The sequence below is a fragment of the Salvia splendens genome, chromosome 13 (genome assembly GCF_004379255.2).
Source record: "Salvia splendens isolate huo1 chromosome 13, SspV2, whole genome shotgun sequence".
Classification (NCBI taxonomy): Eukaryota; Viridiplantae; Streptophyta; class Magnoliopsida; order Lamiales; family Lamiaceae; genus Salvia; species Salvia splendens.
This window is the reverse complement of record NC_056044.1, coordinates 33,231,208-33,303,296: the sequence shown is the minus strand read 5'-3', so window position 1 is coordinate 33,303,296 and position 72,089 is coordinate 33,231,208. Positions and strand designations below refer to the sequence as shown.

At 39.1% G+C, this 72,089-nt stretch overlaps 4 protein-coding genes across 13 annotated transcripts; 1 reads left to right on the top strand and 3 right to left on the bottom strand.

Moving 5' to 3' along the window:
- Positions 1-5,682: 5,682 nt before the first annotated feature.
- Positions 5,683-7,185, bottom strand: LOC121760925 (receptor-like protein 52). Its single transcript, XM_042156516.1, has one exon. The coding sequence runs from the start codon at positions 7,183-7,185 to the stop codon at positions 5,683-5,685; it is 1,503 nt and encodes a 500-aa protein (XP_042012450.1).
- Positions 7,186-11,846: 4,661 nt separating this feature from the next.
- Positions 11,847-15,901, bottom strand: LOC121761110 (receptor-like protein 36). Of its 4 annotated transcripts, none has more exons than XM_042156702.1 (6): positions 15,235-15,901; positions 14,983-15,054; positions 14,648-14,719; positions 14,395-14,538; positions 14,158-14,298; positions 11,847-13,249 (listed from the first exon to the last, which is right to left on the bottom strand). In XM_042156702.1, the coding sequence occupies exons 1-6, from the start codon at positions 15,863-15,865 to the stop codon at positions 12,030-12,032; spliced, it is 2,280 nt and encodes a 759-aa protein (XP_042012636.1). In that variant the 5' UTR covers positions 15,866-15,901; the 3' UTR covers positions 11,847-12,029. The 4 variants fall into 4 exon arrangements, with proteins under 4 accessions (XP_042012636.1, XP_042012637.1, XP_042012639.1 ...); XM_042156703.1 differs by having other exon boundaries at positions 14,206-14,298; XM_042156705.1 differs by having other exon boundaries at positions 15,352-15,901.
- A 26,593-nt stretch (positions 15,902-42,494) lies between these two features.
- Positions 42,495-45,630, bottom strand: LOC121761296 (receptor-like protein 43). Its single transcript, XM_042156949.1, has 5 exons — positions 45,591-45,630; positions 44,949-45,100; positions 44,741-44,884; positions 44,465-44,608; positions 42,495-43,953 (listed from the first exon to the last, which is right to left on the bottom strand). Exons 2-5 carry the CDS (start codon positions 45,064-45,066, stop codon positions 42,656-42,658), a joined length of 1,704 nt encoding a protein of 567 aa, XP_042012883.1. The 5' UTR covers positions 45,067-45,100; positions 45,591-45,630; the 3' UTR covers positions 42,495-42,655.
- Positions 45,631-55,588: 9,958 nt separating this feature from the next.
- LOC121761752 (receptor-like protein 52) lies at positions 55,589-59,883 on the top strand. Of its 7 annotated transcripts, none has more exons than XM_042157404.1 (5): positions 55,589-57,022; positions 57,211-57,339; positions 57,512-57,583; positions 57,736-57,807; positions 58,493-59,883. In XM_042157404.1, the coding sequence occupies exons 1-5, from the start codon at positions 55,618-55,620 to the stop codon at positions 59,752-59,754; spliced, it is 2,940 nt and encodes a 979-aa protein (XP_042013338.1). In that variant the 5' UTR covers positions 55,589-55,617; the 3' UTR covers positions 59,755-59,883. The 7 variants fall into 7 exon arrangements, with proteins under 7 accessions (XP_042013338.1, XP_042013340.1, XP_042013339.1 ...); XM_042157406.1 differs by having other exon boundaries at positions 55,590-56,953; XM_042157405.1 differs by having other exon boundaries at positions 55,590-57,022; positions 57,211-57,282.
- Positions 59,884-72,089: the final 12,206 nt, after the last annotated feature.

Here is a 72,089-nt window from a genome sequence, read left to right as displayed (position 1 = left end):
TTTAGGCACACTGCACACATACTAAGGCATTTGTGCGTAAATATGACACATATGTTATTACATAGAGTATGAGCATAGTTTTAAAAGAATTGTGATGGAAATAAATTCTCTATCAATTGAATGAGGTCAGGAATTTCAAGGCGAAAATTTGTGGAAAATGTTAGTGGAAAAAATTAAATAATCATCAATTATAGAGAAGTATGGACATGTTTTGACTGACTTAGAGGGCCCAATTAAGTCTTCGTAAAATATGTAGAAGACTTGGTCTTTTTTTTTTCATTTATGACAACAAACGGTCTTCTCCTTGCTTTTGCTCTTTTTGTTTGTTTTAAAAAATTCCACTAAAATTGTTGTATTCAATAAACACTATATCCATTTCATTTCTTCCTGATTTGTATATCTCTTCAATTTCGATTCAAATGTCTTGTATAGTCCTGTCAAAAATGGATAGCGGATACCGGACAATTCCTGACCCGGCCCAATACCCGCCAAATATTGGATACCCGCTATCCGCAAAAACCGGGGTCGGGACCGGGTACTTTTAATTGGGTATCAGGTATTCCTGATTCAAACTTCGAACTTATAGTAAGTATAGTATTTACTTTCAACTCGGATAAAGTAGTGTTTTTATTTTATAATGGGCTTATAATTGGGCCTCTAATATATTGAATTCGACTTTTGTTAAATGATGATATAATCTCTCCATTGCATCAGTTATAGCACATGACATGGGCCTGGCAATGGAGACCAATGGGCCAACGAGACAAGAGGATGAGAGGATCAAACCGCGCCCGCTAGCAAGAACAGAACACGTGAGATTTATTATTCAGATATTCTTATTTATAATTCTTATTATTATTTTTTACTAATTTATTATTATATAATCTACTAATAATTACTTAAGAAAATTAAGAATCATAATAGTTACTACAAAAATAATACTCCCTCAGTCAGCCATTAGGAGTTCCATTTCTTGGCGACACAGGCTTTAAGAAATGTTAAGAAAAGAGAGTGCAAAAAGGTTAGTAGAACATGAGTCTCATTTGTATTTATTAGTTTTAAATGAAATGTGAGTGGAATGACCAAGACTCCTATTCGGGGATGAACTAAAATGAAAAACGGGACTCCTATTCACGGACGGAGGGAGTAATAATTGTTTATTATTCATTTATTAATATTGTTTTATCAATTAATAATGATTATTATTACTAGTGATTAATTATTAGTGACTTTCTCAATTAAGAATTTATTAAAACATCTTAATTCAAAATACTATGGATAATTTTATTAAATATATTATTTTCATCTTTATTATTATTATTATTGTTAAATTTAAAAACAAACTTTAATTATTAGGTATATTAGTTAGTAGAATTTATCTAAAGTAAGTAATCATGCTTAACTTTTTTATCGATTTCTTAATTGAATTTAACTAAAGTAGGTGATCTTCCTAATTTTTCTTGATTACTCCACACAAGAGATAAGTAATCCCTCCAATGCTCATTAAATGTCACATATTTTTTTATTTGTACGGTCGGTAATAACTGTCTCATTTCACTTTTACTATTTTTAGTAAATATACCTCACATTCCACTAACACATTTCACTCCCAATTATTATTAAACTAGTATATAAAGGTGGGGTCTACCTCATTCCGTTAAGGGGTGAGTGACTCGATCTAATATTGTAGCACTTCCTCCGTCCCATTCAAGATGGTCACCTTTCCTTTTTTTTGTTTGTCCTAATCAAGATGACCACTTTCTAATTTTGGAAATAACCTCATCTCTCCTCATTATAATATTTAACTACATTTTTTCTCTCTACTTAATTCCATCTAACAACACTTCCTAAAATCCCGTGCCACTAAAAAATGTGGCCATCTTGAGTGGGACGGAGGGAGGAGAGACTTTATTTAGTCTTGATCTAACTATTAGAGTGGACCACAGTCAATAAGAAATCTCGGTCTTATCTTTCCTCATGAGTGGAAATCCGAAGTTCATGTGTGTGGCCCATTTCTAATAAACATGTCCAAACTTTAAGCAGTGGCGGCAGTACGCATAATATCATCCATCCCGATGTTGTGAAGAAATTTCAGTTACAGGTTACAACAATTAATCCTTTCTGTGTGCATGTGGCCAACCAATCCTTTCCGTGGGTATGTCGGCAAAAGTGTAACAACACCAACTTATCATTTCGATTGTCGTTGATTTATTTGTGTTCCACGTTGATGGTCCAGACGTGGTTTATGTTTGACGGCGCCGAAAAAGTAAAGATTTTTCCAGTGTTCTTTATGGTCTTTACCACATTAAGGTAGTGTTAACTACTTGGGGTTATATAGCTCACATGGATAAGAAGCATATGATAAAGGACATCATTACAAATTTCCTAGTACATAATTGCTATTAGGAGGTAGAGATTTAGTCATAATATGGTATGTGGATATTGTCTCACCGCAATGCAACCATATGTATATATGTATATTATAAATCACTTGGGATTTAAAATCTAACCAACTATTACAATTAAAATATTCAAAATTGAGTACCACAATCGTAGTCATGACTTGTGAGGGCATTCATTGCCGAAGAATTGGTGAAGTCTTCATGAATTATGACATGAGAAAGTGATGGTGCTATCCGCCGCTGTGCTCTTGCCATTGGCACAGCGCTGCTCGATACATTGACACTACTAGAAAAATTGCTTCTCACTACACTTTTTTTATCACACTTTATAAAAAGTGCCAGCATAGATGTACTATCTACACACTAGCTTTTCACTGCACTTTATAATATATTATTACTGCACTTCAACATAAAAAGTGCCATCATAGATGTACTATCTACACACTACCTCTTACTACAGGTACCCGGTGCTGCACTTTCATAAGTGCCATTATAGATGAAGTGTCAGCACAGTAATTTTCTAGTGGCAATTTTAAGTGTCATTACAAGCCAATTTTCTAGTAGTGTGAGCACGTCCGTGCCAGCGAGCAGCTGACATGGTTGCTCCTGATTGCCTTTGACAATTTCCTTTTTTTAAAAAAATTTGGATTTTAATTAAAATATATCCGTTTTCTCCCCACTTTTAATTTGTTTTTTCAATTTTTTTCCCCAAAATTCACATTTTCATCTACAAATACCCCCACTTTCACACAAAAAATTCCACACCACACTACACAATTCCCATCTAAATTCTCTCATTTTCTCTTATCAATTCTCAATCTTTCTTTCGCTCTTACAAAAAAATATCCGGCTCGGGCGATCACCCCTCCGACTCCCGCGGTTGGAACCCCTAATGGTTCGGCTCACAACCATTCCCCTAGTCCAGAAACGCAATTTTCGGCCCCTCCTCCTTCCCAAGGTTCTCAAGCTCCGGGTGGCTACCGACCTTACCCAGTGGACGACCAAGATGCCCCTGATGGGCAATACGGGTGGTCAACCGAACCCACTCCTACTCCTCCTCTTCCTACTCCTACTTATAATCCTCATAGTGTCTGCACCCTGTACACTCCGGTGGAGATGGATCAATTATTCAAATCCTATTTGAGTATCTCCGAAGATCCGGAGGTTGGCACGAACCAAAACGGAGATAGGTTTTGGTGGCGCGTCTCTCGCCGGTACAATGAAAACCGCCCGGATGGAACCATCGAGCGCAATGATAGTATGGTGCGCAATGCCATATACAGAGCCAACGAAGAGATCCAAAAGTTCCATGGGTATTACCTCTAGGAAGAGCAGTCGGCGGGGAGCGGCATGAGCGAGGTTGGCATCATCAGAGCCGCCTTGGAGACCTATCAATCCATAAATTACAAACCGTTCAAGTACCTCAGCGCTTGGCAGGAGGTGAGTGTGCATCCGAAGTATAGGGGAGACGTATCATCCTCCTCTAGCTCCTCCAACAAACGGTCGAGGCCGGCTCCGATGATGTGGCTAGCCAACTTGCCGGAGCTAACTTGGGTAGCCCCGACGCCGGCCCGAGAATTCTCAACGCTGGCCGCAAGGAAGGAAGAAGGCAACGGCCAATCGTCTTCGCGGCGCGACTCCATCCGACCCAGCTCCCTATGTGCTACCTCAACCCCCCACCAACTCGTTGTGGGGGATTTTAGCCTAACTCAATTTGGCCGATAGGTCAACTATGACCCCCGAGCAACTTCGATCGCATGTGCCAATGATACGGGGTCTCCAAAGAACATTGGGGGTAGAGTCGGATGAATAGTCTTCCACGAGGGTATTTTTAGCCTTTAATTATGTAATTTTTATGTTTTAAGAGTGTAATTATGTAATTTTAATTTTTATGATTTTAATTATGTAATTTTTAATTTTTAAATTTTAACTATGCAATTTTTGTTTTTTTTATAATTTGTAATATTATTTCGGGTAATTTTAATGCATTTGAATATTGTGGAAATGTTTTTATTTAAATTGAATAATAGAATGGTGGGACCTCTTGCGGAAGAACACATGTGGGTGTTGTGCTCTTGCCTAAGAGCAGAGAGTAAAAGTGGCTCCGGGCCTACATCCGTGCTCGTTGGCAAGAGCACGGATGTGGATGCTCTGACTATATATCTTTGATACCTATCATATCTTAAATGAAAACTTTGTAAGTCAAGTAGCCAATGGCAAATAACTGCATTAATTTATTGTGGAAAATGATACAAACTCTTAGAAATACTAGATTTTTCAGCAAGAGAGGTGGATCATCATCCATGGACATATCACAACTCAAGTCAAGTAACTATAAATTATTGGCCGGAGGTTTAATCATGAAAAAGTATAATTTCATATTAATGGAAGGAAGAATTGTGACTGAATAAATTGTCCATATTAGTGGTTAGTCAATGATATATATTGGGGAAAGTAAATGTTTGAAGGTAAAGTTTTCTTGATATTAAATTGCCAAGGCTTACAAATGGGGCACGGCATCAGTATATACAATTTGACTTATACAGGAGACACAATTTTTTTAAAATATAGAGAAAACTAGGACTTTTCTTATATTGAAAAATTATAAACGTAATTATCTAATGTTTCAGTAAGTTACTAATTTAGGTATGATTTGAAGATTTGCCCACTATTAATTAACACATGTGATGGAGCCCAATGAGCAAATGAGGATGGACATGTATGGGCTGATAATGGGCCGAGAAGATCAAACCAAGCCCACAAGCCGTGGACTAGACTAAGGAATAATGATAACTAAATTACTGAAATATTCAAAGATAATTGAATATTTGAATGCATATTTTACCAAACACTTGACACAACTAATCTAATTATTCGTAAAAGACAACAACATTATTCATATTTGATGCCCAATTCTATTTCTACCTATCACCAATTGGGACGGGCAATTTATTAGGGAAATCTATCTCATTAACCGATTCACTTCTTTCTTGCCCTAATCTTCTTTTCTCCCTCACTTTAACTCATGCTGATAATTCAAACCCCAATTCTCAAGTAGAAACCCCTAATCTTCTCTTGATCACTTCTCTCTTGAAAATTTTAGTTTCACGAAATTTATAAAAATCAAAGCTTAATTTGGTCGTTTTCTATATAATTTCAAGAGATTGAGGGTATATGCCCTCCAATGATAAGATAACAAACACACTGATAATGAACCTTACAAAACATTGGATAATCAAAGCAAACATATCCATACTATTACCAACACATTCTTGGATAACTAAGCTTCATCACCACTATTGTCTCTTCTAACCTGATTCCTCACAACTCCGTCTATCTCCTCTTTCCGGCTTTGGCAACACTCAAAGATCTTCTCGAAAACATCCTCAACTTTCTCGAAGTATTTATACCTGAAACTTGGACAAAGTAAAAGCACCCAAGAGAAACCTCCTAAGCCCACAACATATCCAGCAGCAGCAAACACATAATCCCACTCAATCTCCCTATCCGATTCCACTTCCACAAACTGCGGTGATGGATTCGTGCAGCTAATGTTCAGAGGGAGACCACACAATCCCGTGTTCCCTTCAAATGAATCAGCAGAAAATGTTTGCAACTGATTCCCAATCGGAATCTCTCCAACTAGCTTGTTGTGAGATACATTCATCACAACAAGGAATGTGAGCGACGCGATCTCCTTTGGTATCTCCCCCGTGAGCTGGTTCATCGAGAGGTCAAGCGATCCAAGCTGCCTCAACTTGCCAAATGACTTTGGGATTCGACCGGTGAGAGCGTTGTGAGATAAGTTGAGAAGATAGAGTGAGTTGAGCTTACCAATTTCCACGGGGATTTCGCCATGAAAATTATTGCAAGAGAAGTCAATAGAGATAAACTCTGGCCAAATCTTGACAAGCTCAAGCTCTATCCCTTTAATGGTTAATGTCACCTCGTCCCCGTAGTAGTATCCTATCGTAGCCATGACGCCTAAGTTGATACGCTCCAATTCTGCATCACGATCCAACACCATTCCTCTCCAGTATGTGAAGTTAAAAGGATTTATTTTGCCACTGAAATTATTGGAAGCGATGTCGATGATTTGAAGACTTGGCCAACTCTTTTGACATGTGATCTCTCCGTGGAATCTGTTCGAACGCAACACAAGCAACCGCAAGCTAGACGGGAGCATACATGGGAAATTACCAACTATGTGATTGTTTCTCACATTCATAACTTCTAAGGAAGTGCAATTCTCTAGAGAAAGTGGAACACCTCCTACCAAATTGTTGTGACTCACATCTAAAGTCTTTAGGCTGCAATTGGGAGAAATATTATCAGGGATCCAACCAGTCATGTTGTTTCTACCCAGATTAAGAACTTGAAGATTCTTCAAGTTTTCAAATAGACAAAGAGGTATACTTCCACTCAAGTTATTGTTTGAAAAGTCAAGAAATTCAAGACTTGTATTGTTGCAAATGAAGGGTGGAAGTGGTCCCCATAGACTGTTGTTTGCAATGGATAAGAACTTAATGTCGCGGGAGCGAAAAATGAATGGTGTAATCTCTCCACTTAAGTTGTTCGAATCGACCACTAAACTAAGCAGTCTTGATTGATTCACAATGGTGGATGGTATCGGACCTGCAAGTTTATTTTGAGATTGCCAAGCTTCAAATTCATCTAAACAATAGATGATCTTAAAATGTACTAGACCTAGGTAGCACTCTATAAAGTATAAAGGGTGAAACATGAAAATGGGCATGGATCCCTTGTTGTCCTTCCTCCACATCGGGTGTTGTGCTCTCACAGCATGAGAGCACAACACCCCTGCTGTGGAAGAAGCATAGTAGGGGATCCATGTTGAAAATACAAGTTGACCTTAAATTGTGTTGTACTAGAGATAGCATTGTATATAACATTAAGCATACAATATCAACTATGCACAACCCTATAATACAAATATATGAGATAAACGAGTGGGTTTCATTGTTTCCTTTTAACTTATTATAAAAAGTGGGTTTCATTGTTTTGAAGTTGAAGTTTGATTATTAAGAATATTTTCATTTCCAAAAGATTAAGAGGTAATTCCATCCATCATCAAGAATGTCATATAGTGGGCCATGTGTATGTGTGTGAGAGAGAGTATGATACCATTTAAATTGTTATTGTTGAGCCATAAGTAGCGAAGAAATGTCATGTTTCCAATCTCTTGTGGCAATGGCCCATTGAAATTGTTTACTTCCAATTGCAACTCTATCAAATTAACAAGGTGACCAATCTCTCTTGGAATGTGACCTGGACAACATGAATTTTGAACATCCAATTTGTTTAATACTACTACTATGCTATTCTTGTATATTGAGTTATTGCTAATATCTAAAGAAACAAGAAAAGAAAGATTTCCGATTCCTGGAGAAATGGTTCCTGCAAGACCCATGGATGATATATTCAACTGAGTCACCCTGTGATAGTGAGAATCACAAGTAACTCCCATCCAACTACAAATACTTCTCTCACTACTCCAATTTTTGGCTAATATATTATGGGGATCTAAAGAGATTCGAGATTTGAAGGCAGTAAGGGAAGAACGATCAGTGTTGATATCTGAGATGGCAGAGCTAGAATCAATCATCAGCCATTGAAGTAGAAAGAGTGATGTTATAAGGAGATAGAGATGGGAAGATCGATCCATTAGGCTTGATGATTTTAAAAGTAGTAACGTGTTATCTTTATATTATATATATATATATATATATATATACACCTCAAACGTGTAACGTGTGTGTGTTATCTTTTTTCTATTGAGGTAGCCTAGACTTAAGTAATTTCCCTCCATATTTTCTTCACTAGGCTGGGACTTAAGTATCTTAAATACGGTAGTGAGAAAAGCTTTAGATTTAAAATCGACAAAATATAAATTAGTTAAGATTTAAAATCTAATCATGTGACGAAATATTTGAAATTATACAAAACCAACAATGTGAAAGTAGAAACAATATTCAAAATTAGAGTACTACAATCATAGTCACGTGGATATTGTCATATTGCAAAAGAGATAAAGTCGTCTTCCCACTTATTAAGGCTAAATTAATTCTTACATTAAAATTAAAGCCAGTTTAGAGCTCTTAAAATCAAACACCAAAATTACATGATGTATTTGTAGGTATGGAATAATCGACAATGCTATAGATGCATTTGAATAACTTTGTATAGATAATGAACTTGATGCTTGGTTGTAATGTCATTGATTTTTTTCACTCAACGAAAGAATTAGAGTAAAACTTCGATTATGTGTTTAGCTTAGTTTTTCAAAATACGTTTATAAAATTTTTTAAAATATAACAAGTAAATTTTAATTTTCAAATAATTGTGTAAGTGACAAATACTATAATCATTTTATAAATAATTCCATTATATTATACTCCCTCCGTCCCGCACTACTCGCACCTTTCCTTTTGGGCACGGAGATTAAGGAATGAGTGATAGACAAAGTCAACAATTACGGCTGTAGGTATAAATTGTTACTAAAAATGGAAAGAGTGTAAATAACTTGGGACGTCCAGAAAGGAAATAAGTGCAAGTAGTGCGGGACGGAGGGAGTATTATTTTTAATATATTGATTTAAGAACTTATTGTCTAAATATTGCAGTAGCTAATTTATTAAAATTGCTACCTCATTTAAGTTTGTTTAACTGGCGGTCTTCGATATTTTGGGCTTACATTCGGGCCTCTAATATATTTATTTGATATTATAGGAATATTATAATTGTATATGCTATGGATGGGTCGACAATACGTAAGGTTTAAAACATTGGCCCAAGAAGATCGAACCGTGCTAGTTTGTCTCAACCAAGATGACACATTTTTATTTTTAGTAACTTTCTCCAATTGATGCACCCAACCATTTTTTTATCCAATTAAATATCTTATTCTCTTTCTCTCTATATTTAATACTTACACTCACATTTTCTCTTTCCAATTAAATATATTAAACAACTCCTAAAATCTCGTGCCGATTAAAAAATGTGTCATCTTAGCCGGGACTAGGGGAGTAATTCCTAAATGTGAGCAAGATTCTGTTGTGGGAAATATTCTAATTCCAAAATTTTAAACTCTGATGTTTGTTTCATATTTTCATATTTGTATATTTATATTTAAATGTCACACTTAGACATAGTTGAATTAATGAATTATCATAGTTATCACATCAAACTAATTATAAACATATTATCAACGTATAGCTGCGGTGGATTTTGACCTAAAATATGACATGTATGGAATCATAAATAAAACAAGAAAAGTAGTTATTACTTTTATTTTTATGGGTGAAATAATTATTACGGAAATTAATTTTCCATAGTGGTTAGTGATTACTCATTATGATGATAAAATTATCTACCAATATAATTGGCTTGAGGTCAATATTTTATTGGCTAAAAACTGCATTGATTTCTCTTGCACAAAGTATTATTTATAAAATATTTAATTAATCAACGAATCAAATGAAATTGATGATAAAATTTCGGTGAAATTGAATCGTTATGGCTTACAAAGTGTTCCTATATAGAGAAGTATGAAAATATTTGACTTAGTCATAGCCTCAATTATATCTTTTCGAAATATATTAAATTTGACTGAGCCTCATTATTTTATTTAAGCTTTTTTTATTTCATATGCTAGTTTGACTGAGTATACATCTTTGTTTTATAGTATGTGAATTTTTGTTATTGTACAACATAAGAGAAGATTTTCATTTCAGCAGCAAACCAGAAAACGTGAAACAATCAGGATTACAATCAAAATCAAAGGAGAATACTAAACATTGGATAACTAAAAAAAAGGCATTCATACTTTTTTATTTTCGTCTGCTAACAAGCTTGATCCTTACTGCTGTCTTCTAGCCTGATTCCTCACAACTCTTCTTCGTCTCTCTCTTTTCTTCCGGCGCTGCCAACACTCAAATATCTTCTCAAAAACATCATCAACGTTCTCGAAGTATTTATACCTGAAACTTGGGCAGAATAAAAGCAGCCATGAAAAGATTCCTAAGCTCAAAGCATAACCAGCAGCAGCAAACACATAACCCCACTCGATCTCCCTATCCGATAACACTTACACATGAGGTGGTGATGGTTTTCCATCACTCCCTTCCCATTTTCTCGTCAATGGTAATCCACACAATCCTACATTTCCCACATATGATTCCGTTACCAAATGTGGAAAGCTGAGTAGACTGTGGTATTTGTCCCTCAAGATTATTCATCGAAAGGTTTAGTTTCGAAAGAAATGTCAACCTCGCCAATCCACTTGGAATTTCTCCATCCAGTTTGTTTGAAGACAAGTCCAATGACTCGAGCGAACTCATACCTCCAAGAGATGACGGTACATGTCCACTGAGGGTATTGTGAGACAAATTTAAGCATGACTGACAAATGTTAAAATAAAGGGTTCCACTTCCAAAAAGAGACATACAATCATTTAGAAAATATTCATTATATTACTATTATGGAAACCATTTATTATACTACTATTATGGAAAATTATGCAGTCGTAAATATGAAAATTACTACTACTATACATTATATTGCATATTTGTATATGCAATAATATTTTAAAATATCTTATATGTACCGACAATAAAAAAAATATATGACTTGCATTGTTGAATATATTTTTTGCAGTTTAGATTGTTGAATATATATTTACAGTTTAGATTTATGAAAATACATATTGGCTAAGGTCCATACAAATATTTTAGTTGATTATTTCTCTTAAATGTTAGATTTTTTAGAATCCGTGCAAACCGTGTTCTGTATTTACCTTTGCTCGTTCCAAACTATAATTATGGCTCCTGGATTGCATGCTGTGAAGATTATGGCCCTTTAAAAGGAAGCCCAATCCACATTTGCAGCCCAGCCCATCCCAATATATACTCATTTGTTGATGGCCCAATATAGAGCCCTAGTCCACGTGTCATGCGGTGTGTGGTGTATGAGAGACGAGGCATTTTTACACTTGGTGACTCGGTTAAACCTCTCGTTATCGATTCACTCTCTCTCTATCTTTGAGCGACGGTTCCTTTTCTTCTTCTCCATCTCTCTGAAATTACGGTTTTCACCCTCGTCTTCTCCTCTCTGTGCATGAGCATAAGAGATCCTTCCCTTATCTCTTTTTCGAGTGATTATGATTCTTCGTGGAAGGAGGTTGCGGGAATCTCTGGTTTCTGGTCTTAGGGTTAGACTGATTGTTGGTTCTTACTGTGTGCGAGAAGGCTGTATGTAGGCGTGAGTGTGAATGTGGTGGTTTGGGGCACAGTTGTGGTGTTTTGTGAGAGGGCTGATCTCCTTACATATGTTAGATGTAGTCTTGTTCAACCCTAGCCTTCGGCTGGTCGATCTCTAACACATGCAAAGTGTTTAATCACACAATAGAAACAATATATATAATTTATGAACAAATTAGCCTAACTTAGAAATACAACATTGCATAACTCAAGATGCATTATTCGCAAAACATCATACACACAACATGCTAGTGTTACAAATGAAACTAAAGAAAAGCACAATGTTTGTCTTGAATCACCTTCTCCTTGTTTTTGCTTTAGCTCTATTTCTTCTCTTCATCTTACTATTATTATAACCGACGCCAAAAAAAGAATTTCACTAACCATTTTGGCTTTCCGCTTCTTATAATCATGTAACCAATTCCAATTCCAACTACAAATCCACATCCATACCCCATCACCACACTTCGCCAACCAAATCCATCTATAAATTCATATGCATCATCGTCTTCTTGAGGAAACAATGGTTTTTTGTTGCTCCCCCCACACGATTTTGTCAATGGAAATCCACACAATCCTACATTTCCCACGTATGATTCATTATCAAATGTGGAAAGTTGAGTAGACTGTGGTATTTGACCCTCAAGATTATTCATCGAAAGGTTTAACTTCGCAAGAAATGTCAACTTTGCCAATTCACGCGGAATTTCCCCATCCAGTTTGTTCGAAGACAAGTCCAACGACTCGAGCAAACTCAAACTTCCAAAAGATGGCAGTATATGTCCTCCTATGGTATTGTAAGACAAATTCAAGTATCTCAGAGAATAAAGATTCCCTAGAGAAGGTGGAATGCTCCCAGAGAATCTGTTGGTTGACAAGTCGATAGCTGTAAAGCTTGTGAGCAGTCGCTGCAATAACTGATCCAATCCTTTCAATGTGAGCGTCAAATCTATGAAGTCCAGAAAACCGTCTACCCCGTCATCGGTCTGGTTTTCCTTGGCATCTATCATACTTCGAAAGTTCTTGAAATACCTATCAGGTAGAAAGCCAATAAATTCATTATGTGATACATCCAAGACTTGCAACTTTGGAAACGGTTTCTCAGTGTATGACTTCGAAGCCACCAACATGGAGCCATTGAACTTATTTGACCTCAAGACGAGGACGCGAAGTTGAGGGAGTATTTCCATCCAAAAGGGAAATCCATCTCGTATTTCATTATCACCAATGTCGATGGCAAGCAGGTTTTGGCAATTGATTAGGGTTTGGGGAAATGTTCCTTCCAATTTGTTTCTATTCAAATTGATTGACTGAAGACTGCAATCCTTTGTAAATTTTGATGGGATGAGGCCACTAAGTTTATTTTCATTCAAATGGAAGATTAACAGAGATGTGCTCAAGTTTCCAAGACAATCTGGGAGTGCTCCTTCCAGTTTATTGTATGATAAAAGGAGGGTTTGGAGAGATCTCATGTAGCAAATGGATGGCGGAATCTCCCCACTTAAGTTGTTGGAAAAGAGTGCTAAGGTGACCAGCGTTGATTGACTCACAAAGGTAGATGGTAAAGGACCTGAGAGTTTAATTTTGAAAACACATAAACAATGAATGATCAAACGGTGTCATCAAATAATGTACTATAATTGTGCTCCCTCCATCCCAAAATAGTTGAAGCATTTTTTTTTACCACATGATTTCTGAAATTGATGTTTAAAGGTTAAAGTGAAGAGTAAAAAACAAGATCAAAGTAACATAGAATAAAGTTTTTGCGAAAAAACGAAACTACTTAACTACCTTTGGATAGCTCGAAAAGGAATACGACTCAGCTACTTATAGGTAGCAATCTATTGTATAGCTATTGGCATACAGTAATAGAAAATTCTACCTATGCATATAAATAAATACTCCCTCCGTCTCCTATTAAGTGTTCACTTTTGCCAATTCGGTCTGTCCCCCGTTAAAAGCCCACTTTCTTTTTTGACCATTAATAAGTTGGCCCCACATACCACTAATGCATTTTCCTCACATTTTATTATAAAATGAATATATAAAAGTGAGACTCATATTCCCTTACTTTTTCAATCAATTTTTCTTTACCTTTCTTAAAATTCGTGCTAAAAAAAAGTGGACACTTAGTGGGGAATGGAGGGAGTATGTAAATAGTAGCCATTTTTCCTTTAATAACCGTACAGGAAATTTTCGGCTAGTGTTATTTACTTTGTTACTTTAATTTACAATTTTTTTCTAAATCATACAAGTTGTAAATAACACAACTACACAAACAAATACTAATCCAGAATGGCTACTAATTTCACTTCATTTATTTAAATGCAGTATGGAAATGGCAGAATGATTATCTATGTAAAATGTATTGGCATGAAAGATGTCAAAATCATGAACATGAATTATGTAATAAACTTGATTCTTCACCCCCTTATGTTTAGACTTTAGACTATATTTCTATATAAAGGAAAATCATACCGGTTAAATTATTGAAATCAAGCCACAGATTTTGAATGGTTGTGTTACCAATTTCTCTAGGCAATGATCCAACAAGTTGGTTGGTTCCAATGTTTAATTCCAATAAATTGTTGAGAAGAAATATTTCTTTTGGAATATCACCTGTGAGATTAAAACAGAGAGAGAAAGAGGCAATTTCTTCAACTGAATCGTTAAGAGCTCCAAAATTTGATTTTGAGTAGAGAGATAGTATAATACCATTTAAATTATTTTTGAAAAGCCATAACTCTCGAAGGCCAGTGAGATTTCCAATTTCTCTCGGCAATGGTCCACTAATATTGTTGGTTGCGATGTTGAGTATCTCCAAATTATTAAGATGTCCAATTTCTTTTGGAATATTACCTGTGAAATGTCTTACAAAATTTGAACATGGTAACACATAGGAGTAATATCCAATGAGTTAATTAACTAACTTTGTATCCAATATGTATAAAGAAACATGAAATCGTACCACTTAAATTATTGATGTTCAGCTTTAGTTGGCGAAGGGATGTAATGTTTCCCATCTCTTTTGGGATATCACCTGTCCGAATTTGAAATTGTGACAATCCATTTGGAACAATGACATGCTGCTAATTAATTACTTAAAAATGAACACTAAAATAAAGATTGTGGTACATCTCCCATTGTATATCCAGAGGATTGGTTAGTAGAATGTGTGACCTACTTACCATTTATGGTAAAAGTGAAATGTGACTTCTTTATTGTGGGACGGACCGAAATAGCTAAATATGACTATTATTATAGGACGAAGGGAGTAATATTCTTGGAGATAAGCTAACGTACCAGTCAACTTATTTCCATCAAGGCTTAATAATTGAAGCATTGTCAAGTTTCCAATTTCTCTTGGAATATTACCTGGGAGTAATATACCAACAAATCAATATCAAACTACATATACATGAGTTTCTACATTCAATATTAATTCATTTCAAAGAACAAGTAATATGATCTTAAATTAAAAAAATATATGTAACCCAATTGTCAGACTAATTAATTTGCTATATATTTTGAAGACCAATATTAACCTGGACTTACCAGTCAACCTATTTGCACCAAGGTTCACTAATTGAAGCTTAGTCAAGTTCCCAATTTCTCTAGGCACAAATCCACTTAAACTGTTATTGTACAATGTAAGATACACAAGCTGCTTACACTGATTCACACTCGGTGGTATTTCCCCATACAACTTGTTGTAAGAAATACGAAGAAATACGAGTCTATCGAGATTGTGTTTGCACATATCAAGAGGCAAGCGACCAGACAAATTATTATAATTTAAATTTAAATGTTCTAAATATGACATGTTGAAAATAGAATGGGGAATAGGACCATGAAAAGAATTCTGGCTCAAATCTAAATAGACAAGAAGAGAAAGATTTCCGATTTCTGGTGGAATGGTTCCTACAAGACCCATGGATGATAGATTCAACTGAGTCACCCTTTGTTTATGAGAATCACAAGTAACTCCGATCCAACTACAGACATTGCTCTCACTGCTCCAATTTTTGGTCAAAATATTAGAGGGGTCTAAAGATACTCGAGATTTGAAAGCAATAAGCGAAGAGAGATCAGTGTTGATATCTAAGTTGGCTGAGCTATAATCAAACAACCATTGAAGTAGTAAGAGTGATGTAATAAGAAGGAAGAAGTGGGAAGATCTATCCATTTTGCTTGATTCTAAAAGTAGTAATGTGTATGGGTATACAAGATGTGAGCTCGTGAATGTTCGTTTTAAATTTTGCATGTATTTTATATTATCATAAACAAAATAGTGATGATTTTTCATTGGGAAACAAATAATCAGAAGTAAAAAAATTAGACTTCTACATTCTATGCTGAATAAATCAAGATAATGAATGTTGACAATTTAGACAATTGGTGTGATTGCAAATATTGACAATGTAGAAAATTACTTTAATTACAAATTGTCTAAAAATATTGACAATTTAAACAATTACTTTAATTACAAATATTGACAATTTAGACATTTATGAATGTTATAATTGACAGAATATTATAGTATAAAAAACTTGACTCTTACGTGCTGTGCCGCCTCTCTCGACTTCTAACATGACTAATTTGTGATGCAACTAATCTAATTTTTCATAAAAGACAGTAACATCTATACTAATCTAAAAGGCGATTTTTGAAGTTATTTTTAAGAAATATTATTAAAAAAAATCTTTTTAAAATAATTTTATAATTAGTTATAACGTTGTCACTTCAGGGATATCCGATAAAATTGGAACGATACCTGCGCAAGGATGACACGCAAGGATGATAAACGTACCTACATTATTCTCTTACTTACTTTAATTTCTTTCCACTTTAACTATTTATTGTCATTTTCCCTAAACAAGTGCCTGAAAACAGTCAATCACTTGAGATGGGAAGGATGTGCCTGAAAACAGTCATTTTCCCTAAACAAGTGCCCGAAAACAGTGCCTAAACAAATTGTCTAAAAATTGTCATTTTTAAGAAAGATGTGTTTAAGGTTCAAATCATATCACCAAAAGACCCTTAAAACAAGGCATGCCTTAATATACAGTCCAAATTTATATTGGAAATATATGAAATATATTGGAGAAGTATTTTAGTTTGGAGGAAATATTTGAGGGGACAATGGGTGGAATATTTGGGAGTGATTTAGGAGATGTTGGTGTGGGGTTAAACTAAGACACTCTTTATTTCTCAAATTCTCTCAACTTCTCAACTTCTCAACTCCTCTAAAATGTTACAACCCACTCCTTTTTACAGGAGTACTCTTCCTATTCTAGAATCTACCTAATAATTTTATATTCTAAATATCTAGATTTTTATCTATAAAAATCTAGATATTTCTTACATAATATCTAAAATCTAGATTATTCTCCTAAAATATCTAGATACTTCTACTAAAATATCTAGGTATTTTTTCAAGCTTATTTCTAGACAATTCTACAATATCTAGATATTTCCATTTCAATATCAAGTTTAATAATATTCCAACACTCCCCCTTAAACTTGATTTGTCATTCTGAGCAATGTCCTTATCTTGCTAAAGTCTTCATGCTTGAGCGGCTTTGTGAAGATATCAGCAACTTGATCTTGCGATTTCATATACTCGACTTGAATCCCTTGATTTGCAACACATTCTCTTATGTAGTGGTAGCGGGTGTCGATGTGTTTGCTTCGGTTGAGGAACACTGGATTTTTGGGTAGCGCAATCGCAGCCTTGTTGTCCACACAAATAGTTGTTGGCTCCTTTTGTGACCACCCGAGCTCCGCTAATAAACTTCAGCCAAACCGCATGACAAACACTGAAGGTGGCGGCCACATATTCGGCTTCGCATGTTGATAGTGTGACAATTGGCTGTTTCTTAGACATCCAAGTGAAGGCAGTGTCTCCCATGTAAAACACATATCCACTTGTACTCTTTCGGTCATCATTGTCTCCCGCCCAATCACTATCGCTATAGCCAACAAGCTTGTAATCATTAGTGTGTGAATAAAATAGGCCATAGTCGATCGTACCTCTGAGATATCGTAGTATCCTCTTTGCTGCCTTGAAGTGGGTAGTGGTTGGATTCTCCATGTAGCGACTTACGAGCCCTGTAGCGTACAATATATCTGGTCTTGTGCAAGTTAAGTACCGTAGGCTTCCAACCAAGCTCTTGTATAGTGTCGGATCCACCTTTTCTCCTTTGTCGTTCTTAGATAGCTTTACCCCGCACTCCACCGGCGTGTTGATTGGCTTGCAATCCTCCATTTTGAATTTCTTCAGAATCTCTTTTGCATAGTGTTCTTGTGTGATGAATACTCCATCTTCAAGTTGCTTCACTTCTACACCGAGGTAGTATGCCATCAGCCCAATATCCGTCATCTCGAATTCGTCAGTCATGACCTTCTTGAATTCCTCGAACATGCTTAGATTGTTTCCTGTGAAAATGAGATCATCCACATACAAGCACACTATTAAGACATCATTTCCTTTACTTTTCACATAGAGCGCATGTTCATGTGCGCATTTGGTGAAGCCGTTATCTTCAAGATACTTGTCGATCCTGCTATTCCATGCCCTTGGTGCTTGCTTTAGCTCGTAAAAGGATTTCTTCAACTTTAGAACTTTATCTTCTTGGCCATTCACCACGTAGCCATCAGGTTGCTTGATGTAGACTTCTTTATCAAGAAATCCATTCAAGAAAGCCGACTTTACATCCATTTGATAAATCTTCTATCTATTTTGGGCTGCAAGAGAGAGTATTAGTCTAATAGTTTCTAGGCGAGCGACAGGAGCAAATACCTCATCATAGTCGATTTCGGCTCTTTGACTATATCCTTTTGCGACGAGTCTTGCTTTATATCTTTCAACTTCACCATTGGAATCCTTCTTAATTTTATACACCCACTTAACTCCAATAGCCTTGTGTCCCTTTGGTAGTGTGACCAACTCCCACGTATCATTCTTCTCTACAGCCTTAATCTCTCCATCCATTGCGACTCGCCAATTTTCACTTTCTGCAGCTTATTCATTGTTGACTGGTTCACAATCAGCAAATAAACAGAATAAGGTAAGATCTTCTAACCTTTCAGTGTCATCATACACTTCAGCCAAATTTTGTGCGCGTTGTGTGGCTCTTTCGTTCAAGAAAGATGGCGACGAGCCTCGAACAGATGTAGCAGGAGATGCAGGTGGAGTTGTTTGTTCTTGTTGCTCATCTCTTTTTTGCTCGTCTATGAAGCGGTGTCATTGTCCGAGCCGAAATCCCATACTCCTTCTTCATCGAACTCCACGTCTCGGCTAATCATTGTTTTCTGTGAAGTTGGATCATATAGCTTATAGCCTTTAGTGTTAGAGTCGTACCCGATGAAGATGAATGGCTTGCTTCTGTCATCGAGTTTACTCCTCGTTTGATCCGGTACATGTGCATAGGCTTTGCTCCCGAACACTCTCAAGTGTGCGATCCTTGGTTTTCGTCCGCTCCAAGCTTCTTGCGGAGTCATTCCCCACACACTTCTGGTTGGAGACCGATTAGACAGGTATACAGCGCACGCCACTGCTTCTGCCCATAGCTCCTTGGGCAAATTCTTCATTTTTAGCATACTCCGAGTAATTCAACGATAGTCCTGTTCTTTCGTTCGGCCACTCCATTCTGCTGGGGATCTTGGAACCGTTAATTGCCGCTGAATTCCTTTTTCTTTGCAAAATTCTTGAAACTCCCCGGATGTGAATTCTCCACCTCGATCGGTCCTCAATGCTTTGATCTCTAGACCGCTTTACTTTTCTACAGCAGCCTTGAACCTCTCGAAAGCGTCAAATGCTTCTGATTTCTGCTTCAAGAAGTATACCCACGTATTTCTTGAAAAATATCAATGAAAAGTAGGAAATAATTATTTTTACCGAGGGAGCTTGGCTTGATTGGTCCACACACGTCTACATGGATTAACTCCAATGGTTTCTGAGCTCTCGAACTCGACTCCTTTGGGAATGGCTTTCGGAAGTGCTTCCCAAGTAAGCATCCTTCACAGAGTTGATCGGGATGCTTGATGGGCGATAATCCTCGTACCATTTCTTTATTCGATAGCAATTTTAAGCTACCAAAATTCAAGTGCCCAAATTGAAGATGCCATAACCAAGACTTATCTTTGTAGCATGCTTGAAGACAGTTCACCACATCATTTTGCACATTTAATAAAAACATTCTATTCTTGGACATTGGCACTTTGGCGATCAAATTATTTTTGCCATCTCTTATTGAAAGGCTATAATCTTTCATATGAATGTTATAACCTTTCTCTAAGAGTTGTCCAAGACTCAATATATACGTTAGAGATGAAATCATGAGCTCCATTCTTTAGAAGAATTAGAATCTTGCCTTTTCTTTTAACTGGAATTTTAGATTCATCACCAAAGGAGACGTTACCACTTACTGATTCATTAAGCTCCACGAACATGCTTCTGTTTCCACACATATGATTGCTCGCTCCTGTGTCGAGGTACCACGTATCATCTTTTCTCCCAGCTTCTCCTTTATAAGCTAGAAGGACACAACCATTTTCTTCATTCGTATTCTCCACGTAATTAGCCTTCTCTTCAACTTTTGATTTTGCATCTCTGCACTCAGAAGCATAGTGCTCATATCTATGACAACTGTAACACTTTATTGAAGATTTATCGTACCTCGACTGTGGGGAACTCCTTCCTCATCCCTTATTTGGGAACTCCTTTCTTTCTTCATTGTTCGGAAAATATCCTCGTCCACATCCACGAGCATATCCTCGGCCACGACCACGATCTTGTCTTTGTCCGCGACCTCTTCCTTGTCGACCACCACCATTGCCCGAACTTTCTTCTTTCTCCTTTGGGCTCACTTGCAACTTTAAAAGTTGCTCCACAACTTCCTGTTTCTTCTTTTGTTTCTCCTCATATGCTTGTAGCGATCCCAATAGGTGATCGATACTCATTTCCTCTAAATCTTTTGTTTCTTCAATTGTAACTACTATATGCTCAAAATTAGGAGTTAGAGAACGCAATATTTTTTCCATAATTCTAACATCCTCCAATTTTTCACCATTTCTTTTCATTTGATTTGACACCCAAGACTCTTGAAAAATAATCCGAAATTGACTCGGACTCTTTCATATGCAAAGATTCAAATTCTTCTCTTAAAGTTTGGAGACGTACCTTCTTTACTCTCTCTGCTCCAGTACATGAGATTTGGAGCTTTCCCCACGCTTCTTGCTTGCACATGAGATCTTCTCGAAATCGTCGTCCCCTAGAGCTTGGTAGATGAGATAGAGAGCTTTCTTGTCTCTCTTTCTCGCATCTCGCAATCTATCCCTTTGTTGTTGGGATAGATCGGTCTCGTCTTGCGGCTCCTCGTAGCCTTTCTCCACGATCTCCCAAACATCGTGGGCTCCCAAGAATGCTTTCATCTTGATACTCCAATTATCAAAACTGCTCTTATTGAGCATGTGGACTTGGAACGACGGCAAGTTAGCCATACTATAGGTATGAACTTATGGCTCTGGTACCACTTTGTTGGAAATATAGAAAATATATTGGAGGAGTATGGAGGAGCCACAAGATGAGACCGCTCTATCCCAACAACAAAGGGATAGATTGCGAGATGCGAGAAAGAGAGACAAGAAGGCTCTCTATCTCATCTATCAAGCTCTAGGGGATGACGATTTCGAGAAGATCTCAAGTGCAAGCACCGCCAAAGAAGCGTGAAAGAAGCTCCAAATCTCGTGTATTGGTGCGGAGCGAGTAAAGAAGGTACGTCTCCAAACTTTAAGAGGAGAATTTGAGTCTTTACATATGAAAGAGTCTAAATCTATTTCGGATTATTTTTCAAGAGTCTTGCCGGTGTCAAATCAAATGAAAAGAAATGGTGAAAAATTGGAGGATGTTAGAATTATGGAAAAAATATTGCGTTCTCTAACTCCTAATTTTGAGCATATAGTAGTTACAATTGAAGAAACAAAAGATTTAGAGGAAATGAGTATCGATCACTTATTGGGATCGCTACAAGCATATGAGGAGAAACAAAAGAAGAAACAGGAAATTGTGGAGCAACTTTTAAAGTTGCAAGTGAACCCAAAGGAGAAAGAAGAAAATTCGGGCAATGGTGGTGGTCGACAAGGAAGAGGTCGCAGACAAAGACAAGATCGTGGTCGTGGCCGAGTATATGCTCGTGGACGAGGATATTTTCCGAACAATGAAGAAAGAAAGGAGTTCCCAAATAAGGGACGAAAAAGGAGTTCCCCACAGTCAAGGTACGATAAATCTTCAATAAAGTGTTACAATTGTCATAGATATGGGCACTATGCTTCCGAGTGCAGAGACACAAAATCAAAAGTTGAAGAGAAGGCCAATTACGTGGAGAATACGAATGAAGAAAATGGATGTGTTCTTCTAGCTTATAAAGGAGAAGCTGAAAGAAAAGATGATATGTGGTACCTCGACACAGGAGCGAGCAACCATATGTGCGGGAACAGGAGCATGTTCGTGAAGCTTGATGAATCAGTAAGTGGCAATGTCTCCTTTGGTGATGAATCTAAAATTCCAGTTAAAGGAAAATGCAAGATTCTAATTCGTCTAAAGAATGGAGCTCATGATTTCATTTCTAACGTATATTACGCGCCCAATATGAAAAATAATATTCTGAGTCTTGGACAACTCTTAGAGAAAGGTTATAATATACATATGAAAGATTATAACCTTTCAATAAGAGATGGCAAAAATAATTTGATCGCCAAAGTGCCAATGTCCAAGAATAGAATGTTTTTATTAAATGTGCAAAATGATGTGGTGAAGTGTCTTCAAGCATGCTACAAAGATAAGTCTTGGTTGTGGCATCTTCGATTTGGGCACCTGAATTTTGGTAGCTTAAAATTGCTATCAAATAAAGAAATGGTACGAGGATTACCGCCCATCAAGCATCCCGATCAACTCTGTGAAGGATGCTTACTTGGGAAGCACTTCAGAAAGCCATTCCCAAAGGAGTTGAGTTCGAGAGCTCAGAAACCATTGGAGTTAATCCACGCAGACGTGTGTGGACCAATCAAGCCAAGCTCCCTCGGTAAAAATAATTATTTCCTACTATTTATCGATGATTTTTCAAGAAAGACGTGGGTATATTTCTTGAAGCAGAAATCAGAAGCATTTGATGCTTTCAAGAGGTTCAAGGCTGCCGTAGAAAAGGAAAGCGGTCTAGAGATCAAAGCATTGAGGACCGATCGAAGTGGATAATTCACATCCGGGGAGTTTCAAGAATTTTGCAAAAAAAGAGGAATTCACCGGCAATTAACGGTTCCAAGATCCTCCCAGCAGAATGGAGTGGTCGAACGAAAGAACAGGACTCTCGTTGAGATGACTCGGAGTATGCTAAAGACGAAGAATTTGCCCAAGGAGCTATGGGCAGAAGCAGTGGCGTGCGCTGTATATCTGTCTAACCGGTCTCCAACCAGAAGTGTGTGGGGAATGACTCCTCAAGAAGCTTGGAGCGGAAGGAAACCAGGGATCGCACACTTGAGAGTGTTCGGGAGCAAAGCCTATGCACATGTACCGGATCAAACGAAGTGTAAACTCGATGACAAAAGCAAGCCATTCATCTTCATCGGGTACGACTCTAACACTAAAGGTTATAAGCTATATGATCCAACTTCTCAGAAAACAATGATTAGCCGAGACGTGGAGTTCGATGAAGAAGGAGTATGGGATTTCGGCTCGGACAATGACACCACTTCCATACCTCCATTTGGAGATCCAAGAATAGACGAGCAAATAAGAGATGAGCAACAAGAACAAACAACTCCACCTGCATCTCCTGCTACATCTGTTGGAGGCTCGGCGCCATCTTTCTTGAACGAAAGAGCCACACAACGCGCACGAAATTTGGCTGAAGTGTATGACGACACTGAAAGGTTAGAAGATCTTACCTTATTCTGCTTATTTGCTGATTGTGAACCTGTGATAAGTCGTATTCTAAGCCTAGGTTACGGGTCAGTATGATGTGTATAATTGAATTATATCTGCAAAACAAGTTGCTTAAGCGTGCAGGGTGAATGTTCTAGCCAGTAGGGAAGTTTCGGAATGTTCAGGTGAAAAAGGGCGCCAGCATGATCTCATACTGATCAGTATTCGTGCTGAAACGGCTTGAGATGGAGAAGACGGATAGCTGGGACGGATTACCCACAATTAAGGGCAAAGAAGTCAACTTGCAATGAGGATTTACCCTAAAATCAAGGGTAAGCCTCCCTATAAAAGGAAGCCAAGAAGGAGAGAAATAGAGACACATTCACTCATTCATCATCCATCTCTAGGTAGAGAGTTCTCTCGGTAATACCAGTCATTCAGCCGTGTCCCGCTTCTTGTCTCGCCGCAGCCATGATCACCTGACGCCCAGATGTTCCCAGAGTTCCAGTCATCGTCCGTTCCAGCCAGCAAGACCGTAGCTTAGAGATTCCATTGCCCGGAGTGGCAAAATCACTTTTATTTGCCTTCGTAGTTTAATTTCCCTTGCTTTCCTTACATTGGATCTTTGTTGCTTTTGGATATTTTCTGCTTTTGAAGTACTTGTTGGAGATCCGAACGTGTTTATGCTATGAAGTTGATTTCCGTTTCGTTTATTGTGTTGTTTTCTTTTCCTTCTTTGCCTAGCTAGCTTAGATCTAAAGTTTCTTGGGGTTTTAAGTGCTGAATCTCTCATTTCTATTTTGCGTAGCAAGTTTCTCTAGGATAGTATAAGCTGTACTGTTTGATTGGGAAGTGGATCGTTGCATGCAAAGCTTAGTTTGAGTCCGTTTTGTTTTCCTGTTGACCAGTATGCGGAGTTACAGTTTCTGTGTTTTGATTTCAGATTTAGTGTTCTTATTTGTGGATCTGTGTTCTTGAATCGTAATTCTGAGTTTTATGTGCTGAATCTGGAGTTGTCGTTCGATTTGATTTTTGTGTGTTGAAGAAGATGATGTCCATGTCAAGAGTTGGGGACCACTTTTACTTTTAAATGCTTTTCTTGCTTTTTGTCCTTCACCTTTAGTTGTACCCTACAGATCTGTCAGCCTGGTAACCACAACCACCATTACCTTCTGATATTCTGTTTGGCCCAAAATAGAAACCCAGTACTTTTCGAATATTTTCTGTTACACCGCTTCCACCAACTTTCCACGTACACACCACATGTCGATCAACATTCACCCTTCCTAGTCTGTTGGACACCATTTCCAGTCTAGGTAGAAACTCAACCCAAGCGTGGTAGCTAACCAACCACACCCAGAATATCACCACAATTCCTAAAGCGCATTCATCTCTGTGGGATTCGACCCTTACCTTCACTATACTACCCAGTAGAAGAGGTTGAGGATTTATTGATACCAAGTTCAGGATTAGCCGAGATTTTCTTACTGATCAGTAGGACACTCCTGTGCTTGAACGACATCCTACACGAACCTGCTCTTTCAAATGGCGCCGTTGCCGGGGAATGGATTGCGTTTTTGAGTTGCTATTGTGTGTGATACTTTGGTGTATATATTGTGTATAATTTTTCTTATTTTTCTTTTCTTTTCAGTTTATGAGAAGCAGTTCGGCTCCTGACCAGTGGAGACCGAAGATACTCCAGCGAGGAACCATATTCGTGACTACTCGTTCTGGCCTATCAACAACTCTGTCTGACCTAGGCACGAGTAGCGACGAAGAGCAGTACACCATAGAAGGACCAATACCCGTGGAGTTACCACTGTTGGAGGGCAATCCGGAAATGGCTGCCAACCAGGGGGATGAAGACCCGGAGATCGGGACGCTGAACGCATATACTGAAGGAGAGCCCCCGCAAGCCATAGTCGTTACTCCAGGGCAAACCGCCTGCGATGTGAAACCTCATGTGATCGCGATCCTGCCTACATACTGTGGGAAGAGCTATGAAGGGCCGTATGAGTTTCTTCATGAGTTTTGTAAAATTTGTAGGGCGCAGAGGAGACCAGCAGGAGCGACTGAGGATGATTATAGGCTGAAGGGTTTGCCATTTGTGCTCAAGGGGGAAGCTAACACCTGGTTCATGCGCCTGCCCCCCAACTCTATTGAGACTTGGGCCGATTTCAAGTCAGCATTCCTGGGCGAGTTTTTTCCGTCATCCAAGACAAGTGCGCTGAAGAGGGAAATAACTAATGTGAAGCAAGGGTATGATGAACCCTTGAGCGATTATTGGGCAAGATACATGGGTCTTTTGGAATCATGTCCCAACCATCGCATGGCGGACATTGAAGTACATCATACTTTCTATGAAGGTATGAACGCGGTAACCAAGGACCTGGCAAATTCATCGTCAGGAGGAAGCTTCACGCAATTACGGGTCAGCGAAGCGAAGAGAGTCCTAAGGAAGCTACTGAATGCAAAGAAAGAGTATGACCATTCAAGGGAAGGATACAACCGAGAGCGGGCTGCTGTTGCCTCGTCTACTGATCAGGAAAATAAGCTGGAGCAGAAAATGGATTTGAAATTGGATGAGCTGAAGAAGTCACTTCTGAGTGGGATCGAGAAGAGCACTCCACCACCTCCCCCAGCTGGGAATTACAAGGGTGCAGAGCAGGGAAATCAAGGACCGAACTATGATCAGCCTAATGACTTCGGGAATATGGAGCAAGTTAATGCTGCGGGGTACTTCAAACCTTCCTCAAGATCAGTACACCCCTCCTGCCCAGTATGCACCATGGAGGGATCATCCAAACTTCCGATGGGGTGACGGAAGCCAAAATCAGAACCAAGGTCAGAACCAGTATAACCCCCATCCGAACCAAAACCCTAACCGTGGATCAGCAAACCCAGACTACCACCCTAACTGGTCAGGAAGAAACCAACAATCCCAAACCCAAAACCCACAAAACAAGAACCCGAACCCTGTCTATGTGCCACCCCACCAGAGAAACTTCCAAAATTTCCAAAATCACCCGAACCCAGGACCCCAACACCATCAGAACCAAAATCAATTCCAAGGCCAGCACCAGAATCAATATCCTCAAGATCAGTACACCCCTCCTGCCCAGTATAACCAATACCCGCCTAATCAAGGCCAGCAAAATTCCAAGAACTATCAACACCAAGGGCCGAGTCATTTCCAAAATTTGAACAGGCCAAGGAGATCCGTTGAGGGCATGATGGGTGAAATGCTAGCGTCACAACAGAGCATCAAAGGAGAATTGCAATCCCATAATGAGGTCGTGCAGGGGATGCAAAATGCCCAGAAGGAACATAAGGCGAACATGGCTATGATGAATAGGCAGTTAGCTCAACTGGCCAGTTCGGTGGGTGATTTGAAGGGAAATGCGGGGAAACTTCCATCTACAGTCCAAATGCCCGAAAAGGCAAATGTGAGTAAGGTTACGTTGAGGTCAGGAACTACTTATGATGCGCCTCAACCGAAGCGACCTAGTGGAGGATCCAATGGAACGAAGACAGGAGGCAATACCATTTCAGCGGAAGAATTAGGGAGACCTATGCCTCGGATGTCGGATCCATTCTTCTTGGATGATACACCAAGTGTAAGAGGTGAACCCGACACCCTACTAACCAGGAAGGAACCTCCTCAAGAGGAAGAGCCCAGAATGGAGGCCCAGACCCAGGAACTACCCAAGAAAGACTCCAAGAGGGTTGCTGAGGGACCAGTAGAGGAGAAAAAAGGGGAGAAACCATTCCCATTCCGATTTGTTACGAAAAGGAAGAAAGAGAACCCGGTTGACTACTTGTCGATTTTTGGGAAGTTGGATGTCACCATACCATTCCTCCAAGCCGTAAAGCTACCCCCTCTCGGGAAATTCATAAAGGACTTCATAGCCGGGAAGGCACAGGAAGAAGGGAAGATCATGGTCGAAGGGATAGCGTCAACAATAGTGCAAGAGAAATTACCACCCAAGAGAGCCGACCCAGGTATGTTCACCCTAACCATAACTGTAGGGGATGTAAAGGTCGAACATGCAATGTGTGACTTAGGAGCTTCAATAAATGTCATGCCCTTGTCAATCTATAACCGTTTGAAGGGAGTTGAATTGTCAAGTACTATGGTGTTGATTCAACTGGCTGATAGGTCGTGCATAAGCCCTGAGGGAGTTTTAGAAAATGTGTTGGTTAGGGTGCATGATTTTACCTATCCTGCTGATTTTTATGTGATCAAAATGAGTGAGCATAAAGCTAGGGAATCTAGTGGAGTATTGTTAGGAAGGCCATTTTTGAGAACGGCTAAGACAATAGTAGACATGGCCAAGGGGACAATTTGCAATGATTTCCATGGAGAGAAATTTACTTTTGATATCAATGAAGCCATGAAGAAACCTATTGATTCTGAAAATTTGTGTTATGTTGATGTGATTGACCCCCTTGTCCAAGATTTTCTTGAGACCGAACTATTGCAGGAGAAACTTCAAGCGTTAGATGTTTATGAGCAGGCTGACGTAGAAGCTGCTGCATGGTGTGATCTGATCAGTAGCCAAGGGTTGACTGATGAAGAAATAGAAGGAGCGATCAAGGAATTTTGCCAGAAATCAGAGTTCATTGGAGCCGCAGGGGCTCAGTTACTAGTTAGTATAGAGGAATCTCCAGATGGAGAATTAGAGAAAAGAGGAGAGGCTGAGAAAAAACCTCTACCCGAAGACACACTTCCATCCCAAGTTGAGCTAAAGAAGTTGCCACTGAATTTGAAGTATGCCTTCCTCGGAGAGGAGAACTCATATCCAGTGATCATCAGTAGCAGCCTTACGAAGGAACAAGAGGCTAGGCTACTGACCGTGTTGAGCAAGAACAAGAAGGCGATTGGATGGAGTCTTACATACCTAGTGGGAATAAGTCCCGATGTTTGCATGCACCACATTAGGTTGGAAGAGGGAGCGAAGGCACATCGAGATGCTCAAAGGAAGGTAAACCCTAACATGCGAGAAGAAATATTGAAGGAAATCTTGAAGTTATTGTCGCTCAGGATTATCTATTCAGTACCGGACAGTGAGTGGGTCAGCCCTATCCACATGGTTCCAAAGAAATCAGGGATCCAAGTCGTGAAGAATGAGCTGATACCAACGAGGCTAATCACGGGTTGGCGCATGTGCATAGATTACCATAAGTTGAACAACGCAACCAGGAAGGACCATTTCCCATTGCCTTTCATCGACCAAATGTTGGAGCGACTGGCGGGGAAGAAGTATTTTTGCTTCCTGGATGGGTACAGTGGTTATTTCCAGATTTACGTGGACCCTGAAGACCAGGACAAGACCACCTTCACTTGCCCGTTCGGAACCTATGCATACAGACGCATGCCTTTCGGCTTGTGCAACGCTCCAGGTACTTTTCAATGGTGCATGATGAGCATATTCTCCGATTTGATTGAGGATTGCATAGAGATATTTATGGATGACTTTACGGTGTATGGAGACTCGTTCGACTCTTGCCTTCATCATTTGGATATAGTTCTAGAGAGATGTCAAGCGAAGAGTTTGGTTTTGAATTTTGAGAAGTATCATTTCATGGTCACCGAGGGGATCGTTCTGGGACACGTAGTCTCAGAGAGAGGGATTCAAGTGGATCGGGCTAAAGTGGACGTCATATCCAAATTACCATTCCCTACTGATCAGAAGGGTATAAGGGGTTTTCTGGGGCACGCCGGGTTTTATAGAAGGTTTATCAAGGATTTCTCCAAGATCGCCCAACCCCTTACCCGACTTCTACAGAATGAGGTTGAGTTCGACTTTGATAAGCACTGCGAGGCCGCTTTTAACCTTCTCAAGGAGAAGCTCGTATCCGCACCTATCATACGGGCTCCGGACTGGGATTATCCTTTCGAAGTGATGTGTGATGCCAGTGACTATGCGGTAGGAGCCGTACTGGGCCAGAAGATCGATGGGAAACGGTACGTCATTTTTTATGCATCTAAGACTCTAAATCAAGCCCAGCGGAATTACGATACCACTGAGAAGGAGATGCTGGCAGTGGTGTATTCTTTCGAGAAGTTCCGGCCATATTTGCTGGGATCCAAAGTCATAGTGTATACTGACCATGCAGCGATTAAGTATCTGATTGCCAAGAAGGAATCCAAACCACGCTTGATCCGATGGGTACTCTTGTTACAAGAATTTGATTGTTACCAGGCGGAATTTGATTGTTACAAGAGAGGAGTCGAGAACAAGGTGGCAGACCATTTGAGCAGAATAATGCAAGATGGAAACGGTGATGAAGTGCATGATAAATTTCCAGAGGAACATTTGTGTGAGGTGATTTTTGCGCCCAGAAAAATTGATTGGGAAGAAGTGCTCAAACTTACTGGTCAGAATGATACATCAAAAGGGAAAGAGAAGATAGGGCAAGAACCGTGGTACGCAGACTTGGCCAACTACCTAGTGTCTGGAGAGCTTCCGGAAATGCCAAATATTACCAAAGCCCAGAAGATGAAGCTCAAGAGTGAAGCAAAATACTATTTTTGGGACGACCCATATCTGTGGAGAGTAGGGTCCGATCAAGTAATAAGGAGGTGCGTTCCTGACTGGGAGCAAAGAGACGTTTTGACACATTGCCATTCCTTGGCATGTGGAGGGCACTTCGGGTCCAAGAAGACGGCAAGGAAGATTCTGGATAGCGGCTTTTACTGGCCAACTCTCAACAAAGATGCGTACGAGTTCTGTAGGAGCTGTGAGCGTTGCCAACTGACCGGTGGAATATCTGCCCGGGATGAAATGCCGCAGGTACCCATAATAGCTTGCGAGCTATTCGACATATGGGGAATGGACTTCATGGGTCCGTTTCCTTCGTCCTATGGGAATCTGTATATCCTAGTTGCTGTAGACTACGTCAAATGGGTAGAAGCCAAGGCCACAAGCACTTGTGAAGCCAAGGAGGTGGCCAAGTTCTTAAAGAGTCATATCTTCAGCCGATTCGGTGTGCCCAGGGCGATCATATCCGATCAAGGTACGCACTTCTGTAACCGTACAATTGAATCCTTGATGAAAAAGTACGGTGTGCATCATAGACTTTCCAGCCCATACCACCCGCAAGCGAACGGTCAAGCTGAGATTTCCAACCGCGAGATAAAGAGTATCTTGGAGAAGACCGTTAACACCTCGAGAAAGGACTGGAGTGCAAGGCTTGAGGATGCTCTTTGGGCCTATCGGACGGCTTATAAAACCCCCATAGGCATGTCCCCTTACCGGATTGTTTTTGGAAAGATGTGCCACTTACCGGTTGGGATCGAGCATCGAGCATACTGGGCAGTACAGAAAGTAAATATGGATTCTACATCCTGCGAAGAAGAAAGGAAGCTGCAACTGCAAGAGCTTGAGGAACTTAGGTTGGAAGCATTCGACTCGGCCATGTGGTACAAGGAGCGAACAAAATTATGGCACGATCGGAATCTGAGGACCAAAGAACTCTGTGTGGGGCAGAAAGTACTCCTGTTCCAGTCAAAATTGAGACTGATGCCTGGGAAACTCAAGTCAAGATGGACTGGGCCTTACACCATCACTGCACTCCGCTCCAATGGAGCGGTAGAAATTTCAGGGAGTTCTCCTGACTCTGAGCCCTTTCTAGTAAATGGACATAGGCTGAAGATTTTTAGGGAAAGCAGTGAAGTGGGCGTATGGATGAGATCCTACTACGTCCCCACACTCTGGTTTCTTAATGATCAGTAGGATAGGGATTTGGAATTCCAATGGGCCAATTCTTTTGAAAGTCTTCTTATAATGGTCGAGTAGAGTTCCAAATTACCTAAGAAGTGTAAATATTGTAATTACGTAATAGTTAAATATTTTACACCTTCAATGTTTTTAGAAAAAAAAACCAAAAATATTTTCGGGCCTAAATTTAATTGGGAGTACGCATTGACTCACCAACTAACTATTTAGTGAAACTCCTTTTTAATTATAAGCCCGCTTTTCTTTTTCTTTTCTAGTTTGGGAAAATTTAGGGAGAATTCATTAAGTGGGAAATTTGAATTAAGGCCTGTGCAGCTTTTGCAGGGTGGCAGCAGAAAAGACGCGCGGACCAATCAGAGGCCAGAAACCTCAACCGCCCCCCCCATCTGAAACGTCGCGACCGGCTACCCCTAATAACCGGTTACAACCACCTGCAACTACATTCTCTCTCCCACATAACCATATCGACTCACTTTTTTTCCCTCACAAACCTCATTTTGCAATTACTCTCTCTCGAAAAAAAATTCTCTTTCATCTCCGCCGCCTCCAAACACTAATTTCTACCACCACATCGCAAATTTCCGACCATGGGCAAGAAAGCATACGCCAAAAAAATCAAACCCCGCTGCCAAGAAACCCCAGAGGCACAACAACCACAGCCAAACCCACCAGCGCCCGTCGCTCAGCCATCACCCATGGTTTCCTTGGATGCCATGATGGCATTTCTTCGCCAACAGGACCCAACAAGGGATTGGACGACGGCTCTGACCAGTTTCGGCCAAACGGGGGGCGTCGGAACCACATCCAGTGAAGCTCCGCCTGCACCGGTCAGTCATGCAGCAGTAAATTTAGAGGGAGGATCTCTCTAGGCGACCGCACAGTCGGAAACTTCAGTACCAAATTCGGCAGATCTCGTCGCTATTGCCGCCCATTACGACTCCGATTCTGAGGAGCGTAAGAAAAAGACAAGCCAAGAAAATACAACCCATGAAGAGAGTGGCGAAACGGAGGAAACGCCCGAGGTGGAGCCGAAATCTCGTGAAGTGGCAAGGGAGGACATAGATCTAAACGAGTCAGCCCAGAAGCGGTCGTTTATGACGGATGAGGAGTTCGATTCCATCTTGAGCCAAGTATGCCAAGCAGTGGAAGCTACTGCCCCGGAGGCTGAGGGTCTAGACCTCGCTTCGAAGGCAGTAGGCGTCAGTACACAAACAATGGGAGTAAGTGAACCAGAAAGCCCGGTATACCAACAGAAAAAAGAGGAGGGTAATACGTTTACGGAAGCCAAGGACACAGAAACAGAGACAGCAAGACCAGAGGTAGAAGCAGCCACCCCAGTGGCACCTCAGGTAGTAAAACCGACTCCCACCAGGCGAAAACTGGTAGTGAAGGCGGACTCCAAGGCAGACCCGCCCAAGCCGCAGAGGGTATCGCAACGTTGTTTGGGTAAGTAGGCCTCCAGCAGGGCAAAACCGAACACGGCGGAGGACCCCCTAGAGATCGTGAGCGAAGACGAGCAGATAACTCCCACAAAACCTTGGGAGGAGTCCTCACCTTTTACCGATCCAATGGATGCCGAAGTGGTAGTCGAGGAAGCCTTTACGGTGCAAGAGGATCAGGGTGTGGGAACTGAACGGGTGGCTGAGGGTCCGGACCTCGCAACCGGATTAGTAAGGCCAAACGAGTCTGATGATGTTGATGCTAAAGCCCCAGGGGTAACCACCTTTACTGACCAAGAAGAGGAAGCCCAATATCAGCAAGATAGGAAGAGGAAAGGGAAGACTCCTATCCGAAAGCAGTCAGTCGCAAAAAAGTCCAGGGTAGCAAACAAGGGAATCGTCATTACCGAACCACCTCAGCAAACTCCACCGAGCCAGCGGGAATTGAGTGACACCGAATATACAGCCAGCTCTGAACCATTGTCCGAAAGCAATATCTCTCTGGACGATGAGGAGTACACGGAACAGCAACTCGTGGATGATCATAGGGAGCTCGTTCATCCGCCGGTAGAGAGATTAAGATACCGGCGGTGGACGGTTGACCTCAATGACGATGTGGTCGAGGAGATGAAGATGTTCGACTCCGAGAAACTCCAGAACGCCTACCGTAAAAAGGACGACAAGAGCAAACAAATCAAGAGTGGAAAGGTACTTCATCTCCTCACTTTAGATGAATTGGAGGTTCGCGACTCTTTTCTCGCTCTTTTACACGCGTTAGGTTTCGAGTGGCTATTGGAGAATGAGGTTATGAATATCCCGGTCAGGCTGGCCAAAGAATTTTTCTCATCTTTTAGATTTAAAATTACCACTGATTTGGATGAAGAATGCATCAGTTTTAGGGTATTTGGGAGTGAAGTTAAGATGAGTATAATCGAGTGGATGGTGAGGATGGGTATGTGTACTTTGGAGGAAGTGTTGAGTTCGGAGTGGCAGCATAGAGAGAGGGGAATCCCACGAAGGCACGTGGAGTTTGAACCACAAGAAGCTTGGGTGGAGTTGACTCACCCAGCTTCAGGAGAGTTCCAGTCCACCCTATCGCGGTCCATCCATTTCAACGACCCTGTTTTACGTATGGTTCAGCTCTTTCTAGACTTCAACCTTTTGGGGCAGTCCAATTCGGCAGTGAGAACATCAATGACAGAGTTGTACATCTTATGGTGTGCCAAGAAGGGCAGAAAGTTGCACTTGGGATTCTGGACAGCATACCAGTGCCACCAAATAGCTACCCATCCCGCACGGAATCTTTCCCTCTGCCACATCCTGGGAAAATTCGTGAGGAATAACATCATCGTCAGAGAGGCTGAAGATCTCTCCCCGTTAAGCATGGTGGACGCCCCAGGAATGTTTGACACACCGTTGTTCGTCCGTACGAACACGGTCTATCTGAGGCAAGGTGTGCCACGCTTTTATGCAATGGGGGAGGAAGCTTTGCCTACCGGAAGGATAGCAGCAGCCGAGGAAATTTCAGCACAAGAGCAGCGTCAGGAAAGGTTGGAGAAAGCCATGGAGGAAGTAAGAGAAGAGAATCAGCAGTTGAAAGCGGAGGTGGTCAGGCTAGCGGGAGTAGTGGAACGAATGTTGGAAGGGGCTGCAGAGCAGAAGTTGATGGCTCAGAGGCAGGCCTCGAGGTGATAGTGACAGATTTGGGGAAAGAGAACTACAAGATGCAGCAAGCAATGACTAGGATGTTATCCAATATCGATGACATCCTAGAAGAGATGACCCGCCAGGGGAAGGAACAAGCTGCAGGAGTAAGGGGCAGTGTAGCCCAAGATACTGGACCAAGCGGCCATGGAGGCCAAGATAATGAAACACACCCACCTGAGACAGAGGAAGAGGACGCCGAGGTACCGGCAGCAGCCGAGGAGCTGGCGAAGGAGGATGAGGACCAAGCTGGAACAGAAGAGGAACGACTGAAGGAACAATCTGCACCACTTGCCCCACGGAGGAGCAGGAGACTTTGCTAGACCTCCTCCCGTACTGACAAGTTAGTGTTTTTTTTTTTTAGCTTTCTGTTTTTTTTAGGTTTTTCATAATTGTTTGTGTTAGTATGTGTTGTGGTAGGTAAATTCTGTGTTTGTTCGCAAACCCCCATTCATAACACTTAGCCTATTTAATAATCTAAGTGTGAGAAGTAAGGGGGTTTGTTTCTTTGGAGCATGATTTCTGTGTTCTCTTGTTTTTGTTTTTCGTACGCATGTTGACTCACACTTAGTCCATTGTATGGCCTAAGTGTGAGGAGTTTTTATTTGTGTTTGTGTTTATGTTTGTTGGTTTTTGTTTAGGTGTTTTGTTTGTTGTTTCTAGTTGCTATTTTGCTGTCTGTGTGCCCGCCTTACTGGCCATTACCTTTTCCACTTCACAGCCTTATCTGAGGGCAGACACTTGTGAAGTAGGAGGGGGGATGCAATGGCCAGTAGGATGTATGTATATATGTGTAGTCTTTGTGTTTGTGTTTTTGTTTTGTTAGGTCTGTTTTTTTTTATGTTGTGTGTTGATTGGGCTTAAAACTCAACTGTCTTGAGCTGACGGTGAGGGGAATTGAGGGAGATAAGACATGCTAGAAAACTGAAACCACCATCCCTAGTACCTCTTAGTCAGGATAGATGATGTGAGTATGAGAGAAAAGCCATACTCAGAGCCAAACACGGAAGCCCTCTTAAAATATGAGCTATAGCTTTAAGTGGGACCACTTCCCACACATATTGAAAAGAAAAGAGTGGCTGCCACAAATTGCCAAAGGTGAAGTGACCACGGGTAGCAAATACTGAAGGCAGTAGGAACCCCCCCCCCCGTTTAAAAAATAAATAAATAAATAAAAACACCTTTAGAACCCTTTTCTTAACCTTTTATATCCAGATAAATACCCCCAGCCACTGGGACTGTGTGTGCGAGGCATAAGGCAAGAAGGCAACTGGCCAGGAGGACATACAAGAAAAAAACCAACTGGAGAAGGAAATCGAAAGGGATAGAGAAAATCGACCAGGAGATCATTCCAGGTCCAAAAAAAAGAGGGAATAAGGGTGGCGAAGCCACAGAAAAAGAAGAAGAAGAAGGAAAAAAATTGGAGAACATGGTCGAAAACACTTGACCACAAAAGAAAGAATAAGGGTGGCAAAGCCACAAGATGATACTGACCAGTTGGAGAACCAAGTTAGAAGCGCCAGCTGAGAAAAGCAACTGATCAAGAGCCTAATGCACACAGTTCCCCCCACATCAATGCAGAAGAGGTTTTGAAAACTTAGAGCCTTAGGAACATCTACCCCAAAACACTACAAGCCAACAGCCCCATTACAAACCTTTAAGTCCTTCGGTAGCTGCACGTGAGATCTAAGTCCGAAGCAATTGTGGTTGAGCATATTAAGAGAATGCGGTCCTAACATTCCTGGTGAGGTATGAGAGACCGAGTGAATCTAGTGTTTGGCCGAGAGTTGGGAGATCTTGACAAGCAGATATACTGACTAGGAAAGAAAAGGGGGCGGCAGAAGTTCAAAGCTGTCTAAGGCCGGATTGCACCGGATCCCGAGGTAAGGGATGGTTGAAAATATAGCCCAACCTTTGTGTTTTAGTTTTATGTTTGTTTGTGTGTTTTTCTATGTGTTTTATCTTCGCGTCATAGTTAGAGTCTAGTTTAGTCTTATGTCGTTCAGGGGAGTAACCAGGCTAGAATTCGACTTATTCCTTTTGTTTGTTCTTCACGCTTGAGGACAAGCATGTGGTAAGTGTGAGCAGTTTGATAAGTCGTATTCTAAGCCTAGGTTACGGGTCAGTATGATGTGTATAATTGAATTATATCTGCAAAACAAGTTGCTTAAGCGTGCAGGGTGAATGTTCTAGCCAGTAGGGAAGTTTCGGAATGTTCAGGTGAAAAAGGGCGCCAGCATGATCTCATACTGATCAGTATTCGTGCTGAAACGGCTTGAGATGGAGAAGCCGGATAGCTGGGACAGATTACCCACAATTAAGGGCAAAGAAGTCAACTTGCAATGAGGATTTACCCTAAAATCAAGGGTAAGCCTCCCTATAAAAGAAAGCCAAGAAGGAGAGAAATAGAGACACATTCACTCATTCACCATCCATCTCTAGGTAGAGAGTTCTCTCGGTAATACCAGTCTTTCAGCCGTGTCCCGCTTCTTGCCTCGCCGCAGCCATGATCACCTGACGCCCAGATGTTCCTAGAGTTCCAGTCATCGTCCGTTCCAGCCAGCAAGACCGTAGCTTAGAGATTTCATTGCCCGGAGTGGCAAAAACACTTTTATTTGCCTTCGTAGTTTAATTTCCCTTGCTTTCCTTACATTGGATCTTTGTTGCTTTTGGATATTTTCTACTTTTGAAGTACTTGTTGGAGATCCGAATGTGTTTATGCTATGAAGTTGATTTCCGTTTCGTTTATTGTGTTGTTTTCTTTTCCTTCTTTGCCTAGCTAGCTTAGATCTAAAGTTTCTTGGGGTTTTAAGTGCTGAACTCTCATTTCTATTTTGCGTAGCAAGTTTCTCTAGGATAGTATAAGCTGTACTGTTTGATTGGGAAGTGGATCGTCGCATGCAAAGCTTAGTTTGAGTCCGTTTCGTTTTCCTGTTGACCAGTATGCGGAGTTACAGTTTCTGTGTTTTGATTTAAGATTTAGTGTTCTTATTTGTGGATCTGTGTTCTTGAATCGTAATTCTGAGTTTTATGTGCTGAATCTGGAGTTGTCGTTCGATTTGATTTTTGTGTGTTGAAGAAGATGATGTCCATGTCAAGAGTTATGGACCACTTTTACTTTTAAATGCTTTTCTTGCCTTTTGTCCTTCACCTTTAGTTGTACCCTGCAGATCTGTCAGCCTGGTCACCACAACCACCATTACCTTCTGATATTCTGTTTGGCCCAAAATAGAAACCCAGTACTTTTCGAATATTTTCTGTTACACCGCTTCCACCAACTTTCCACGTACACACCACATGTCGATCAACATTCACCCTTCCTAGTCAGTTGGACACCATCTCAATTTCCAGTCTAGGTAGAAACTCAACCCAAGCGTGGTAGCTAACCAACCACACCCAGAATATCACCACAATTCCTAAAGCGCATTCATCTCTGTGGGATTCGACCCTTACCTTCACTATACTGCACAGTAGAAGAGGTTGAGGATTTATTGATACCAGGTTCTGGATTAGCCGAGATTTCCTTACTGATCAGTAGGACACTCCTTTGCTTGAACGACATCCTACACGAACCTGCTCTTTCAACCAGTCAACTATGAAGAAGCTACAGAAAGTGAAAATTGGCGAGTCGCAATTTATGACGAGATTAAGGCTATAGAGAAGAATGATACGTGGGAGTTGGTGACACTACCAAAGGGACACAAGGCCATTGGAGTTAAGTGGGTGTATAAAATTAAGAAGAATTCCAATGGTGAAGTTGAAAGATATAAAGCAAGACTCGTCGCAAAAGGATATAGTCAAAGAGCCGGAATCGACTATGATGAGGTATTTGCTCCTGTCGCTCGCCTAGAAACTATTAGACTAATACTCTCTCTTGCAGCCCAAAATAGATGGAAGATTTATCAAATGGATGTAAAGTCGGCTTTCTTGAATGGATTTCTTGATAAAGAAGTCTACATCAAACAACCTGATGGCTACATGGTGAATGGCCAAGAAGATAAAGTTCTAAAGTTGAAGAAAGCCTTGTACGGGCTAAAGCAAGCACCAAGGGCGTGGAATAGCAGGATCGACAAGTATTTTGAAGATAACGGCTTCACTAAATGCCCACATGAACATACCCTCTATGTGAAAAGAAAATGAAATGATATTTTAATAGTGTGCTTGTATGTGGATGATCTCATTTTCACAGGAAACAATCCAAGCATGTTCGAGGAATTCAAGAAGGCCATGACTGACGAATTCGAGATGACGGACATTGGGCTGATGGCATACTACCTCGGTGTGGAAGTGAAGCAACTTGAAGATGGAGTATTCATCACACAAGAACACTATGCAAAAGAGATTTTGAAGAAATTCAAAATGGAGGATTGCAAGCCAATCAACACGCCGGTGGAGTGCGGGGTCAAGCTATCTAAGAACGACAAAGAAGAAAAGGTGGATCCGACACTATACAAGAGCTTGGTTGGAAGCCTACGGTACTTAACTTGCACAAGGCCAGATATATTGTACGCTACAGGGCTCGTAAGTCACTACATGGAGAATCCAACCACTACCCACTTCAAGGCAGCAAAGAGGATACTACGCTATCTCAGAGGTACGATCGACTATGGCCTATTTTATTCACACACTAATGATTACAAGCTTGTTGGCTATAGCGATAGTGATTGGGCTGGAGACAATGATGACCGAAAGAGTACAAGTGGATATGTGTTCTACATGGGAGACACTGCCTTCACTTGGATGTCTAAGAAACAGCCAATTGTCACACTATCAACATGCGAAGCCGAATATGTGGCCGCCACCTTCAGTGTTTGTCATGCGGTTTGGCTCAGAAGTTTATTGGCGGAGCTCGGGTGGTCACAAAAGGAGCCAACAACTATTTGTGTAGATAACAAGTCGGCGATTGCACTCTCCAAGAATCCAGTATTCCACAACCGAAGCAAGCACATCGACACTCGCTTCCAATACATCAGAGAATGTGTTGCAAATCAAGAGATTCAAGTCGAGTATGTGAAATCACAAGACCAAGTTGCTGATATCTTCACAAAGCCGCTCAAGCATGAAGACTTTATCAAGATAAGGACATTGCTCGGAATGACAAATCAAGTTTAAGGGGGGTGTTGGAATATTAATTAATAAACTTGATTTTGTAAATATCTAGATATTATACAAATATCTAGATATTATAGAATGATCTAGAATTAGGGATGAAAAATATCTAGATATTTTGGTAGAATTAACTAGAGAAAGAAATCTCTAGAATATAGATATTTAAAATATAAAATAATTAAGTAGGAGAAATATCTAGATATTTTTAGTAGAATTCCCTAGAATGTAGTAAAATATCTAGATTTTTATGGAGAAAAATCTAGATATAAAATATTAAAGAATCTAGTAGAGAATTCTAGAATAGGAAATGAATGCCTATAAATATGGCATAGTTGTACCATTTTCATAAGTTGAAGAAGTTGAGAAGTTGAGAGAATTTGAGATATAAAGAGTGTCTTAGTTTTCCCCACACCAATATCTCATAAATCACTTCCCAAATATTCCACCCATTGTCCTCTCAAATATTTCCTCCAAACCAAATTAATCCTCCAATATATTTCCTATATTTCCAACATGCATATCATATTAATGATCGATAGCTACATATATCTGTTATACATATCATATCTTAAAGGAAGACTTTTGTAAGTCAAGTAGCCAATGGCAAAAAACCACATTTATTGTGGAAAATGTTTAATCAAGTGACAATACATGTAAAATATACATAAAGTTTCCTATAAATTAAATGGCCATGGCCATGGCTTACATGTGGGGTAAGGGACTAAGGGCAACTATATAGACACCTACATGACATATTTTACTTTAGTTTTTGAAATGTCATTAAGAAACCTCTTCACTTGGACTTCAGTTAATTCCTCTTATTCCCAATGAGGTTTTGTCGTAGATGGTTCTCGAAGATGGAATCGATCGAAATGATTTTAACTACGGCTGGGGTTCGACGATGCACATCCGAACTCCACATTAGTATAATATTGTCCGCTTTGGTCAAAAACTAGTAAGGAAGAAGTTCCTCAACGATGGATTTCGCGTCGAACGTCGCGGGAGCTTTTGCCCGTCGATCAATCCGGCGTCGAAAATTAGGGTTTGTGCGTTGTGCACGATGAAAAAGAGAAGAGAGTGTGAAAATAAAATAGAAGGATAATTGATATTTCTAGATTGAATAAAGAGAATAACAATGTCCACTGTTTATAATAGTGGATACTAACTTAATGAGCAAGGCAAAAGATATGAAAAAGATATGCACTCCCTAAATATCTAACTAAATAATGCAAGATATGGAAGATATAGAAATAATAAACGTATCAGCATCCGAAGTACAGGGGAGGCGTATCATCCTCCTCTAGCTACTCCAACAAACGGTCGAGGCCGGCTCCGATGATGTGGCTAGCCAACTTGCCGGAGCTAACTTGGGTAGCCCCGACCCCGGCCCGAGCCGTCCCAACGCTGGCTGCAAGGAAGGAAGAAGGCGATGGCCAACCGCCGTCGCGCCGCGACTCCATCCGACCTCGCTCCCGCTCTGCTCCCTATGTGCCACCTCAACCCCCACCAACTCGTTGTGGGGGATTTTGGCGTAACTCAATTTGGCCGATAAGTCAACTATGATCCCCGAGCAATTATGTTTTAGGAGTTTAATTATGTAATTTTAATTTTTAGGATTTTAACTATGTAATTTTTAATTTTTAAATTTTAATTACGCAATTTTTGTTTTTTTTATAATTTGTAATATTATTCTGGGTAATTTTAATGCATTTTAATATTGCGGAAATATTTTTATTTAAATTGAATAATAGAATGGTGGGACTCTTGAGCTTGTCCTTGTGAAAGAGCACAGATATGGGTGTTGTGGTCTTACCTAAGAACAGGGAGTAAAAGTGGGTCCGGGCCCACATCCATGCTCGTTGACAGGAGCACGGATGGGGATGCTCTAACCTATATATCTTTGATACCTATCATATCTTAAATGAAAACTTTGTAAGCCAAGTAGCCAATGGCAAATAACTGCATTAATTTATCGTGGAAAATGATACAAACTCTTAGAAATACTAGATTTTTCAGCAAGAGAGGTGGATCATCAGCCATGGACATATCACAATTCAAGTCAAGTAACTATAAATTATTGGCTGGAGGTCTAATCATGAGAAAAGTATAACTTCGTTTTAATGGAAGGAAGAATTGTGACTGAATAAATTGTCCATATTAGTGGTTAGTCAATGATATATTTTGTGGAAAGTAAATGTTTGAAGGTAAAGTTTTCAAGATATTAAATTGCCAAGGCTTACAAATAGGGCACGGCATCAGTATATACAATTTGACTTATAAATTTTTTTTAAATAATAGAGAAAACTAGGACTTTTCTTATATTGAAAAATTATAAACGTAATTATCTAATGTTTCGGTAAGTTGTAATTTAGGTATCATTTGAAGATTTGCCCACTATTAATTAACACATGTGATGGAGCCCAATGAGCAAATGAGACAAGAGGATGGACATGTATGGGCTGATAATGGGCCAAGAAGATCAATCCAAGCCCACAAGCCGTGGACAAGACTAAGGAATAATAATAACTAAATTACTGAAATATTCAAAGATAATTGAGTGTTAGTTACAAGACATCTTGGAATTTGAATGCATAATTTACCAAACACTTGACACAACTAATCTAATTATTTGTAAAAGACAACAACATTATTCATATTTGATGCCCAATTCTATTTCTACCTATCACCAATTGGGACGGGCAATTTATTAGGGAAATCTATCTCATTAACCGATTCACTTCTTTCTTGCCCTAATCTTCTTCTCTCCCTCACTTTAACTCATGCTGATAATTCAAACCCAATTCTCAAGTAGAAACCCCTAATCTTCTCTTGATCACTTCTCTCTTGAAAATTTTAATTTCACGAAATTTATAAAAATCAAAGCTTAATTTGGTCGTTTTCTCTATAATTTCAAGAGATTGAGGGTATATGCCCTCCAATGATAAGATAACAAACACACTGATAATGAACCTTACAAAACATTGGATAATCAAAGCAAACATATCCATACTATTACCAACACATTCTTGGATAACTAAGCTTCATCACCACTATTGTCTCTTCTAACCTGATTCCTCACAACTCCACTCAAAGATCATCTCGAAAACATCCTCAACTTTCTCGAAGTATTTATACCTGAAACTTGGACAAAGTAAAAGCACCCAAGAGAAGCCTCCTAAGCCCACAACATATCCAGCAGCAGCAAACACATAATCCCACTCAATCTCCCTATCCGATTCCACTTCCACAAACCGCGGTGATGGATTCGTGCAGCTAATGTTCAGAGGGAGACCACACAATCCCGTGTTCCCTTCAAATGAATCAGCAGAAAATGTTTGCAACTGATTCCCAATCGGAATCTCTCCAACTAGCTTGTTGTGAGATACATTCATCACAACAAGGAATGTGAGCGACGCGATCTCCTTTGGTATCTCCCCCGTGAGCTGGTTCATCGAGAGGTCAAGCGATCCAAGCTGCCTCAACTTGCCAAATGACTTTGGGATTCGACCGGTGAGAGCGTTGTGAGATAAGTTGAGAAGATAGAGTGAGTTGAGCTTACCAATTTCCACGGGGATTTCGCCATGAAAATTATTGCAAGAGAAGTCAATAGAGATAAACTCTGGCCAAATCTTGACAAGCTCAAGCTCTTGCCCTTTAATGGTTAATGTCACCTCGTTCCCGTAGTAGTATCCTATCGTAGCCATGACGCCTAAGTTGATACGCTCCAATTCTGCATCACGATCCAACACCATTCCTCTCCAGTATGTGAAGTTAAAAGGATTTATTTTGCCACTGAAATTATTGGAAGCGATGTCGATGATTTGAAGACTTGGCCAACTCTTTTGACATGTGATCTCTCCGTGGAATCTGTTCGAACGCAACACAAGCAACCGCAAGCTAGACGGGAGCATACATGGGAAATTACCAACTATGTGATTGTTTCTCACATTCATAACTTCTAAGGAAGTGCAATTCTCTAGAGAAAGTGGAACACCTCCTACCAAATTGTTGTGACTCACATCTAAAGTCTTTAGGCTGCAATTGGGAGAAATATTATCAGGGATCCAACCAGTCATGTTGTTTCTACCCAGATTAAGAACTTGAAGATTCTTCAAGTTTTCAAATAGACAAAGAGGTATACTTCCACTCAAGTTATTGTTTGAAAAGTCAAGAAATTCAAGACTTGTATTGTTGCAAATGAAGGGTGGAAGTGGTCCCCATAGACTGTTGTTTGCAATGGATAAGAACTTAATGTCGCGGGAGCGAAAAATGAACGGTGTAATCTCTCCACTTAAGTTGTTCGAATCGACCACTAAACTAAGCAGTCTTGATTGATTCACAATGGTGGATGGTATCGGACCTGCAAGTTTATTTTGAGATTGCCAAGCTTCAAATTCATCTAAACAATAGATGATCTTAAAATGTACTAGAGCTAGGTAGCACTCTATAAAGTATAAAGGGTGAAACATGAAAATGGGCATGGATCCCTTGTTGTCCTTCCTCCACATCAGGGTGTTGTGCTCTCACAGCATGAGAGCACAACACCCCTGCTGTGGAAGAAGCATTGTAGGGGATCCATGTTGAAAATACAAGTTGACCTTAAATTGTATTGTACTAGAGATAGCATTGTATATAACATTAAGCATACAATATCAACTATGCACAACCCTATAATACAAATATATGAGATAAACGAGTGGGTTTCATTGTTTCCTTTTAACTTATTATAAAAAGTGGGTTTCATTGTTTTGAAGTTGAAGTTTGATTATTAAGAATATTTTCATTTCCAAAAGATTAAGAGGTAATTCCATCCATCATCAAGAATGTCATATAGTGGGCCATGTGTATGTGTGAGAGAGAGAGTATGATACCATTTAAATTGTTATTGTTGAGCCATAAGTAGCGAAGAAATGTCATGTTTCCAATCTCTTGTGGCAATGGTCCATTGAAATTGTTTACTTCCAATTGCAACTCTATCAAATTAACAAGGTGACCAATCTCTCTTGGAATGTGACCTGGACAACATGAATTTTGAACATCCAATTTGTTTAATACTACTACTATGCTATTCTTGTATATTGATATTATTAAAGAATGGTAGATATTCCTAAAATTCAAGACGTGTATATAAAATGACAAGATCTTACCACTTAAAGCATTGCTGTGAAGGAACAATCCACACATGTTTGTTAAGTTCCCAATTTCTCTTGGCAATGATCCGCTAAACATATTTCCAGACATGCTTAAGCGCTCAAAATTGCTAAGATGACCAATCTCCTTTGGAATATTGCCTATTGTAGCAAAATCATCACTTCATTTTTAGCTAATTACAAAATATTTGAGTAGTTATCATACCAGTGAAATTGTTGAATTCAAGGCCAATTCTGAGAAGAGATGTCATGTTTCCAATAGCTCTTGATAATGACCCACTTAATTCATTGAAGGCAAAGTCAGCATATTGCAATGATGGCATGCTAAATATAGTTGATGGCAATTGGCCTTTTAATCTGTTGTAACTCAGACCCAAACTTTGTAAGTTAGTTAGACCACCAATCTCTTCTGGTATATTACCTAACAATTTGAAAATTTATGAAATCAAATCAATAACATGATTTCAAAACCAATCAAGTCAAATGTAAATTGCATGCCATCACATCTACATCGAATTATATACGAGTAGTCTATACATGCAAGGGCAATTTTATAATTATTTCGTAAAGGAATAAAGTAAAATTGATAAAGTAAGAGAGATATAGAACGAAAAATGATTAAGTATTGCTAGTGGAAAATGAATCTAACCTCGTTAGAAAGAACAACGTATCCAAAATGGAGGTTGACTAATTTTGTAACAGGGAGTTCTAAAGTGTATTTCTAATAAGCATTTTTGTGCATTTTATTCGGATCATACGTTTCTAACCATTTAGAAAAGAGTTTGTAAAAATCTATCTAGTTCCAAAGTATAGAGAATGTTAGAGCATGAAATTAATAAGATCTTACCATTTAACGTGTTGCTATCAAGGTACAAATTTTGAAGCATTGTCAAATTCCCAATTTCACTTGGCACCGGCCCACTAAAGTTGTTGATACTCATGCCCAATTTTTGTAAATTAGCAAGAGCACTAATCTCTTTTGGAATAATACCTATGAGTAAATTGCAACAAATCAATCAAAACAAAATGTAGGGAATGTAAGAGCTTGACATAAGATCTTACCACTTAAATAGTTAGCACCCAAATTTAATAATTGCAGCAATGTCAAGTTTCCAATTTGTGTTGGCACATGTCCACTAAAACTGTTGTTGTACAAAGAAAGATACTCAAGCTTTGAACACTGCCCCAAACTCGATGGTATTTCCCCATACAACTCGTTCTAAGAAATACGAAGAGACTTCAATCTATGCAGATTGTGTTTGCAGATATCATTTGGTAGGCTACTAGATAAACTATTAATCCTTAAATTCAAAACTTGTAAAAATGACATGTTGAAAATAGAATGGGGAATAGAACCATGAAAAGAGTTATTGCTAATATCTAAAGAAACAAGAAAAGAAAGATTTCCGATTTCTGGAGAAATGGTTCCTGCAAGACCCATGGATGATATATTCAACTGAGTCACCCTTTGATAGTGAGAATCACAAGTAACTCCCATCCACCTACAGATACAGCCCTCTCCACTCCAATTTTTGGTCAATATATTATGGGGATCGAAAGAGATTCGAGATTTGAAGGCAATAAGGGAAGAACGATCAGTGTTGATATCTGAGTTGGCAGAGCTAGAATCAATCATCAGCCATTGAAGTAGAAAGAGTGATGTTATAAGGATATAAAGATTGCATGAATATCGATCCATTAGGCTTGATGATTTTAAAAGTAGTAACGTGTTATCTTTATATTATATATATATATATATAGGGTTGTGATCAATTGAGATTTTTTAGCCTAATTGAGAATTGAGATGCATTATTAGCCACTCATTTTTATTAAATGAGTGGTCCAGAATTTACCACATGGAAAATATTTTTACATTAATTAATTGTGAAAGGGCAGAATGGTAATTTCATCATACATTTTATTTAATAAATATTTTTTTATTTTTTTTAAAAAAATTAAAATTTTTTTTCGTTTTTTTTATTTTTTTTATTATTTTTATTTTTTTTGTCAACTACATATACAATTCATGTCAACTACACACATATAATGTCAACTACATATACAATTCATGTCAACTGCACATATATAATGTCAACTACATATATGATTCATATCACCTATACACATATAATGTCAACTATAAGCTGTTGACATTTGATGTACAGGCTATTGACATTTGATGTGCAGGGCTATTGACATTTGATGTGCAGGCTACACATCGTAGTTGACATCGCGTGAAAATTAAAAAAATTAAAAAAAAATTTAAAAATTTTTTTAAAAAATTTTTAAAAAAATAAAAAAATAAATTTTTTTTTAGTTGTTGACATTTTAATACGAGTTGTTGACATTTGATATTCTGGCTATTGAAATGAAATGACGATAATACCCTTAGTTGATATAATCTACTTGTAGTTGACATTTCAAAATGAGTGGCTGAAAATGCATCTCAATTCTCAATTAAGCTAAAAAATCTCAACCTAACAAGACCCTCTATATATATATATATATATATATATATATATATATATATACACCTCAAACGTGTAACGTGTGTGTGTTATCTTTTTTCTATTGAGGTAGCCTAGACTTAAGTAATTTCCCTCCATATTTTTTTCACAAGGCTGGGACTTAAGTATCTTAAATACGGTAGTGAGAAAAGCTTTAGATTTAAAATCGACAAAATATAAATTAGTTAAGATTTAAAATCTAATCATGTGACGAAATATTTGAAATTATACAAAACCAACAATGTGAAAGTAGAAACAATATTCAAAATTAGAGTACTACAATCATAGTCACGTGGATATTGTCATATTGCAAAAGAGATAAAGTCGTCTTCCCACTTATTAAGGCTATATTAATTCATACATTAAAATTAAAGCCAGTTTAGAGCTCTTAAAATCAAACATCAAAATTACATGATGTATTTGTAGGTATGGAATAATCGACAATGCTATAGATGCATTTGAACAACTTTGTATAGATAATGAACTTGATGCTTGGTTGTAATGTCATTGATTTTTTTTCACTCAACGAAAGAATTAGAGTAAAACTTCGATTATGTGTTTAGCTTAGTTTTTCAAAATACGTTTATAAAATTTTTGAAAATATAACAAGTAAATTTTAATTTTCAAATAATTGTGTAAGTGACAAATACTATAATCATTTTATAAATAATTCCATTATATTATATTATTTTTAATATATATTGATTTAAGAACTTATTGTCTAAATATTGCAGTAGCTAATTTATTAAAATTGCTACCTCATTTAAGTTTGTTTAACTGGCGGTCTTCGATATTTTGGGCATACATTCGGGCCTCTAATATATTTATTTGATATTATAGGAATATTATAATTGTATATGCTATGGATGGGTCGACAATACGTAAGGTTTAAAACATTGGCCCAAGAAGATCGAACCGTGCTAGTTTGTCTCAACCAAGATGACACATTTTTATTTTTAGTAACTTTCTCCAATTGATGCACCCAACCATTTTTTTATCCAATTAAATATCTTATTCTCTTTCTCTCTACATTTAATACTTACACTCACATTTTCTCATTCCAATTAAATATATTAAACAACTCCTAAAATCTCGTGCCGATTAAAAAATGTGTCATCTTAGCCGGGACTAAGGGAGTAATTCCTAAATGTGAGCAAGATTCTGTTGTGGGAAATATTCTAATTCCAAAATTTTAAACTCTGATGTTTGTTTCATATTTTCATTTTTGTATATTTATATTTAAATGTCACACTTAGACATAGTTGAATTAATGAATTATCATAGTTATCACATCAAACTAATTATAAACATATTATCAACGTATAGCTGCGGTGGATTTTGACCTAAAATATGACATGTATGGAATCATAAATAAAACAAGAAAAGTAGTTATTACTTTTATTTTTATGGGTGAAATAATTATTACGGAAATTAATTTTCCATAGTGGTTAGTGATTACTCATTATGATGATAAAATTATCTACCAATATAATTGGCTTGAGGTCAATATTTTATTGGCTAAAAACTGCATTGATTTCTCTTGCACAAAGTATTATTTTATAAAATATTTAATTAATCAACGAATCAAATGAAATTGAAGATAAAATTTCGGTGAAATTGAATCGTTATGGCTTACAAAGTGTTCCTATATAGAGAATATGAAATTATTTGACTTAGTCATAGCCTCAATTATATCTTTTCGAAATATATTAAATTTGACTGAGTCTCATTATTTTATTTAAGCTTTTTTTATTTCATATGCTAGTTTGACTGAGTATACATCTTTGTTTTATAGTATGTGAATTTTTGTTATTGTACAACATAAGAGAAGATTTTCATTTCAGCAGCAAACCAGAAAACGTGAAACAATCAGGATTACAATCAAAATCAAAGGAGAATACTAAACATTGGATAACTAAAAAAAAAGCATTCATACTTTTTTATTTTCGTCTGCTAACAAGCTTGATCCTTACTGCTGTCTTCTAGCCTGATTCCTCACAACTCTTCTTCGTCTCTCTCTTTTCTTCCGGCGCTGCCAACACTCATTATACTACTATTATGGAAAACATTCATTATACTACTATTATGGAAAATTATGCTATCGTAAATATGAAAATTACTACTACTATACATTATATTGCATATTTGTATATGCAATAATATTTTAAAATATCTTATATGTACCGACAATACAAAAAAATGACTTGCAAGGTAGATTTTTGAATATATTTTTTGCAGTTTAGATTGTTGAATATATATTTACAATTTAGATTTATGAATATACATATTGGCTAAGGCCCATACAAATATTTTAGTTGCTTATTTCTCTTAAATGTTAGATTTTTTAGAATCCGTGCAAACCGTGTTCTGTAATTACCTTTGCTGTGAAGATTATGGCCCTTTATAAGGAAGCCCAACCCACATTTGTAGCCCAGCCCAGCCCAATATAGAGCCCCCTAGTCCACGTGTCATGCGGTGTGTGGTGTATTATGAGAGACGAGGCCTTTTTACACTTGGTGACTCGGTTACATTGCACCTCTCGTTCTCGATTCACTCTCTCTCTCTCTCTTCCATCTCTCTGAAATTACGGCTTTCACCCTCGTCTTCTCCTCTCTGTGTGTGAGCATAACAGATCCTTCCTGTAATAATGGAGTGCTCATTTCAGTTGGAAGAAGCTCGGCTAGAAAGGAGTTCGGTAAGCTCGGCTTACCGAGCTGGAACTAGCCTGGAACTAGCCGAGAAGAAGAAGGCAGAAGTCGGTAAGCTCAGCGGTAAGGAAGCTCGGTAAGGAAGCTCGGTAAGGAAGCTCGGCGTTGAGCTGGAATGAGCCGAGAAGGAAGAGTTCGGTTGTAAGCCGAGAAGGAGTTCGGTTGTAAGCCGAGGAAGGAGTTCGGTCTTGAACCGAGGAAGGAGTTCGGTCTTGAACCGAGAAGGAAGAAGCAACCTAGCCGAACTAGCCGTTGGAGCAGCAGTTAGTTAGCTGAGATGTAGCGGTTATTCTTCTTGCTTTCTTGATTCTTCTTGTAGTTAGTTAGTAGCAGTTGCTACTTGATTATAGAGCTTTAAATAGCTCACCGTGTATGTAGTTTAGAGTAGAGTTTAATCAATAAAGAGTTTTCCAGTTTTCTCTCCAAGATTATCATCTTCAATACTCAAAGTGTGAGTGTGTGTGTTTTCTGCATTGTGTGATCTCATACAACAGTGAGTGTGTGTGTGATCTTATTGAGTGTGTGAAAGCCTTGTGTGTGCGAATCCTAACAAGTGGCGCCGTCTGTGGGAAAGAGATATTGAAGCTGATTTGCAGAGGATCAAACGGTTTCAGAGATGGCAGCAAGGCTTGATGCAGAAAAGTTCACAGGCAAGAATGATTATGGCCTGTGGAAGATGAAGATGAAGGCGGTTTTAATTCAACAAGGCTTGGCGGCAGTTCTTGCAAAACCAGAGGAGAAAGGAAAGGCTCCAGTGCTTGATGAAAAAGCTCAGGCAAAGATGGAGGAAATGCAGCTCAAGGCACATTCTGCAGTGATTCTGTGCCTTGGAGATAAGGTCTTGAGGGAAGTTCAAGAAGCCAAGACTGCGGTGGAGATCTTGGACAAGTTAGATGAAGTTTACTTGGCCAAATCCTTGGCTAACCGGCTGTATCTCAAGAAGAGGCTGTATGCCTATAGTTTTTCTGGAGATAGGTCCATCATTGAGCAGCTAGAGGAGTTCAACAAGATCATTGATGACCTGGGATCTGTTGATGTCAAGATCTCAGATGAGGATAAGGCCATTCTCACATTGAATGCCTTGCCTAGCTCGTATGACCAGCTAAGTGATGCAATTATCTATGGAAGAGATAAACCTATCACCTATGCAGAAGTCTATTCAGCCTTGATGGCCAAAGAACTCCAGAAGACAGCCAACAGAGGCTCTGCAAGCTCCAATGTTCAAGCTGCAGAGGCCTTGAATGTGAAGAAGTTCAAGAAGCAGAACTTCAAGAAGAAGTTTGAGGGCCCTAAACCCTCAAGTTCTGATGCTCAGAAGGAAACCAGAGCTTGCTATTGGTGCAAGAAACCTGGACATTTGAAGAAAGATTGTCATGCATGGAAGAGAAAGATGGCCTCTGAGGGACACAATCAATCTGATTGTGTGGAGAGTGCTGATCCCCCGGCTCAACTCATGAATATCAGTGATAGTGGGGTCAGTCATAGGTGGATAATGGACTCGGGGTGCAGCTTCCATATGTGCCCAAATAGAAGCTGGTTTCATGATCTTCAAGAAGCATCGGGTACGGTTGTTCTTGGTAATAATCACATTTGTCAGATCAAAGGAATAGGGAAGGTAAAGCTAAGCCTACAAGATGGCTCTATAAAGATCCTAACTGGGGTGAGGTATATTCCAGAAGTAAAGAGGAACCTCATCTCATTGGGAATGCTGGAGCAGAAAGCTTACCTCTTTTTCGAGTGATTATACACTGCGTGTACAAGGGATTCTTCGTGGAAGGAGGTTGCGGGAAAATAGTTTCTAAAATTAGAAAGTACGTATTTTTATAGGACGGACTAGAAAGGAAAGCATGCATATTCTTGTGGTACGGAAGGAAGTATCTTTTACTGCTTTATCTCAGTTTCTGTGTTCGTTGGTATTTCTTGTGTATTTAACTTACTAACGTTCTATATGTGTCTCAGGAGAATTATCTTGACACTATTAGTGTTTAGATCTGTTTTGTTACTGATATGTTTTTATATAAAGAAGCTTGATATATATTCTTTTATATTTCAAATTACAAATAAATTGTTTGTAGGTACAATACCCATGGCTTGGATCTGTCTTCCAACAAATCTATTTGTATGGCTTAGTTCTTTTTATCCGTTAGTAAATATTTCTGATGACAGTTTGATTTAATTTGATGCAGTACTCATGAATGTGCATTTTTAAAGTTAAGAATTATGATTAATGTGCTTATTTATTTTATAAATAAATTGTTTGAAGGTCCAATAACATCCACCATTGGAGTCTTACAAATTTGGGGAACTTATTTGTCTATTCCAACAAATTAAATGATGAGCTCTCATCTCCCATTTGCACTTGTTGGCCAAATAGCACATTTTGATAGCTACTCACGTGCTAGATGTCTTACTAGTGACTTTTTAAAAATCTCTCAGTATGTACTCACGATAGAACACAAATGATTTGGAAAACAATTTAAAAGCTGTGTTTGGTACGTGGAATTGGGGTGTGGAATTCGAACAGAAGCCTTCAATTCCAAATCCAGTGTTTGATATTATAAAAATTATTGGATTTGGATTTGAATTCCAATTCCAAATCCTCTAATTCCAAAATTTGAATTTCATATTAAAAGTAGTGGAATTCCAAATACTCACACACACACACTTCACATACTTCACACACTTCACATACTACACACGTTTCACACACTTCACATACTACACATGTTTCACACACTTCACATACTATACACATTTCACACACTATACATATATCACACACTACACACACTAAACACATATCACACAATACACAATTTCACACACTGCACACATTTCACATATTTCACATACTATACACACTTCACACACTACACAATTTCACATATTTCACATACTACACACATTTCACATATTTAACACACTACACACATTAAATATATTTCATACACTTCACACACTACACACATTTTATATATTTCATACATTTCACACACTACATGCACTACACACATTTCACACACTACACACAATTCACACATTTCACACACCACACATTTGAACGTGTGTAGTGTGTGAAATGTGTGTAGTGTGTGAAATGTGTATAGTGTGTGCACTGTGTGTATATTTATCAAACATGTCAATTCAATTTCATATCCATTCTCATTTTACCAAACATAAGATTTGGAATTGAATTGTTGGCAATTGAAACATAAAAATGAATATAATAATATCCGACATCGGTGTACACAAAGAGCTTAATCCACTATATAAGTCTCATACAAAGAGCTTAATTCACTATATAAGTCTCATGGGCCTCTCCTCTTATAACCAATTGGTTTTAGGATGGAACCATGGATTTCTATCATGAATTATAATTCAATTCCTTCCAATTCAATTCCAATTCTGTGTACCAAATCTTAACATTCTCGTTTATTTGAACCTATCTCACAATAGACTCACATGACATATACCTTCATCTCTTGGAAACATGAGCCTACTTGAATCGATGGACTTGTCAACAAACAAATTGGACGGAGGAATTCCAAGTGAATTGACAAGGTTGACATTTCTTACGAAATTAAACCTTTCAATGAACAATCTTGATGGGCAAATACCGCAATCCAACAAGTTCTCTACATTCGATAATAATTCATATATTGGAAACTTGGGATTGTGTGGATTTCCGTTGACGAGAAAATGCAAAGTTGGAATTGGAATTGGATACATGATTATAAGAAGTGGAAGGCCAATATGGTTAGTGGAATTCTTTTTCGGAGTTGATTATACTAATAAATATAAGATGAAGAAGAAACGCAACCGAGCTGCACCAACACGCAGGGGAACTTGATTCAAAGCCAAAGAAAAAATTGTGTGCTTTTCGTGTGTTTGATTTGGAACTATTGCTTGTGTTAGTTGTAAATATTTTTTTTTTTATATTTAAAAATGGATTGTGAGGGGCAGCATCCCCTGCTGTGATTTCTCCACAGCAGGGGATCCAATCCCGTTTCCTATTTCCTTTTATCTTTTCATTTGCTATTTTTGTCGTGTGTTTTCATAATCTTTTTACCTTTTTCAGTTGCTACTTATGTTGTTGTGTTTGATATCTTTAATACTCTCTGTGAAGTATATTATGCTACAATATGTTCTTTATTTTGAAAAGCAAAATCTGTAGTGCAAGAAAATTGATGAGTATAACTTTGGAAATTTTAAAATAAATAAACATTCCATTTTCAAATTTCAAAAGACACCCACCATAGACTCCCCCGTCCCCCATAATTTGTCACCATTTGACCTGACACGAGTTTTAATAAATGTAATAGAAAGTGAATTGAAAAAGTTAGTAGCATCTGGATTCTACTTATATATTAGTTTTATAATAAAGTGTGGGTGAGAATGAGTTAGTAGAATATGTGGTCCACTACCAAAAATAGTAAAAGTGATAAGTGATAAATTTTTAGGGACGGACAAAAATGGAAATAAGTGACAAATTTTTAGGGACGTAGGGATAATAAACTTTCCACTGTCAACTTTTTTCAACCTCGAAGTTACATTTATGTAGTAGTAATTTAAAAAATTCAAACTATAAAAGGTTATGCAACATAAATTGTACAAACAATGTTTTTGATCAATTATCCCCTACAAAAAAACCCAATCAAACAGTTCCTGCCACAGGTATTCAATCCACAGGAAAGTCCACATATATATTTTGACATCTCTAATCTTAGGAAAGCCCATTAAGTTGTAAGATAATTGGGCCAAAATAAAATTCTACTACTTTTTAAACCAAATATTATCTCCAGGCCCAAATTAAAATTCTAACTCCAAAGTCATTTTCTATCTGTAAGCGCAACTTGGATTTCTAGCTTACATACACCAATAATTAAATTATTTTAAATAATGCTCAATGTATATCATTTAAGTCTTAGATTCATGAGATTACTCAATTTTATCGCTTATTTCATGGATTAATTAAATGGTTTTAAGTTGTTTACTAATTGTTAATTCAGAGAAATGATATGCTATGTTCAATCTATATATGAGCACCATCCATGACCATAAGCACTATACATACTTTATCGTTATTTGTTTTGTTTTACACTTAGTTGGATCTATTATATCAAAATCATTGTTGACATTTTTAATTTTTTTTTATATTTTTTATAAAATTTAATGCTTGAACCGTCTCAATTTGTTAATTTGTTTTTAAGATTTGAAAAGTATTTGTTATACCTCATGTGGTCATTACATAAATTATAAATGATTTTGATAAATTATTTGTAATAATAGACCATATGTGGTCTTAATATAAATGTAATATAGGAACAAATCCCAAAATTGACTCTTTGTGTGTAAACAACTTATAGTCATATCACCAATAATCCCAAAATTGACTCTTTGTGTGTAAACAACTTATAGTCAAAAAAAGAAGAAATGTGATGCACATTAAAGTCTTGTACACAATTATGTTTCCCATTGAATCATTTCGATGTTTTCCCATAAATCAAACTTTGCCGTGTTTCACAATTATGTTTTGCACATTGAAGTTGTTTTTTTAGTGTTGGAATATAGTATAATTTTAATTTTGATTAAAAGGGCATCTCCTAGTTTGCATATAAATAGGCAAATGAATCAGATTAGATAGACAAAAACATCATTCATGAAAACAGCACACCTTTTTCTTGCATATCTTTCTCTCCTAACCCTGTGTCTATGTGTGTGTCCTTCAAGAGCAGCCACAAGTGAAGCAGAGGTTTTGATGAGATGGAAATCCAGCCTATCATCTTCTGCTTCTCTCGAGTCTTGGTCTGTCAACAACATCAGCAATCACTGCAGATGGATTGGCATTCGCTGTAATGACGAGGGATCTGTGTCTGGAATTGATCTCCCCGTTGCAGGCCTTGCAGGGACATTGGATCTGTTCCATTTCACTTCATTGCTGAATCTCACCACTTTCAACCTCAGTGGGAATTATCTCAACGGCTCCATACCAGCTGCTCTTGGCAACCTCACAAGCCTCACTCTCTTGGACCTCTCCGCCAATCTGTTTTCCGGTGGCATTCCACCAGAGATCGGCTGCTTGACAGAGCTTCGATACTTGAGCTTCTCCAACAACTATATGGTTGGAGAAATCCCATATCAGATTGGCAATATGAGGAAGGTGCGCTTCTTGGATTTGGGCTCCAATCACTTTGAAACTCCTGACTGGTCTCGATTTCCCACTTTCCCTTTCCTAACTCACCTTAATCTTCATTACAACGAACTCAACTTGGAATTCCCACACTTCATAACCACATGTCTCAACCTTACTTTTCTTGATTTGTCCGTAAACACCTTCACAGGCCAGATTCCTGAATCATTATTCACCAACTTGCTCAAACTTGAATATCTTGACCTAAGCATCAATGGTTTTCAAGGCCCCCTGTCAACAAATATCACTAACCTCTCCAAATTGAAGGGTCTTCTCCTTGGCGACAACTACTTCTCTGGCAACATTCTTGATACAGTAAGCCTTATTCCAAGCCTGCAAATTCTAGAGCTGTACAATAATTCGTTAATAGGAGAAATCCCTCCTTCTATAGGCCTACTCACGAATCTACGAACTCTAGCCCTTGGAATGAACAGATTCAATTCCTCCATTCCCCGAGAGCTCGGCCTGTGTAACAAGCTGACCGACTTAGATTTATCTCGGAATTCACTCTCGGGGCCATTGCCTCCATCCTTATCAAATCTGGGCAATTTATCTTTGTTGGACCTATCTTACAATAGCTTGACTGGTGAAATATTGACTTCTTTCATCACGAGTTGGAGAAAGCTAATCGCACTAGAAATTGAAGACAATGAATTCAGTGGGGAACTTCCATCAGAAATAGGCTTGCTCACAAACCTCAACTATCTGTTTCTCTATAATAACTCGTTTTCAGGCACCATCCCACCGGAGATAGGAAACCTACAAAATTTGTCGGCGCTGTACCTTTTCACCAATAACTTTTCAGGTGGGGAGTTGGAAAAAAATGCTTTTTATGCCTTGGTAACAACTAACAATGGTTTCTCACATTGCATTTGTGAGCTCCCAGCCTACATTCCCTTAAATTTTATCGCATTTTTCCATTTCCGTGCATCCGTCCCATAAAATTTGTCACAATATTAGAACACGGAGATTGAAAAGTTCATACATTTGGGTTAATAGTGATATTGTTGCGAGCACTTTTATATCTAAAGTATGCTAACTCTATAATAACTCGTTTTTCAGGCAGCATCCCACCAGAGATAGGAAACCTACAAAATATGTGGAGGCTGGACCTTTCAACCAATAACTTTTCAGGTGAAATACATAAACCGACTGAGTGGGAACTTGGAAAACAATGCTTTATATTCCTTGGTAATTATGGTTTCACATGCAATATGCTTATTAATTTGCATATCCTTAGTGAATTTCTTATTCACTAACATCAGTTTGAATTAAATACTTAAAATGCTATGCATCTACGTATTTTAAAGTATATGAATTTTGTTTTATATTCTTATTTAACTTTAAAATAAATTGTTTATAGGTCCAATACCATCCACCATTGGAAATCTTTCAAATCTAGATTTGTTAGATCTATCTTCCAACAAATTAAATGGTGAGCTCTCATCCTCTATCTGCAACTTGACATGACTTGAGTAATCTTGTAGGCCAAATATGATATGCATGTTCAGTTTTAGATGTAAAGAAATTTGATTTACATCCTTCTTATATTTCAAATTTGATTTACATCCTTCTTATGTTTTGAAGGTCCAATACTATCTACCATTGGAAATCTTTCAAATCTGAGGGAGTTATATCTTTCTTCCAACAAATTAAATGGTGAGCTCTCATCCCCTATCTGCTACTTGACATATCTTGAATAATCTTGACAACAAACATATAGATTTTGTGCAATCCCTCTATAAGGAGTACCATTTCTTTCCGGCATGGATTTTAAGTATTATTAAGAATAGTGAGTGGAAACAAGTTAGTGGAATATAGATCTTACTTTTATATACTCCCTCCGTCCCACTTTAAGAGTCTCGGTTTACCATTTTTGGATGACCCACTTTAGGAGTCCCGATTAAAATATTTCATAAATGGTAATAGACCACATATTCCACTAACATTTTTCCATTCATATTTTATTATAAAACTAATATATAAAAGTAGAAGTCACATTCCACTATCTTTTTTCACCTACATTCCTTTACCTTTCTTAAAACTTGTGCCAAACTCAAATGAGACTGCTAAAGTGGGACGGAGGGAGTACTAGTTTATAATCATATTTGAGTAGAATGAGTCAGTAGTATATAGAGGTTAATATCATTTATAGTAAAAACGAATCGAGATTCCTATTTTACAAATGGACCAAAATGAAAATATGGGCCTCCTAATGGTATGTGGGGTCTAAAGCAGATAACAAACATATTGTTACGATGAGTAAAAGGCCATGCATGTGTATTTCCGGTTTGAATATATTTGATTTATATCCTTGTTTTATCTTCAAAATAATTGTTTGAAGGTCCAATTCCATCCACAATCGGAAATCTTTCAAATCTGATGGTGTTACGACTCTCTTCCAACAAATTAAATGGTGAACTCCCATCCTCCATCTGCAAGTTGTCAGGGCTTATTGCTCTTCTTCTCTCGAATAATACTTTGGAAGGAAGAGTGCCACGATGCATTGGAAACTTGAGCAGATCTTTGATCATCTTTCATCTGAATGAAAATCAATTTAGTGGCCTCATACCATCTACCTTTTCTAAGAATTGTAGTCTTATTTCCATCAATTTGGGTAATAACAAATTCCACGGACGATTACCTAAATCCTTAGTCAATTGCCGAAGTCTAGAAGGCCTCGACATTGGAAATAATAGAATACAAGATGAATTTCCCTTTTGGATGGAACGCCTACGCAAGCTTCGGGTGCTAGTGTTGAGGTCTAACAAGTTTGGTGGTAACATGTCGCTTCCTTCACGAACCAAGTTTCCATTTCCTAGGTTGCAAGTGTTTGATGTATCCCATAATGAATTTCTAGGCTCTCTACCTCAAACATATATCAACAATTTCATAGCTATGATTGAGCCAGTAGAAATTGATTATGATGAGTTTCTAGGTTACGTGGAGATGAGGCTCATCTTGAAAGGTCAGGATCAGTTAATTAAGAGAATATTGGAAACCTTCACAATAATTGATCTGTCCTCCAATAGATTCTTTGGGAATATTCCAGATTCCGTAGGAAATCTTAAGATTCTCAAATACTTGAACCTGTCACACAATAGCCTCACTGGACATATACCTTCATCTCTTGGAAACTTGAGTGAACTCGAATCGTTGGACTTGTCAACAAACAAACTGGATGGAGAAATTCCAAGTGAATTGACAAGATTGACATTTCTTGCGAAATTAAACCTTTCAATAAACAATCTTGTTGGGCAAATACCGCGATCCAATCAGTTCTCCACATTTGAGAATGATTCATATATGAGAAACTTGGGATTGTGTGGACTTCCGTTGACAAGAAAATGCAAAGATGATGATGGGAAATTGATGCAGTCTGCAGAAGAAGAGAGTGATGATGAATATGAATTCATAGATGGATTTGATTGGAGATGTGTTGTGATGGGATATGGAAGTGGATTCATACTTGGGATCGGAATTGGTTACATGATTATAAGAAGTGGAAGGCCAAGATGGTTGGTGGAATTCTTTTTCGGGGTTGGATATCAATATAAGACTAAGAAGAGATGCAACCGAGCTACATCCACCCGCAGGGGAACTTGATTCAAAGCCAAAAGGAGAATTCTGTGATTTTTCTTGTGTTTGATTTGGAACTACTGCTTGTGTTTGAGTTGTGTTTTCTATTTCTGTATACCTTTTTAATTGCTACTACTAGTTTTGCTTAGTATATAATAAATTTTGTGAAGTATTAAGCTAAAATATGTTCCGTATTTTGAAAAAAAGTTATCTATCCTACAAAAAATTGATGAGTAAAATAATTAAAAAGTTAAAATGTTACCCCCTTCATCCATAACCAGTAGTATGTTTCTTTTTCTAACAGGCTGGATTTCATTTTCTATGAATAATATTTCAACCATTTTTTTCTCTCTTATTATATACTAATTGTACATTATAACTAACGAAAAATCTCATTGTTATCCGTTTCACAAATCCAAAAGTAAATTAACAATTTCCACTCGTACATTCTCTGTTGCCATGAATAAACAAGTAGAGATCTTTTCTAGCAATTTTCAAATTTTATGCGGTGAGAATCGAATTTGGTAAAAGTTTGGGGAGTGTCATGCATGTTCTGCCTTAAATAGGATCATTTTTGTATTTTTCCATATTACATAGGCTAGACTGAAAATCACAAAAAGACGAGGGACCTGACTATGATAATTGAATCTCGGAGGGATATAACACCAAATCCCCATTTTACCCTCAATACTTGGAACCTCAGATGTCAAGCCTCATGCAGTAAGAAATTGACACAATCATTGATTCTGTATAATTAAATTATGTGCATCAATATCTTTCTGAACAATTTCATGGAAATCTATCAAATCTGCGATCCCTATGGCTCAATTCTAACAAATTAAATGGTGAGCTTAATTTCTCATGCAATATATTAATTTGCAACTTGACATATATGTGATGGTCATATGCTATGCATGTGCATTTTTTAGAAACAAAGAAATATGATTTATATTTTTATTTAATCTTTTCAATAAATTGTTTGAATGTCCAATACCATCCACCATTGGAAATCTATCAAATATGGAGTCCCTATATCTCTCTTCTAACGCCCCCCCTCAAGTTGAGTATCGAACCTTTCGATACTTAACTTGCACGATTTTTAATTTTCAAGTTTGAGGAGCTGCTTCATTTTTCTTCATTGAAAGTGTAGGCTATTATCAAGGAGCTCTTCAATTCTTTATGACAGTTTTTGCTCGTGTCAAGAGCCCAACTTAGATAGTTTTTTATCACAGTTTTTGCTCGGAAATCTTTCATACCTGGAGTCCTTATTTTGTTGGAAATATTGCAGCCTTTACACGGGCAACCCTTGCTATTACAAAGAACACAAAACTGGAAGGTAAATAAAACAAAGTAAATACAATAAAAGGAACAAGATGCAAACTATATTCTTCTTCAAGTCGAGTCGAGGTGACCCTCTCTCCGCAAGACGAAATACGCCCCGGCTAGTGCTCACGGATTGGCGTAATGTCCCCAAAGATGAAACGACTTTCCTCCTATCGAGTTGAAGCACCTCAAACTCGTAGGCTCCGGCGAACTTGAATTGGAGGCGAGAACCGAGCAATGCGATGCTCCTAAGATGCGAACTAGATGCTTGAGCTAGAGAGAAGAGAGAATGATTGTTGGTTGTATTTTCCATCTACAAATCCATGCCTTATATAGGCTAGAGATGGAGACATGAAAGATCATGACATCAAGACACTACATAAAGAAATTGGGGTTGAAAAGCCAAAGGACTTGGCCACATGAAAGGCCAAAAGCCTCTCTCTTTTCCCCCAAATTTCTCACATTTCCTACAATCCCCCACATTGGTTAGAGCGCTGCAAGCTCAAACCAACACCAGACATGTATGCATGTATGCAGACTCTTTTGCTCAGTTCTCAGGAAACGATACTGTATTTGGAGAGGTAACTTGTGGTTTTGAACCTTCCATAGTTAACACTATCGGACATACCGACGGACTAGTGGACGCGATGCCTTGAACTATTCCTCCTTGGTGTATGCCTAGTCAATAGCATCAACACAATATTGTCTCAACTCCATCAGTTCTCACGTTTGTGTCCGTTTCGGCTGTGGAACACCTCTTTGGAATTCATAAGTGACTCACACACACGAAGCGGCCTCACTTCTCACTTATATAGGTGATTCTTTCATGAGTATCCTGCCATACTGCATCTCCTTGAGATTTCAAGAATCATTAAAAGTCAAAAGACTTAACCTCTTACCACGTGCATGTTACAACACTCAATGCTTTCTAAAGAATGGGCGAAGATTAAAATCTTCTGAGTGTTACAGCTAGATTTGTATAGCTTTGTTTTCCCATTGAACCAATCCCATGGGATCTCCAATCGTATGGTTGGGTTACCACTATACTCATCTTTTAAGATGTGGTTTTCAGTCCCATTCCTTTTAGCAATTTATGCATTTGATCACGGTTTAAACCTTTTGTTAACGGATCCGCTAAGTTATCCACTGACTTTACATAGTCAACTGAGATAATGACACTTGTGATCAACTGCCTTACGGTATTATGTCGCCGACGAATATGTCGAGACTTACCATTATAAAAGCCACTTTGTGCTCTACATATAGCTGCTTTGCTATCACAGTGTATCAATACTGCGGGCACTGGCTTCTTCCAACATGGAATACATTCTAGGAAATTTCTGAGCTACTCGGCTTCTTCCCCTGCTTTATCCAATGCGATAAACTCAGATTCCATGGTGGAACGAGCAATACACGTCTGTTTCATTGATTTCCACGAGACAGCACCACCCCCTACAGTGAACACATACCCACTTGTCGAAAATGAGTCTTTTGAATCAGAGATCCAATTTGCATCACAGTACCCTTCAAGTACTTGGGGATATCTTGTGTAATGCAACCCAAAGTTAATGGTATACTTCAAGTATCTCAAAACTCTACATAGAGCTTTCCAATGTTCCTTGCTTGGGTTGCTTGTAAATCGGCTCAACTTGTTTACAGGACAAGCAAGATCAGGTCGAGTACAGTTTGTGATAAACATCAAACTTCCTATGACCTTTGCATACTCTTCTTGAGCAACAGAATCACTCATATTTGTGCTCAGATGGACATTGAGCTCCAAATGAGTCTTTGCTGGCTTACAACCAAACGAGTTGAATTTCTTAAGCATTTTCTCAACATAATGAGATTGCGTTAAGGCAATTCCCTCATTAGTCCTCAATATTTTGATTCCGAGAATCACATCAGCTAGACCCATATATTTCATATCGAAATTTCTTTTCAACATGTTTTTTGTCTCGTTAATAATGACACTATTGCTGCCCATTATCAACATATTATCAACATACAGACACACAATAACAAACCCGTTATCTGTGTTCTTAATGTAAACACACTTATCACACTCATTGATAGTGAATCCATTTGTCAACATCACATTGTCAAATTTCAAATGCCATTGTAATGGTGCTTGCTTCAACCCATATAATGACTTTACCAGTTTGCATACTTTACGCTCTTGCCCAGGCACAACAAACCCTTCGGGTTTTTTTTTTTTTTTTTTTTTTTTTTTTTTTTTTTAAATTAACTTCATATATTTATATCATATATATGAAGGAGGAAATTACAAATCAACTCCCATAACAAGGAGGAAAGACAAATTACGCCACCCAGGATTCGAACTCGAGACCTCCAGGATGGACGCGGTATCCAGCACCCTTTACCGCTAGGCCAAGGGGCTTGGATACAACAAACCCTTCGGGTTGTTTCATATATATTTCTTCTTCCAGATCACCATTCAGAAACGCAGTTTTCACATCCATTTGGTGAATCTCTAGATTGTGCAAAGCAACAATCGCAAGAAGCACCCGAATGGAAGTGATTCTCGTAACAAGTGAATAGGTATCAAAAAAGTCATACCCTTCTTTCTGCTTAAAGCCTTGGACAACTAGGCGAGCTTTGTACTTTTCTATAGTACCATCGGGCTTATATTTCCTTTTCAGAATCCACTTGGACCTTAAAGCCTTACAGCCTTCAGGCAAGTCTACTAACACACAAGTGTTATTTCTCATGATGGATTCAATTTCACTGTTGATAGCTTCTTGCCACCACGCTGCATCTGGGCAGACAAAGCTTCCGCCACTGACTTTGGTTCGTCATCCAACATAAAAGTTATGAAGTCAGGACCAAATGTCTTAGCAACTTTAACCCTTTTACCACGTCTTGGTTCTATATCCTCAGGACTTGACCTCGTGTTTTTGGAGGATTAGAACAAGTGGATTCATCCATCATTCTTTCACTAGAACGATCCTCTTGCTTCTTGCAAGGATACACATTATCAAAGAATATAGCATTTCTTGACTCAATTGTTGTTCCTTCAGCCACACCAGGCACAGCTGACCTATGGACTAGGAAACGATATGCACTACTATTAAGTGCATGGCCAATAAAAATGCAATCGACTGTTTTAGGGCCTATTGCAACTTGTTTCGGAGGAGGCACTTCTACCTTCGCTAAGCACCCCCACACTTTGAGGTATGAATACGAAGGTTTCTTGCCTTTCCACAACTCATAAGGAGTCACATCGCTATTTTTAGTGGAATTTTGTTCAGGATATGATTCGCTGTTAACACAGCCTCCCCCCACATGTTCTGGGATAAACCAGAATTAATCAACAGAGCATTCATCATCTCTTTAAGTGTTCGATTTTTTCGTTCAGCAACTCCATTTGTCTGGGGAGAATATGGAGCCGTTGTTTGGTGAATTATACCACTTGCATGACATAATTCTACAAACGGGGCTACATACTCACCATCTCTATCACTTCGAACACACTTAATTTGACAATTAAGTTGATTTTCGGCTTCATTTTTGAAGTCTTTAAATGCTTCAATTGCCTCATCTTTACTTTTTAATAAGTAAAGGTAACAATACCTTGTGCAATCATCTATAAATGTGATGAAGTACTTTTTACCACCTCTTGTTTGCACAAATTTCAAATCACATATGTCTGTATGGAACAATTCAAGAGGTTTTGTGCTTCGCTCTACCGAATGAAACGACAGTTCAGTCATTTTGGCTTCAACACACACTTCACATCTTTCTTGTAAATTAAACTTATCTACTTTTAGTAAATTAAGATTTACTAATCTTTTTATTGCATTTAGATTTACATGTCCTAATCTATTATGCCATAAACCAGAGCTCTCAAGCAAATAAGAGGATGTGTCATCTTCCTTATTGCTTATTCCTTTTCCACGGTGAATGACCGTAACATCCAACTCAAAAAGCACATTCACTAGGTGACCTTCACCTATGAACTTTTCATACTTGGTCAATATAACCTTTTCACACTCAAATTCTAGTGAAAATCCATGATTTACTAGAAGTGAGTCTGACACCAAATTATTTCGGATGTCTGGGACATGCAGCATATCCTTAAGGGTAAGAACTTTTCCAGATCCTAATTTTAGGAACACATTACCCACACCAATCACCTTAGAAGAGGCTTGGTTTCCCATAAGTACTTTTCTACCTCCAATAGATTTGTAGGTAGAAAAAGCGCTTCTCTCGGAGCATACATGACATGTGGCACCCGTATCAACAAACCATTCATTTGGACTATTACCATGGTCCACGTCAGAGACCATTGCGATTACCTCGTGATCTTTGTTGTTTATAACAACACGTTCAAATAATTTGCACAATATTGTCTCCATCAATAAGTACACAATTATATTGAACCATATGTGCATTGGTATATTCAACAGCCCATGCATCCCAATTACTACTACCAAGTCTAAATTGGTCTTGCTTGTCAAATGACAAACGATAAACATCATTCTCAAGAGAATAGATCTGAAGGAATTAACCACTCCACGGCGAATTGACATTGCGACCGTTCGTTGCTTTATTCCAGCTTTGAATTTCATGTTTCCTCCAGCTTCGGTCGACATGATTTCAACAAGAGTACAATATTTCGTCTTGCGATTGTTGGAAATATTGCAGCCTTTACATGGGCAACTCTTGCTATTACAAAGAACACAAAACTGGAAGGCGCTGGATGAGTCCGATTTTTTTGAAAAAATTGCTGGTGCCACGACATCCAAAGAGGCATGAGAGACATTGCAGAAAGTTTTCAAAGGCGTTGACCGAGTCAAACAAGTACGACTCCAAACCTTGCGAGGTGAATTGGAGGCCACGAAGATGAAAGAGACAGAAGGAGTTTGTGATTATATCACTCCTGTCCAAACGGTGTGTCACGACCACAACTTCCTAGTCAAAGAAAGCGCAGCTATTTCGCGACTAACAATACTAAACTGTCTCAACACATCATCATAATTACTGAAATTAAGGAAATACGGTCTAAAAGTCATCAAGATAGCAAGTTATTACATCAGAGTGAAATGTGGGACATTGTCTTTACTGAGACAAAGCTAGGTCTATGCAGCGGAAGAGTTCCAAGACAAGTATAACATGTATGGAGACATACTACACTAGCTACCCTTCTTTTATTTTATCTTCAGTCCCAACACCTCCTCTGCCTCGATCGATCAACCTGCACATTAAGGAAAACAATATGCAGGGCTGAGTACTTGATATACTCAGTGGCTTATGCCGAAAACTGTTTTTCTTTTAATTGTCTGCCAAGCTGAGTGAACGCGGGGTTTTTTCTGAAAACAAGTCCCGGTCACTAAAATCTGTTATTTCTTTCTGAAATAGACTGCAGTCTTTTAACTTTCTGATGATATACCATGTCAAGCTGTGTGAATCGGGAATGTGGCCACATTCCACGATCACTGGGTCGGCCAACCTGGCGCTAGCTCACGACCCCTAGACCGGCCAACCTTGCGCTAGCTCACGGTCCGTAAGTGTACACTAGTCCGAGTAGGATTTACTGACCTACTGGGACCCGAATTCGTTTTAACCATGAATGGCAATCACAAAATAAAACATGGCATGACAACTCATTCAAAAGTTCACACTTATTCTCATAGAGTTCTGTAAATAAAAAGGAAAGAAGCCCACACATAATGTAGGATAGAAAAGCCCACCTCGTTTGCTTAACCCTTTCAAACGGGTACTGTCTGACTTGAGATTTACTCGTCGAGCGACGACGTCCCTTTTCAAAAATAATGTACTTAAATTAGGCTTTGAGTAATCATTCAATCTTGCATGAATGCATGCCTAAGCGTGTGCTTATTATTTTAATTTCTGCCCTTCTAAAATTAGAAGTCTTAAATCTTTAATTAAAACGGTGATTTAATTTGTTCTGTAACCGGCTGACCCGTTCGGTATTAGAATTCTCGGATTATCTTAAGTATTTTAAGAAATACTTTCTGCGACTATTAAAGTCCGCTTTAAAAACCTCTCGCGAATTATTTCATCACGGCTTATAAATTCTCTTCTTCCGCGGCTTAGGAAATTTTATTCCATTAACTTCTTGGAATTGATTTAGGAGCATGGCTTCAACCAAGTAGATGGTACTATTAAATAACTTCTCGGGCTCAGCTAGGGATTGAATATTCTGGCCCAGAACATTTATTTCTTAAACATTTTCGGCCCAAATTATTTTATTTCCTCTGGCCCAGTTTAAATTAAAAGCCCAATGGAAGGAAAATGGGAAAAGCCCACATCTTCTAGGTATACTCCCCCCCCCCTCAGCCGTTTCTCTCCCTCATTTCCCCCAATTTCTCTTCATCAAAAACCCTAGCCCCCTCCCTTCTCTTTCTCCTCGCTCGACGGAATCTTACCGGCGTCTCCGAGGTCAGCCGCTACCTCGAGGAACGCGAATTCCTTCCGCCCAGCGCCGACGCTCCTTTTGGCGTCACCACCACCGCTCCGTGGTTAGCCGCCGCTCGCTGGCTGTTCGGCTGGGGCGCCACGGCTCGTCGCCGCCACCTCTGTTCCGTTTTGCATTCACCATCAGTTAGCACCACCGCCGCTGGTTCGCGGGCGGTCAGGCTGGGACGGCGCGGTCAGCTGCCGCTGCTGGTCTTCCACCGACGGCGAGGGATTCCCACCGTTTATTCCCATCCGCGAGTGCCGAGCAGCCCTTGCGGCATGGCGGATACAACTCACTCCTTTGTCGGATCAAGATGAGTTCTTTCCCTAACTCTCTATTGTAAATTAATGCATTTGAGGGTGAGCATTCTGGGATTGATTAGTTGTTTTAAACTTTTTGCCGATACTCTTGTGGGTGTGTTACTGATTTGAGTGTAAAGGCGGTAGCCTATTGTTTCTTGTTCCAAACCTTATCCCGGAAAAAGAAAGGCGGAAGGGATCCCCTAACTTAGTTGTTACTGTTGTGGTGTAAAAATTGCTAAGTGGAGGAGTTGTGCTTTAGCACGATAATGCAGTGTTGTTCTTCATGGATGATAAGGAATGACAAAGGGATTGTGTGGGGTTACCTGTGATGGGGGGAGAGGCTGCCTTTGCTGTAACATCCCATGATAATCAAGCTTTCTCCTCTAATCCTGCTATGTCGCTGGAAATTTCTTATGGTGTGTAGGAGAGTGTTCATAGATGGTATGAAGGGGATCTTATAGGAAAGAGTGTGTACTAGAACCCTGCAGCATCTCTAACTGCTCTTTGGCTCCATGTAGGTACCTGGTACTTAGTTGATAAATGGAAATGTCTGTTGGGATTTTGACAGAGATCGAATCTGATTTTCCTTGTCTCCTTGTTAGCTATATTTGGTGGTTTGTGGAGTATGTACTCTTGCATTCTTAAAAGAGCTGATTTCCCTTTTGTCTCCATATGCAACATATCTTCTTTTTCATGATCTTGAAGTACCTTATAATTAATGTTGCTTGGCGTTTAGCTTGGGACACAAGGACTATTGAAATCATGTTTCTTGTTTGATTTCTGCAGGGTGTACATGGGGGAGCTGAGGTGATTGGAGGAGAACATGGCTGCCCAGCTGCTGTCTCCGCGACGGGTTCATTGCCTCAGCCATCGTGCTCGCTGCCCGGAATCGACGGGTGCACGGGCCGCGGTGGGTGCGGTTTGGCTCAGGGAAAAGAAAAGATCCCCGACGTTTCTCTCCTTAGCATTCTTGTGTATTTTTCTTTATTTTCATCGTCAAAATTTGTAAAACTCGATTTAAATTGGAAATTCTAAATATCGTGTTTTGCTTACTCAAGAATATAAACGAATGCTCTTTCATTCATTTTCTTTAAATTTCTAGTCTGTAATTCGTACTTTCCGAGAAATTAGATCGCGGTTATTACATTCTACCTCCCTTAACAAAAATTTCGTCCCGAAATTTTGTCTCGGTTAGGCAAAAAGCTCTGGGTACTTCTCTTTCATCTGGTCCTTGAGCTCCCGCGTCGCTTCCTCGCGGTCGTGATGCTTCCAAAGGACTTTCACTGTCACAATATTTTTATTTCGCAGTTCTTTAACTTTTCTGTCCAGAATTGCTTCTGGCTTTTCTTCATAGCTCTAATCTGGTTCTAGCACCATCTCTTCTTGGTGCACTATGTGTTTGGGGTCAAACACGTACTTCCTCAACTGTGATACATGGAACACATTATGAACATTCCCGAAACTTGGCGGAAGCGCTAATCTGTACGCCACAGGGCCGACTGTTTCTAGGATCTCGTAAGGTCCGATAAAACGCGGTTTCAGCTTGCCCTTGACGCCAAATCTGGTTATCCCTTTTGATGGGGATACTTTCAGAAAGACCTTGTCTCCTGCTTTAAACTGTAAATCCGTTCTGCGAGCATCTGCATAGGATTTCTGTCTATCTTGAGCTTCCTTGATTCTCCCTCGGATTTGTCGGACAATTTCTATCATTTCCTCTACCGAGTCCGGTCCGAGAATCCTTCTCTCACCAACTTCATCCCAGTAAAGTGGTGATCTGCACTTTTTCCCATATAATGCCTCGTATGGAGCCATGTCAATAGTTGCCTGGTAACTGTTATTGTAGGCGAACTCTATAAGTGGAAGTACTGACTCCCAGCTCACTCCACGGTCGAGCACTACAGCTCTTAACATATCTTCCAATGTCTGGATCGTCCTTTCGGACTGTCCGTCCGTCTGTGGATGGAACGCTGTGCTGAAATTCAGCTGAGTGCCTAACTCTCGCTGTAGGCTTATCCAAAATCTAGAAGTAAATTTTGAATCTCGATCTGAGGTGATCGTTACTGGGACACCATGTAAACGTACGATCTCTCGCACGTAAATCTGTGCCAACTTGTCTGAACCGTATGTGATACGAATTGGTATGAAATGAGCACTTTTGGTGAGGCGATCGATTACAACCCAGATGGCCGTGTTTCCCCGTTGTGATTTTGGCAATCCTGTCACAAAATCCATTGCTATATGCTCCCATTTCCATTCTGGAATCTCGAGAGGCTGCAACTTTCCATAGGGTCGTTGATGCAAAGCTTTCACTTGCTGACAAGCCAGGCATTTTTCCACAAATGACGCTATGCTTCTCTTCATGCCATCCCACCAAAATTGCTTCTTCAAGTCCTGATACATCTTCGTACTTCCAGGATGGGCAGTATAGGGTGTCTCATGAGCTTCACTCATGATCTCATTTCTGAGTGTCTCCTTATTGGGTACGCATAATCCCCCTTTGAAAGTGAGAGCATTATCTGCCTCTTCGTGGTAGTATTCCCCTTTTCCCGTCCTTACTCTGAGACGGATCTTTTCTAGAGCGTCATCGTCTCTCTGGGCTTCCACAATTCTGGCTCTTAAATCTGGTTCTATGACCAAGGTGGATATTCTGCTGTCCACTGTCTCCGGGGCTCTTACTATTTCCAGCCGCATCTTGGCGAATTCCCGGATAAGCTCTTCCTCTTGTGTGAGGAAAACAGCTGCTTGAGGCGCTGTCTTTCTGCTCAAAGCATCTGCTACTACATTGGCTTTGCCTGGGTGGTAGTTTATACCACAGTCGTAGTCTTTGACTAGTTCCAGCCATCTGCGCTGTCTCATATTCAGATCCTTCTGTTCGAAAAAGTATTTGAGACTCTTATGATCTGTGAAGATCTCACACCGAACTCCGTAGAGGTGATGTCTCCAAATCTTCAGCGTATGGACCACTGCTGCTAATTCCAGATCGTGCGTCGGATAGTTCAACTCGTGCGGCCTCAATTGGCGTGACGCATATGCTATCACCTTACCCCTCTGCATCAGCACGCACCCGAGTCCGACCTTCGATGCATCTGTATACACCACATAGTTGACTCCCGCTTCTGGCACAGCTAGAACTGGCGCTGTGGTCAACTTCTCCTTTAGCAACTGGAAGTTTGCTTCACATTCTGGGGTCCAATTGACTTTAACTCCTTTCTTGAGCTGTTGAGTCATCGGCCTCGCTATTTTAGAAAACCCCTCAACGAACCTTCGGTAGCATCATGCCAGTCCTAGGAAACTCCGAATTTCATTAGGCGTCGCTGGTGACTGCCAACGTTGCACGGCTTCAACTTTAGCAGGGTCTACTCGGATCCCTTCTGCTGTCACTAAGTGTCCAAGAAAGTTCACTTTGTTAAGCCAGAACTCACACTTGCTAAACTTAGCATAGAACTTCTCGGCTCTTAACGTCTCTAACGTAGTTCTCAAGCGCTCCTCGTGTTTCTTCTTGTTCTTTGAGTACATGAGCACGTCGTCTTTAAAAGCTAGGACGACCTTGTCCAAATATGGGCGGAACATACGGTTCATTAGGTTCATGAACACGGCTGGGGCGTTTGTAAGCCCAAAAAGGCATTACAGTAAACTCGTAATGGTCATATCTGGTGCGAAGTGCCGTCTTAGGTATACCGTCTTGTCGAACTCCCAGCTAGTGATAACCCGATCTCAAGCCCATCTTCGAGAATACGCTGGCTCCTCGCAGCTGGTCGGAGAGGTCGTTGATTCTCGGTAGAGGTACTTGTTCTTGAGGGTTAACTTATTTAGCTCTCGATAGTCGATACACATTCGCAAAGTCCCATCCTTCTTCTTCATGAAGAGTACTGATGCGCCCAAAAACGATACACTGGGTCTGATGAAACCCAGGTCTACTTATTCTTGTAACTGGATCTTAAGTTCTTCTTATTTCTTGAGCGCCATTCTATATGGTGATTGAGATAATATGACTGATTCAAGTCATTCCTTTAGTAATTCATTTCGTCTGGGTGATGAAGCTATTTCTAATCTTAGATTTCATCGCCAGGTATTGAGTTCTCTAACGCTTGCATCGATCGTAAAGGTAGTCATTGAGCTGGCCTAACGACCTCGTAACCTCTCGCTTAGTTGAGGTAGTCTACTTTTATCGTTTTCAAGATGCTTTTGTGTTTACCGCGATTCTTTGTCATGATTTAGCATAGACGTTATTCTACTCGCGTTAAACCTTGAATACTGGATCTGTGCATGTGGAGGTATTGGCTTATTTCTCCCAA

Excerpts from the sequence above, each read along its gene's own strand:
- LOC121760925 (XM_042156516.1), bottom strand. The coding sequence starts at position 7,185 with ATGTGGAGGAAGGACAACAAGGGATCCATGCCCATTTTCATGTTTCAC.
- LOC121761110 (XM_042156702.1), bottom strand. The coding sequence starts at position 15,865 with ATGGATAGATCTTCCCACTTCTTCCTTCTTATTACATCACTCTTACTA. Across the intron at positions 14,720-14,982 it reads TGATGGAAATAAGTTGACTG|GTGATATCCCAAAAGAGATG; the intron begins GTACGTTAGCTT and ends AAATTCGGACAG. Across the intron at positions 14,539-14,647 it reads GAACATCAATAATTTAAGTG|GTAATATTCCAAAAGAAATT; the intron begins GTACGATTTCAT and ends GACATTTCACAG.
- LOC121761296 (XM_042156949.1), bottom strand. The coding sequence starts at position 45,066 with ATGCCATCATTGCAATATGCTGACTTTGCCTTCAATGAATTAAGTGGG. Across the intron at positions 44,885-44,948 it reads TGAATTCAACAATTTCACTG|GCAATATTCCAAAGGAGATT; the intron begins GTATGATAACTA and ends TTGCTACAATAG. Across the intron at positions 44,609-44,740 it reads TCACAGCAATGCTTTAAGTG|GTCACATTCCAAGAGAGATT; the intron begins GTAAGATCTTGT and ends CATGTTGTCCAG.
- LOC121761752 (XM_042157404.1), top strand. The coding sequence starts at position 55,618 with ATGAAAACAGCACACCTTTTTCTTGCATATCTTTCTCTCCTAACCCTG. Across the intron at positions 57,340-57,511 it reads ACAATGCTTTATATTCCTTG|GTCCAATACCATCCACCATT; the intron begins GTAATTATGGTT and ends AATTGTTTATAG. Across the intron at positions 57,808-58,492 it reads TTCTTCCAACAAATTAAATG|GTCCAATTCCATCCACAATC; the intron begins GTGAGCTCTCAT and ends AATTGTTTGAAG.